Source organism: Abrus precatorius, unplaced genomic scaffold (genome assembly GCF_003935025.1).
Source record: "Abrus precatorius isolate BTA unplaced genomic scaffold, Abrus_2018 Scaffold2, whole genome shotgun sequence".
In the NCBI taxonomy this organism is placed as follows: domain Eukaryota; kingdom Viridiplantae; phylum Streptophyta; class Magnoliopsida; order Fabales; family Fabaceae; genus Abrus; species Abrus precatorius.
In genome coordinates this window covers 19,706,321-19,778,409 of record NW_020874362.1, presented here as the reverse complement: position 1 = coordinate 19,778,409, position 72,089 = coordinate 19,706,321, and the positions used below count along the sequence as shown (strand labels likewise).

The 72,089-nt window shown below is 33.0% G+C and overlaps 2 protein-coding genes across 2 annotated transcripts; one reads left to right on the top strand and one right to left on the bottom strand.

Annotated features, from left to right (window-relative positions):
* The first annotated feature begins 22,497 nt into the window (after positions 1-22,497).
* Positions 22,498-34,000, top strand: LOC113859031 (protein DETOXIFICATION 29). Its single transcript, XM_027491847.1, has 7 exons — positions 22,498-23,039; positions 25,811-25,897; positions 27,587-27,643; positions 27,768-28,125; positions 28,811-28,897; positions 28,980-29,017; positions 33,970-34,000. Exons 1-7 carry the CDS (start codon positions 22,504-22,506, stop codon positions 33,998-34,000), a joined length of 1,194 nt encoding a protein of 397 aa, XP_027347648.1. The 5' UTR covers positions 22,498-22,503.
* Positions 34,001-57,228: 23,228 nt separating this feature from the next.
* On the bottom strand, positions 57,229-61,248 carry LOC113857969. Its single transcript, XM_027490332.1, has 4 exons — positions 60,768-61,248; positions 60,513-60,665; positions 60,235-60,440; positions 57,229-58,261 (listed from the first exon to the last, which is right to left on the bottom strand). Exons 1-4 carry the CDS (start codon positions 61,182-61,184, stop codon positions 58,057-58,059), a joined length of 981 nt encoding a protein of 326 aa, XP_027346133.1. The 5' UTR covers positions 61,185-61,248; the 3' UTR covers positions 57,229-58,056.
* Between the last annotated feature and the right edge of the window lie 10,841 nt (positions 61,249-72,089).

Below are 72,089 nucleotides of genomic sequence, written 5' to 3'. Positions count from 1 at the left end.
TTAAGATATATACATGTTAAATATTGAAATTAATCAGGTTAATTTCTAATAAAAACTAGACTTGTCAAATTAAAATTTTATATCTTAAATTTATTTTCATTTTTAGTTATTTCTTATACAAACTTTTTATTTTACTAATTTCTTTTTTTTACTGTAATATGCAAAGTTGTAAAAGAAAAAAGGAAGGATTCTGAATTTACAAAAGTTTTAAAATAATGCATGTGTTCTTCTTTTATTTTTAGTCTAATTTTTTTGTTCTTTTGTTATTATTATTGTTGTTTAAATTAATTTTTATCATGACACTAAATTTTTAAATAAACTATGAAAATTAAATTTTTATTTTTACAATATTTTATTCTTTCTATCTTAACTATTTATTTATCTTGTCTATTTTGTTGATTTTATTGCCTGAATTTATATTTTATGTCATGATTAGTGAATTATATTATATTTAAAATCATATAATATATAATAAAGAAGTAAATAAATGAAATATTTACATTAGCTTATAGTATGACGTATAACTTCTTTATCACCATGCTTTATAAATTAATGAGACCTATGTATACCTACGTTATCATAGGTCTTATTTTAAATAAATCTATCATATCATAAATCTAATTAATCAAGTAATTGCTATATTAACTAACCAAATATATTTAATTAAATATCTCTGTTATTAATAAGTTAAGTTAAAACAAAATTATTTATTAATGTAACAAGTTAATAACGTCATTGTGTAGCAACTCTACCTTTACCCGTTATAAATTATTGAAACTTATGTATATTTACGTATCTTAAGTTTCACATAATATATAAATATTTTCTAAAAAATAAAACACTTTCAATTCATTAGATACCCACTTTATTAACCAAAACATATTATTATAAATACAGGTTTATTTTATATTAAATCTTCAATTTTTCTTTATTAAATAATAATATACAACTCATTAATTAAATTAAAATCATATAAATTCAGCGGTTTATAATGCTATCGTGTGATAAATCTACCTTTATGTTTATAAATTGTCAAGACATATGTACACCTACATTATCTTATGTCGTATGTACTATCAATGTATCTAAAAAATCTTACTTCTAAATTAATAAATTATATATTTATTTTATTTAATTTTACATATGTCAAAATCTTTTTCATTCATATTTTTAAATAATATAAGAATTCATTCTAAAAAAGAAATGACATGTATATCTGTTTAATTATATAATTTGTTAATCAATTAAAATATGTTTTTCTTTTATCTCATCTCATTAGTTAATCAAAATATGTGATGTTTTTATAAAATTAAAATTGACTTATTTAATTAACGCAATGATATATAATGTTAACGTGTAGCATCTCTACCTTTATGCATTATAAATCATTAAGTTAATGTGTACCTGCGTTAACATTAACTTCATGCAATACAAATTTGTTAAGTGATAGTTTACTAATTATTTTATCTTTCTAAATTATATCCTTTCAAATAATTTTATTTTAATCCGCAAAGGATTGATTTATTAATTAATGATGATAATAATCTTGTCGATACAGTAATCTATAAATTGATTAATCTAAATAGAAATTAATTTATTCAATTCAGTAGTTTATAACGTTATTGTGTAGCGTCTCTATTTTTATATGTTTTTAATCGTTGAGACTTTTGTATACCAATGTTATCTCGATCTCATACAATATAAAATTGTTAGGAATATATTTTAACTTTCCTAGATTAAACATCTTTCTTTGCTAATTAATTTAAATATATTACTTTGTTCTCTTTAAATATTTTTCATTAACTAAAAGTAATTTCATATTTAAAAATTTTAAATCATGTTTCTAACTTTAATAAATTAAATAACTAAACATTTGATTGTTTAAGTATACTTCTCTATTTTATTATATAATGCTTTACGACATAGATGTGTAATTTACATTGTCTTCGATCGACAAATAAATCATGAGAAATTCATGTATAGCTTACACTATCTTAAATTTCTTCAAATATTAAATTTTTTTAATTAAATTATATATTAAAAATACTTTTTTGTGAATTAAAATATTAGATTTTAAATACAATAGTTTTTACAACGACTTACAATAGGATGTGTGATTTCCTTTTTACTTTCGTATTGTTTCTCGTAGGGTATATGTATAACCACGTTATCTTGTATTATAAACATTATAATTTTATAAAACTAATTTTAATTTCAAAAGTAAATTTTCTTTTTACGAAACTTAATTTTAATCAACCAATTTCATAATTTTTATATAGAACAACGTGACTTTAAGTTCTCCATTACACCTAGAGATACGTAGGAGTAGAATCATATCCGTCGAGTCAAAACAATTTTTTAAAAAATATTTTTTCCTTTCTAAGATATAACTTAACATTTTTAATAAATAAATCTTATTTCTTTAAAAGTAAAAGTAGGAACATTCGTTTTTTAAAAGGGTTAAATAGAGGCTTTTCAAAATTATCATAAATTTGCATGATTAATTTAAGGTAACCATTATTTAAATGAACGTTGTAGGGTGCTAAAACCTTCCCTGCACGTAAAGAACTCCCGAATCTATTTTTGGTTTCAAAGATCAAAATTTTAAGTTTTTCTAAGGTTTTCTTTAATAAACCTCGGTGGCGACTATACTGATTTTTCATAAAAACGTTTTCACCGTACCGTTGCGACCACCCAGTTTCGACATTATTCTTCATGTGGAAGAAAATGAAGTGGATGATGTTGAAAGGAACCCAATGAATAAGTCAAGACGATTGGAAGGAAGATAAAGTGTAGAAGAGTATTAGGAGTACAAGTGATTGGTGAATGAATTTTGGTGGGTGAAATTCCTAAAAGGGTGGAAGAGTTGTAACACCCTCAATTTATTTGTCTTTTTTTTTGGAAAAATAGAAATTTTGGTGCAAGATTTCTCGCTATAGTGAGAAAGATCATTCTGGACTAGGCCTTCTATAGCGTTCTCGTTGTAGCTAGATATGAATAAGGATGACCCAACAACCCTCTCGCTATAGTGAGAGAGAAATACTCGTTGTAGCAAGAAAGTTGCAAGTTTGAGGGCTATTTAAAGAACTTTAGTTTTAGAAACTTTTATTTAGAACCAAACAGCCTTCCCTCTCATTTTTTCTTTGTTCTCTCACTTTTTGTTCTAAAAAAAAACCCACTTAAACTCTTAATCTTTTCCAGATCTAAGCTTGAACATTTATTCCTTCCGATCCCAAGTAAGTTTCTTAAAGCTTAGTTCTTTAAACTCCATTTTATTCCTCTATTTTCTCTCTTCTTAAAGTACTCCCTTTTGTGATATTTAAAAAATTCTTGGTCCTTGAGTAGTATCTCCTATTATAATATTGTGTTTCTCAATGAATCTCGCGAAGAAAGTAATCTTAGAGACCTGTTTCTAGGTAAGGGTAGTTGATCCCAAATTCAAACTCCTATTTACGTATTTTGGTTGAAAACCCTATGTTTTTCCTATTTGAACCATAGAATCCCTATTTTTCTTAAAATCTCGGTGTTAAGAACGGAAATTTTGGACATGAAAAACCTATGGTTGTTTTCAAAGCTATTTAAATACAACTTTATAACAAAAGCTCTGAACAAAATTATTTTTAAAGAATTCCTATTATTTTATTATTGATCATTACATATGTACAATTAAGATTGTTATTTATTATTTTGAATAATATGTGTAGTGTGAATGATATCAAACTCTATGTTAGAAGATTTATTTAAGATCGAGAGAGTGTGATCTCTAGCAACATATCTGTGGTTTAATTTCAATGTATGTTAAATTGCATGATTTGTTTGAGTCTGAATGTGTCCAACCTTTAGTACATTGTATTGATTTGTATCATGTGAAAGCGATGAATGATTATCTGCATTAGTTTGATATAATATATTACAATGAGTGTGGACTTTTGTTTGATAGTTGATATATGTTAAAATTGGTGACTTCATGTTATTATGAAATTGTTTGACTACCTTTGGATGATAAAAAATTTTATTAGTGAAAAATGATATAAGAAGGCTAATGTAAATGAGCATGCATGAGAAATTAAAGTTGTTTATGTCATTTAAATTGGAAGGAGAAATGCTGAGAAAGTAAGTATCGTGAGAAATGCTGAGACTATGTATAGATAGTTCTAAAGATACACTGGGGGTATGAATCTAGAGAAGATTTGGGAAATCATGGGAAATAAGGATGGTGAATGTTATTCGTAAGTGGGTGCACATCAATTGTTGAAAGGAGATGAAAGGAACACACATTGTATCTGTGTTTTTCGAGCTAACCAGCGACTATCTATACTTATGGAAGACCTCAAGGGATCACAGGGGCAATGACTGTGAAATTGTGAGATGTGTGATTGTGATGAGCAATATTTTAAGCCTATATTTTGAGCTTTTTCTTTGAGTCAATAAGCTTTTAATTGTGCTTAATTGATTAATATTAGCTATTTTAATTCAAATTTCATTAATTGAAATTTATTAGAAAAATATCCTTAATTTCATTAGTTTGACTATTCTGACCTTTGTTTATTAATTCCATAATTTTCGTTCCTGAGGTTAAACCTTTTAGAAGATTTCTATTTCTATAATTTCATTAGTTTGACTATTTTGACCTTTTTGCCATTTTTTTGTACTTTTTAATTTCTAAATTTTTATAGGATTACGATAGAAGTTCTAGGGCAGCTCCCAAGAACTCAATTTTAGAGTTTACATTTCTTTTCCTTTTCTCACTCAGTTTTTTCAGTTTTCTGAACATTGATTGTTTTTAATGTTGGATTCCATCTGTTTTTATGACTAAATTTTGAAGATTAATTCCTAGTATGGTTCACTATGGTTCTTGAAGTTTGGGTTTGATTGTTAATACGAATTTCCTCTTGCATAAATTTTATTTTTCCTAATCTCTTGAAGTTGAGTTAGGATTTGAACAAGAGTTGTTTGCTTAATTCAATCCAAGTTTTTTTCTTAACAAGGGATTCATAGTTCAGTTTACTTAATTCTAAATTAGGTCTTAGTTTTTCTTAATTCCAAGGACCAGAGATTGGAGTTCATGTAATTTGTTTAATCTTGCATAAGAATCTCTGAATTAATTGACACTTTTTCCAATTAATTCAGGTCTATGAGGGAATTAGTATTTAATTCTTAGTTAACTAATGATTGAATCAACTGTGGATGAACTAGAGATTAATCTAATGGTTCATTAATTTTCTTAATTTCAAATTTCTATTTTGAATGATTAAGGACTTTAAAAGCACAACCAAAACTCTTTGTTTCTGAATATAATGCACACTACATGTTTGATATCAAGTCACTCAACCAATGACTTTCAGGAGGACGACCTAGGTTAATTTACCCTAGTGTTACATCATAATTTCCTAAATTTTGATAAGATAGCAATTGTCTCATCAGATTGTAATAAGTGAGTCATAACGAATTGATTGGTGTAATTATAATACAAGTATTGTAATACATTTATTGGTGTAATTATGATGCATGTATTGTAATGCATTAATAATACGGTTATAACACACGTATTGTGACATACTCCTCGATGTGAGAATGCATGAAATGATATAAACATAGTGCATGTTTGAAAGTACTGATGATATGACTGATAATCTGTTTGATTTGCTATAACACTCGTTAATATAATATATGAGTTGGTATTATCTCAGTGCATATTGCATTGAATGATTGTATTTGATTATGTGAAACGATGTGTATGGATGATTTCTGTCTGGTTAATATTGTAAAAAAATGAATTATTTCTATTTTGATGCATAATGTATTATATTTAAAAAAGGCTGACCTCCTTGCTTCTCTCATGTTACAATCCTCTTGCCGCTGAACTTATCTCTTCGATCCTTAGAGACAAAATGTAAGACTGGTGCCAACAGTTCATCACGGAAGAAAGGACTCGCTGAGCCAAGATCACTAACTAATACTAACCTAATACTAATAGAAAATACTAATGCATCGTAAACCTCTCTTTTTCTTTTCTATTGCAATTTTTGGATTCTTTTTTCTATTGCAATTTTTGGATTATTATATAATAATTTTTCAACTTTCCATATATATATATATATATATATATATATATATATATATATATATATAGAAATAGAAAGAGATAAACTAGAAATGACATCTCTTATCTCAATGACACCAAAGCTAGGGATATTAAATGAATGAAATTAGTATATGGATGGAATATAATAAAATATAGCTACTTTGAGGTTCCCTATAAAAAATAGTCCAAAATAAATAAATAAAATGACAAATAACTATCGCTGTTATACTGGGGAAGGCAAGAGTGATTGTCTTCAAAAGAATTCCCCAATAGGAGAAAGATCATTACTTTGAGTCTTAAAAGCACAACAATCCTATTTTTTTTTACAAAACAACTTTTCTTTTAGATGTCAATTGTTTAGGATAGGTTTCAGCAGATCTAATTATATCATTAGTATGGAACATTTTCTTTTCCAAGTGAAATCCCATCCACATCAATGAAATGAAAGTGATGGACCTATGACAATGATAAAACGTCCTGAATAATCAACCAGTTTGCCAAGCAGAGTCTAACGAAATCTTTCCTCTTTGCCCTCAATTATATCAGAAAATGATTTGTAAACCTTATTATGACTGTTCTTCATTGGTTGCATTAATCAAGGATACACGACAAAAGGAATTAATAGTTTTATTTACAAACTTCACCTTCAACAAACTTAAGTTTTTTTTTCAATTTTTACCGATTTCGGTAAAAAAGAATAAAGATAATCAAATCACACCATATCTGTAATAAAAGAATGCCTTTTTTTTCTCCTGAAGTTGTTGGAATTATTCGTGATTTCTTGCATATAGTTTGATTGTATTATAAAAATAAAAATTTAGTAGAGTGAAGGATGCTCACTCTTACAAACATTTTCAAGTAATGAAGAGATAAAAGAAGATGGATCCGTCCTATGATCATACTCACAATGGATTATAAGGAAAGGAAGTGCTTTGATAGAATCTATTTTATTTTGATGAATGTAGTAGTAGTAGTAATAATAATAATAATAATAATAATAATAAAGTTTTCATTTAGAGTTTATATTATTTTGATAAACCTTGTTGTAAATAATAATTTGAAGTGCAATTATAATATTTGGTAGTTAGCTATTTTAATTGCAACTTACATTTGGCTTTCATTCAAAGATGTATTTTGTCAAAAAGCAATATTGATTGTATTTTAAACTTATCTATATGTAACATAAATTAGGAAAGATGCTAAAATGTATAATGTTAGTTTTATTCTAATTATAAACTTAGATGCAAAATTATTTTATACTATTATGAATGAGACATGTGTATAAAAAGTTTTAAACTTTGCAAACTTTTATCGATTCCAAATTCGTATTAATATTTCAATCAAATTTCATTTATATTTATATATTTAATAAAGGAGAATTTTCAAATTATAAAGAAAGATGTTACAAAATGGTATCAAAGCAGTCCGTCCTAACAAACTTAGGGTGTGGAACTAGTTCTCTTGTGCTATGTGTTGTATGCATTGATATTGATGTAGAACAAGAACATAAGATGATTGATTATTGGTATGACCTATTTGGTTGTGTGAGATATTTGATTTGAATATGTATATGTATACATATATAAACAATGGGCTTGCTGACATAGTATGATGTGTTTATCTAAAGTAGAAATGGTGGGTAAAGATAGATCCGTAGAAACAATCGATTAGATCTTAGCGGGTAAGGCTCGAGATCTAGAGACCCTAGTACAAGATCGGGACACAGAATTAGATAGGTATCGTGGATTGTCATTATTCATGGAACAACATCCTCCTAAGTTTGAAAAAAGTTTGATCCAGAAGGAGCTTGGAAATGGATTGTTGATATAGAGAGAATCTTCAATGCAATGGACTACCATAAAGAATGTAATGTGGTATATGCCACTTACATCTTAATTAGAGAAGCTGAGGATTGGTGGAAGATTACAAGTCAAACCTTGCCACAAGAAAATGGATTTATTACTTGAGAGACATTCAAGGCAAACTTTTTGGGAAATCATTTCCTGGGAGATCTGAAGAAGCAAAAAGAAAAAGAATATCTCGAGTTGAAGCAAGAAGATATGTCAGTGGAGGAATATACTATCAAATTTAAAAAATTGATGGAATATTGGTCTCATTTTCAGTATGAGCACGATGACAAGGATTGTTATACTCAATTTGACAATGGATTAAGGATAGATATTTGGGCTGAAAACAACATTTTCCAACTAACAGATTTACCGACGTTGGTGGACAAGTGTGTAATTTTTTAGGCTAGTTTGAAAGAACAGACAATAGAATTGGAAGGCCAATGAAATAAATTAGGAAACCTCCAAGATTTTCAAGAAAATTATATCAGAGTGCAACTCAAGCTCAACTAAGTGGGACGATACATCAAAGTGGCAATAACAACAACTACAGTTTTTCTACGAATCTAATAAGATATTTTCAATAAAAAGGACCTCATATGGTAAGGAATTTTCCAAAACCAATTGTGACGTGCAACCATTGTGGAAAGAAAGGTCATTCAGTCAATAATTGTTGGTATACATCTCAAAAGAAATGGAAGTGCAATTAGAAGCAACACACCTGCACTCACAAACAATGACTTCTGGAACTTGAGAAAATTCTATAGCTATAAAGAACCTCGTTTGGTGAGGTGGTTTACAAGATAGAATTCAAATTGTAGCATCAAGAGAAGGAAGGACACATAGATTAGTAATTGTGATATGTATTCTAAATAGTAGAGTTTTGTTGTCTTAGTACGATTTTGGAATTATGTATATATTCTTTCACATCCTTTTAGGGCACAATAACTTTTGCTTTTACCTGTAATTTGTGCCCATGTACTGTCGTTGTATCTATTTTCATTTGTAAACTAGTTAGGGTTTAAATATATGTTGAGTTATTCCATGGTAGTTCAAAGCAAATTTCTTTCAGAATAATTGAATTGTCTACCCCTTTCTCATTTGATTGTAATTTTGGAAATGAATTGGTTTTTATCCAATCATGTCCTTTGAGGCAAAAATACATCTTTAGTTCAAGGTATTTATGTACTACTTGTTTTTGGAATTTTGAATGCAAGTAATCTAGTGAAAGTAAAGGTTAGAGCTTTCATAACATTGTTTCCTTTGAGAATGAAACTCTCTGAAAGTAAAAGTATTCTACTTGTAAAAGAAGTTCCTGAGGCCTTTCTAAAGGAAATGATAAAGTTGCTACAAAAAGAACTTGCTTTCGCTATAGCTCTCATGTCAGGATTTGGTTTGGTGTCAATTACGTTGTATAAAAGATTTGCTACAAGCTTGTGTTATTGATCAAAGGGACAATTGGGAGGATATGCTTCCTTTGGTATAATTCACCTACAATAACAGTTACCATTCGAGCATAGGCATGCCTTCTTTTGAGACCTTGTATAGCAAAGATGTCGGACACCTATTTGTTGGTTCCAAGACAGAGTTCATTTGATGGTTGAGCCCAAGATGCTTCAGAGAACTACAAAGCAAGTTGAGCTCATCTAGAGAAGACTGAGAGAAGTCATATGACGATCGACACTAGAGACCCTTAGAGTTTAAGGTGGGTGATCACGTCTTCCTAAGAGTATCACAAACCACGTGTGTTAGACGAGGCTTGATGGCAAAGAAGTTGACACTTAAGTTTATTGGACCGTATCAGATACTAAACCATAAGGGATCAGTGGCCTACGAGTTAGCTTTACCACCTCACTTGGCGAGATTGCACAATGTCTTTCATGTGTCATGTAACACCCTAAATTTTGCTAACTTAGTTAGATAACTCTTAGGCTAAAATGCTTGCTTGTTTTATGAAATTCCAACTCGTTAGTGTTGGAATGAGTTGTTGAGTGCAGAGATTTCTGGGTAAATCTCTTGATTTTCTTTCAGCATGATTTATTTTTATAATTTTTTATCTATTAGAATTTTAAAATCATTCTATGCAATTTATTGGGCTTCAAAATCAGTTGAGTTGTCTAATTACCTAAATTTTGAGGAAAGTCTAATTTTCATGAAAACTAGTCATTTGGAAAACCTTGAGAATTCCTAAAATCCCTTGATTATTTTCAGTTATGGCTGTCAAAATATCATGAGAAAATCTTATCCTAAAAGCCAAATTTTCATTTGCTAAAATTATTAAAAATCATGATTAATGGCCTTAAAAAATGTGAGATTTTGTAATCATACAAAGATTTCTTAATCATTTCAAGAGATTTTGTAATTATTACAAAGATTTTGTAATCATTGCAAGAAATTTCCTAATCATTTCAAGAGATTTTTTAATCATTGTAAGATATTTCCTAATCTTTACACCAAATTCTCTAATCATTGCAATCACCTTAATCATTTCACCAAATCCTGCTAAATCTAGTAATCATTTCATTAAATCTTTCCAAATCTAGTATTATCCACCAGATTTTCATGCAAATTAAATGTTTGCCTCCCTAATGGAAACATCATGATTATTAGAAGATTCTTTTCTTGCCTTAATGATGGCCGACGTAATGATTAGCCAAATCACTGATATTTTTGGAATTTTGCATCATGTCAATTGTCACATCTAAGTGTCAACCTAGTCATATCAAATTCCACATTATCCAATCATTTTTCATGCAATATTGCCCCAAACTCTTTCTTTTGGATTTTGTGCAAATTTTGGGATTTGCATCACCCAAAATACGGGCACTCTAAGTTAGTAAATTTCCATTTCAAATTGCAAGCTAGTTGGAACCGTGTGCATTTCTAGAACATTGTAAAACCAATTTGAAATCTTCCTAAGCAAGTTAAGTGACCATGCACACCCTTGGTCATGGACATTTGGCATTTGGCACTTGTACTTCAACACTTCATAAAAATTGAACACATCACTTCATTCTCTCATTTTTCTCCATCAAAACCATGGCCATTCTCACATTCTCACTCTCAAAAACCATGAAGCTCTAACCTAAAACCAAAGTCATTCTCCCATTCTCTCATCCTATTCATTTTCTCTTAAGGAAACAAAGAGCTTCTAGCCTCTAAAAATCAAGTTTTTCTCTCATCTTCATCTTACTTCCCTTTAACCAAAACGTTCGTCTATCCCTCTCTTCAAGAATCCGTGATCAACTTTCAAGCTTTTGATGGACTTCTTGCTCGGTCCAGTAACCAAGCCTTGGAGATCAACTTTGCTTTAAATCATCCTCTTCATTTTCACGTCTTCATCGAAAGCAAGGGGGAGTTCTCACTTGTTTGCTTGTGTTCTTGCTTTTAACCGTGCCTTTGAGTGATTCTAAAAAGTTGTCCTATGAAAAATTTCTTGTGTTCTCGACTTGTCGATGTAAAGTATGTTGATTTATCTCTTTGCATGTCAAATTTCTCCTTTTCAACTTGATTTCCTTTTCAAATCGAAGCTACACTTCTTGATGATGAAGCCAATGTGTTGCATGTTATTTTCTTCTTTTGCATGTCACAAATTTTTGATGAAAACCCAAGTACAGTTTTGGTTTTGCTTGAAAGGCCACTCTTTTCATGTTTTAGTGTCTTGAATTCTTTGAAAAACACATATGACTCAAAGGGAAGTGTTTGATCAAATTTAAAATCACATATCTTGCTTGATTATCTCGGTTTTGCTTTTTAAAGGTTTTAGAACTTAAAAACTCACCATCCAAGTTTTGGTTTTGGTGAATGAAAGTGCATGCAAGGTGAAAAATGTTACTTTTTAGCTTTGAGATGGTTGAATCTGAGTAGGGTTATATGTGATCATGATAGAATGATAAATTTCTTATAAAGTTGGTTGATTGACATTATGTGAACTTTGATGTATGTTTCGATTTTTACCCTTAATGTGGTGCAGGAAAATTATGAACTTAACATGCATGTGAAGTGTTTGTAATGTGTGAATGAATGTGATCCTTAGAACTATTCATTTTCAGTTTTTGTGACTTGAAAACCATGTGGAACTATGCTTAACTTACTTAGTACTGTTTGCTGAAAATTTGAAATGATGGTTAAATGAATGAGTTGATATGTTGTTGTTTTTGGTGTGGATGTGTCGTGAAAGGCTAGTGAAAAATTAGTCACATGCGTCATTCATTTGAAACATAAATTAATTGATAAATTTAATAAAAGTGCAGTTGTTTTGTGATGGTGATTCAGTGTGAGTTTGATGAAGTTTGTGCCTAGAGGGCTGTTTGAGAAATTAAAGGTGAACAAAGTATTTATGATGATTTGATGGATATACTTGCGTATTGGAACCGTGAGAGTGTGAGAGGATTTTGTTAGAGTCTAAGTTTGAACGATTATCCTTGGTGGAGAGTGAAAAATTGAGAGGTAAAACCATGTGAGTTTAGGAATTAATTCACTTACTTAAGGATAAAATGATGGATGATTTGGAATGGTTTAGAGATTGATAAGAAAGTTAGAATACTAAGAATGGAATTGGGATAGCAAGATCACATAAGGTTTGAGTGATAGTAATAAATTAACTTAAAGGGATTATACATTTACAGGATGTAAGTGTTGGAGTAGGTTTATGATCTAATAAAATTAAGTGAGTTCTTTTCGTATGAAAGGAATGAGGAAGTAAAGGTTTAGTTATTGAGAGTGAGTTCGTAAGTGGGATTTCAAGTGGTTGATTTGAAAGGTTTAGTTTACTAAGATTGAAATTGCTAATGGGATTCCATGTGGTTGATTTCAAAGGTTTAGTTTACTAAGATTAAAATTGATGATGAGATTTCAAGTGGTTGATTTTAAAGGTTTAGTTTACTAAGAATGAAATTGATGATGAGATTTCAAGTGGTTGATTTTAAAGGTTTAGTTTACCAAGAGTGAATTGTTAATAAGATTTCAAGTGAGTTGACTTGTAAAGTTTGATTAATTTAGAGTGAAACTGCTGATGAGATCACAAGTGGTTTGGTTTAAATGTGATGTGGTATTGTTCACCAAGGTGCTGCACTTAATTTAATATAATGCGAAATGATAATGTGATTTGAGTCCATGAATAAGATGGACAGTTGTATTTGTGATAATGAGAAATGATAATGTATTTTGATTCCATGATTGATATAGACGAATAAAATTGAAAAAGCATTGAATTATGTTGTGATGAATGCCCTAAGATTAGGTGGTGAAATGTTTGTGAACTCATTGAGTTCTGTTGTAATCAAAGCCTGATATTGGCTGTTGTTTATATCTGTGCATTTAGCCTTAAGATGGCTATGTTGAAACAAGAAAACTTATGAAAGAAAATGATAAGCTTTATGACATGCATTATACTTTTACAAGTGATAAGGCATTGGCAGTGCACAGCTTGTGATGTGCAGGTTCAAGTCCCATATAGACCTACAGGGGGTGGCAAAAGGGGAATAATAGACCTAGGAGGCGTAGTTTAGCTCACTGTGACTAGGTCATGACCACGCAAACCTTTGCCAAACCTGACAAGAACTCCACATTCAATAGTCATTGACGTCTATTCTCAAAACTAATGGACGTATAAGTCTAAATGATCACTAATTATATATATATATATACTATTATCTATGCTTTCATAGGGAATGTAGTCCTCTGATTGCCTTGTTGATTTGGTCGTTGATGATTTGGTGATAGGATCCCCATACATCTTATATGCATATGAAACAGAAAGGTTAATTGGTGAGGAAAAACCCTGCATCATGCATCATATGCATTATTGCTTGAGTAGGTTGTTAGGACTTGATTTGTGAATGATGATTGAGTGGAGATGGCTGCCTTATATTGTCGTTGTTTGTTGCTTGACATTGAGTGTAAGAATGTTGTTGCTTTCCTTTTGGAGTGGCTGTGTGACATTGTTTGTATTGTTTGGTGAACTCACCCTTTGGTTTGTTTTGTTTCTTGCTTGAGTTGTTGTGTATGCGTGTGTAGATGAACCGCGTTATGGTCAAGGTATGAATTCTACCATCTGAGAAAGATCTTTGGGACTATGCCACTATCGGTTGGATAGAAGAGTATGATGATGACCCTTCACCTGTATCTACTTCTTGTTTTACTTCTCCCTCCACTTCTGAGGAGTCTGATCCATCCGAGGATCATTCTCCCTATGACTAATGTTGTTGTGGTTTCTTTTATATCGTAGTAGGGAGAACTACTCTTAGGAGACTTTTGATGCTATAATTATGTATTTGAATTATGCTAAGTTTCAGCTAAGAACCTTAAGCTATGACTTTGATATTAAGTTTCATAATTATAATACTATGGAGGTAATTTTAGTATATGAATTGTGGGTGATGACGCGTGATTATATTACTAGTTATGAAATACTGAGACTATGATATAATTATAAGCAAGATGGGCAGGCATTGCTTTGTATAGTAGAGGATCATATTATGTGATGGTATTCATGAGCAGGATATGATTAAGATGAGATGTTGAAATTGATTGAGATATGCATGTTAACTCTCTCACATCTAAAAGGTGTAGATACTTGTACCAAAAAAAAATGAGTGCTATTCGAATTGATTTATATTGTATGATATCTATGGTGATAAAAGGTGTTACATTAAAATGGTACTAGAGCTTCAGCACTAGAAGGGTGTTACATGTCACAACTAAGGAAGTACATTCTTGATCCATCTCATGTAATCGAGCCAGATGTTGTGCAAATAGGAGATGACTTATCGATTGAGCTTCCAGTCGCATGCATTGAAGATACTAGAGTTAAGAAACTCAGAGGTACAACCATTTGACTAGTGAAAGTCGTTGGGAATTCAGTCACTGGCGATGCGACATAGGAAATGGAGGACCATATGAGGGAGCAACACCCTCATCTCTTCCTTGACGAGTGAATTTTTTAGGATGAAAATTCATTTCTTTTAATTTGTATTGCAATTGTTTGACTGATATGATTCTGAATGTTTAAGTATGACTGTATGCATTGAGATGAGTATAAAATGTGTGAGTTATGCAATTACCGGTTAAAAAGCTATGCGTCTGCAGTGCTATTTGGTTGCTTATTTTGATATAATTAGTAGTGAGGATTTGTGATCAATCATTAAGTGTTTTATGTGTATGTTAAGATAAGGAATATAACAAAGCCTCTTATTGTAAAACCCTCATTTGCATCACCTTCGTTCTAGGAAAAATAGGAGTTTTGGTGCAGGGTTTCTTGCTCAAGCGAGATATATCTCACTTAAGCTGTAACGCCCCAAATTTTTGTAATATTAATTAATGTGTATATATTTACTTATGTGTGAATGAATGCTGGAATGTGCACTTGAGTGCGTAATGAATATTGAATGTCGAATGTTGGTATATACATATAATGCATAGGGATGCATATAACTGTGTTTGTGTGTGTTTGGACTGGATTGATTGGGCTGAAAATAGGCTAAGTGTTCTGGTGCAGAGTGTTCTCGCTGTAGCGAGAGATGTCTCGCTGTAGCGAGAAGGTCCTAGGAGGAAGACGTGAAACTGTCGCCTTGTCACTGTAGCAACAAAGTCACAGTTTGGGATGCATTTCTGGGTGCAGTCTCGCTGTAGCGAGAGGGTCTCGCTATAGTAAGATTCTCCAGAAACCAGGGTGCAAAATTCATCTGAGATTTTTGCTGTAGCGACAAGAGGGATCGCTGCAGCAAGAGATGTCTCGCTACAGCGAGAATGTGCCACTATAGCGAGAGTGTCGCAACCTGAGGGGTTTTAAAAGGAGGTTTAGGGATGGGGATTTCATTTTCCTATTTCCCTTCCCAATCTTTTCGATTCTCTCGACCCAAAACCTCATTCTACCGATTAAATTGCCTCGAAAGTTATTCGGGAGCTAGATTGAAGGTTGAATCCGTGTGGAAAACGGTTGGAGGTGAGTTTTAACAGTTAGAGTTTTCATTTTTCATCCCCTTTCTCCGTTTCTCAGTTTCCTTGGATTCTTCTGGGGTTTTCCATGCATTTAGGCCGAAATTCGTATAGAGAACACTTCTGTAGTTGAATTCGAGTGTGGGTCTTCAATCCAAGGTAAGAGGGGACTCTACCCTATCTCTTTGGGTTTAATTGTCGTGTATTTTGATGAATATTGTAATGTGAGTGAGATAGAGGGTAGGAAATATGTATTTGATGAAATTTACTGTGTGTTGTAAGGTGTGATAACATGTGGAAACCCATGACGAGTGATTATGTGGTGTGAGTATGCTAATACTTGATGAATGAGAAATGTAAATGTGAATTATGTTGTAAATGCATGTAGGCACTTGTGCCGTATATTTGAATGAATATTGTGAATAAGTGTGGGCCCAAGGGCCGTGTAATATGCATGAAATGGACTTTGTGTCGTGCACTGTAAAACGAATGTCGGCCTAATGCCGTACATGACTGTGGGCATTGTGCCGTATACTAAGAATGAATATTGTAATGTGTGTAAATGAGACGTAATTAACGTCGGTATAATGTGTTGTGAATGGTTCAGCGATATACTCGGGGTGTAGAAGATAGGGACGGTAGAAATACCTTGGGGAAGAGGGAGTGGTGGTGACACCGACAGTAGAGCGGGTGCACCACGGGCGCTACATTCTCTTCCTGACTAGACCTCTGACCACTACCTTTGATGAGCGACCTATGACTGTCCACGTGGTATCCGTGAGGCGGGGGTAACCGATGACCATCCATAGTGAAAAATTTGTGATCACAGTGCAACAGAGAACGTGGCTGGCGTGCAATGAGTGCACGGGATTATTGTTTGATAATTACGTATGGGTGTAACCTGTTTGGTGTCGTGAGTGCATCGGTATTGAATTGACATGAATTGAGTGGTAATGCTGCCTGTGAATATGTTTATATGAATTGTAATAGGAATGAGGTAAAATATGTGCAAGGTGAGGCTCTATGTTTGTTTGTGTAATAAGTAGTATAAAGTATTCACCCTTACATTCATTTTTCAGGTAATTAAAATGATCAGCACTGGACTCAGTGAAGGGGTGGATGGAATTGCTATACGACTTAGAATATTATTTGAAATTGGTGTATTTGAATAGGTCTTGCAGTAGTTAATTGATATAAACTTGTAACCCTTTCCTTCACTTTGAAATGTTTGATGAAACCACGTACTGAAGTAGCAATGAAAGAAAAATTTTATTATCCATATTTTGTGAAATTTATTATTTTAAAATTAAATTTAAAGTGTTACATAAGCGAGGCTAAGTCTTGCTAAACTTCACATTTTGGAGCGATCTCGCTCAAGCAAGATTAGTCTCGTTCAAGTTAGAAAGAATAATATCACCCCAACTGTCCTCTCGCCTAAGCGAGAAGTGATCTCGCTCAGGCAAAAAGTGACCTTGCCCAGGAAAAGTGAGCTAACTTAGGTGAGGATTTGTAGGAAAAATGGAGAGCTCTCTGGACCCATTCTTGCTCAGGTGAGAATGTCTCTCGTTCAAGTGAGAATAGCAGCAAACTGGGTAAAACCACTATCTGGTTTTCTTGTCCAAGTGAGAGTAGAGCTTGCTCAAGTGAGAACGCGCGGGTTTGGAGGGATATTTAAGGAATCTTTAAAACTTTCATTATCTCACCAAACAACTTTCCCTTCTTGTTTTCTCTTTGTTCTCTCACCTTCTCTTCTCAGAGAAAACCTCTCCCCAATCTGAGTGTGAACTCCTATTCCATTTAGATCCAAGTAAGTTTCCAAAGCTTAGTTCTCCAACTTCACTCCTTATCCCTTCATTTCTCTTTCTCAACAGTTTTCTACTTTGTCATACTTAGGAGATCTAAGTCCTTTAGATGATATTTTATATCTGGGTGTTGTATCTCTCCCTTGGGACTCACGAGGAGTGTGATCTAAGAAACCTATTTCCAGATAAAGGGAGCTTGTCCTAAGTTGCTATTATTACTCATCCAAATAATATATGCACTTGTGTATGAATCTTGATTTAGTTGAGAGTAGATTGATATATGGATAAACCTTATGGTAGAACACAAAGTATGTATGATGGGATTCTCTGTTATTACATAAATGGTATGAAAACCAATTTTGAAAATTGATCTTACCTATGACGAATGTTTAAAATACTATAGTAACATAATATAACATGCTAAAAATGCTTGATATATGATGTAAATCTATTATGCTGAGATTGGTTGATAAATGTTATGACTTTACACTGGTAGTGGATAGTGAGAAAATGTTGTTAACCACTTGGTATCATAGCCTGATGGGAAAATATAAATAGATCTGTGGATTATTTGTGACTCTTTCTCTAGATCTGGATTTATATTTCATGTACAGTATTTTAATTCGGTAAATTTAGTTTTTTATGAAATATCTTTACATAAAGTACAATATTCTAAGTCATATTGGTTGAGGATAGTAAGGATGATTCGACGATGCTTTATTCAAACGGAATGGATGAACATAAGAAGACGGTGGCTATAGTAGGGATATTTCTATGTTTGTAAATCTGTAAAAAAAAAAAAAATGAGTCCAAAAATAACCAGATCTAGAGAAAAAGTTATAGATTATCTTACAAATATATTTTTATGGAACTAAATGAGGGTGATGAACTAGAGTTTATTTTATGATGTCACCTCTTCTGTATCTCTCTTAGATCTAGCTTTAGCTCATCCTCCTTTCCCTCTAAAACCAATCTACTCCTTAATGATCAGCAAAAATAGACTTCACACCCAAATACAATCTCTTTGATGAATAAGTTTGTTTTGAATAGATAAACCAAAACATGAATGACTGGACCATCCCAAAAATCCCACAGGATATATTATATGTTCCTAAAATACTAGTTTTGTTCAGACTACCGTCATCAAGCTTTCTTCCTTTCTCTCTCCACTAGTCTTGAGCTAGTTCTACCGCTGCTTCAGTGTTCAATGTTTTAAATTTTATTTATATTTCTGCATATTTACATTTTGCATTTCATTTAGTAGTCCTGTTACTGCCTACTTTCTCTTTAGCTTTTTTATTTCCTTGATCCAACTTGTCTCTAGTGTATATATATATATATATATATATATATATATATATATATATAGTTATTCTGCATTATAATGATTTTATCATTCTAGAGTCGAGTTACATATTTAGGTGGTTAGATATGTAACGATAGAAAGAAATGTTGAGCTATGCTATATTTGGATCCAGATACCATGGTGGGTCACTCCTAAACTGAAAAATTTTAAATTTTCTCTGCCTTACTTAGGCAGTAAAACCAGTTGGAACTAAATTGTTGTATTAGATGGGCTGGGTATTGGTGAAATTGTTGCATTGTTTTGCTAAGAGCTGTGAATGCACTAAGTTGTATAAATATTATATTTATATTCTGTATTTTATGACGATGGTTGTTTGTTGTAGAAGTTCACCCTTACATTTTATCTATGTTGGCATGTGTGCTGCGATGATCATACATTGATATGTGAGTAGGTGTGACAGGTGGTGCATGCTGGAAGATCTAGGTAAGAAGTGATTAGAGTTTGACATTTTTTTTAGATCTGTAGCTCTACTTCTTTTGTTAGTCTAGGTCTTAGCTGTGAGTTTAGACTATTTAGCTATAGCTTTGGTCATGAAATGTAATTATTTTATTATAAATTTGTATTTTTGAGTTCCATGCCGAGCAACTCTTGTACGAATATGGCTAAGGGATGATTATATGTTCTGAGTTTTATGAGGATGTCCTTGAGGCTCTACTTTACCATTAAGATGTTGAGTTTTTATTTTTCATCGATCATCTTGAGTTAAGTTTTGATTCTTTTTAAATGCTTAAAATTTATACAGGTTATAATTGGGTAATATGTCACATATCCTTACCAAAAAGGAGTTGTGATAACAGTAACAATATACAAGTGTTCACATAGAAGAAAAAGCAACTTGATATCAATTCGTAAAAGATGCAAAAAAAAGTCGCCACATGTGTCCATTGACAATTTATGTTAAAGACTCAAATAAGTTAAAATTAAGATTTTGAATTTGGATATAATAAAAAATATACTAAAATAAGATAATATATTTAAAAATAAAAAAAATCTTTATTAAATATGTTGCCAATATATTTTCTAGGTTGTCAACATTAACCCATAAATATATTTACAAATAATGATAAAATAATATAGGTTATAGGTGACTCTTGGAGTAACTCTTTTTAAGCTTATATAGGTTTAAAATGGGTAGGCCTATTTTGTTAGCTCTAGTCAAGTAAAAAAAAAAAATTCAAATTTAATTTGAGCTCATAAAGTGGTGCTCTAACTCAATAAATTTGGTTTCCTTTTAGGCTTACCTTACATAAAATGTGATTGAATCAAGCTAGAAAATTTGAATTTAAATAAAGACAAAATTTAAAATTTATACCCAAAAAACAAAAACCTTATATTTTATCAATCATGTTTAGCCATACTTAATTGGACAAACTCGTTTTACGACTTTATTCCATGATATCTTTATTAGTAGTTGACTTAAATATGTTTTTAATCATTATATTTTAGTAAATTCTTTTTCAATCACTTCAAAAAAAAAATTATCCCTACTATTTTATGATTTTTATTTATCATCTTATTAGCATTACTCTATTTTACCTTTTTTGAAACAGTTTGCATAGCGAAATAATATAATTGCTCTTTGAAGATGACTTTAAAGAGTGATTAGTATGTAACAGTTGTCCAAAAGTGACTTTGGAGAGCAGTTAATATGTGACTGTTATCCAAAGTTAAACTTTTAGACAGTAGTTATGAATTAAACATTCTCAAAAGTCATTTTTGGAGTATGATTATGTATCAACTACTCTTGTACATTAAAATTTTAAAAAATTCTAACAATTTCTAACTTATAAAACCACATAAAGATAGATCATTGCTCAACTCATAGTAGTTCTATGAATCTCTTCTTTTTCTTCTTTGAATTTTACACGCTAACAAAGTTAGTTCTTTCCTAACTATAGCTACTTTTTTTACACTTTTCTCTCCATTCTCTCTTTCTTTCTTTTTTTCTCTCTATTAACAATGAAACTTACTATTATTTTAATCTTTTTTTTTTTCTGTTGAAGTGTTTTATTCATATAGATGTAAACTATTTGGTTAATACAATATACAAGCCTGAGTTTTAACAAAACAAAAAATTGATTTAGGTTTTTGATAAAAAAAAATCTAACAAATAAAGAAATTTTGAATTTCAAACATATAAATTCAAGTTTAAATATAATCATAAATTAATTTATAATTACAATAAAAAACTCACAAGCAAAGAAATTTCAAATATTAAATTTATAATTTATATTTTAAAAAATATTTATAAATATTGTATATTTAAGTAACACGTAAAGAAAGATTAGAATGAAGGTGTTCTCCAAATAATTTAAAACCACACTAATATCTTTTCTATCATAGTATAGTGATTTGGTGATTTACTTAAAAAAATATTTTTAAATATCAATTTTTACATCTATTAGATGAACTAAAAATAACAATTTTACTAAAATACACAAATCTTACACAAAAAATTTATTTAAAGAAACTAAAACAAAAATGTTAATAAAATATACAAATAAAAAATATTTAATTAATATTATATTATTAGTATTTTTATTATTATTATTAAAAATGCTGAAAAATTTAAACATGTTAAAAAAGTGAATTAGTTAATGTTCCAACCACCACCACCTTTGTATTATTATTATTATTATTACTTGATTTCTTCTGATAAATTCCCGCTCAAAGTCGGTAAACAACAATCATTTTATGTGTATCGGTGAAATCTGTTTACAAGGTCCAATCTCTTCTTTACATACGTGTTTTGACCTTTGAGCATTTTCTGTTCTGCGTGTTGGATGACCATGGAGAACAACAACAACAACCAAACGCACCCGCTTCTCACGCCGCCACACCGTTCCCCAGACACCGCAGTCTTCACTACTGAATCCGACGACATCGCTCCGATCTCCGGCGCCAGGGACTTCACCCAAGAGTTCCTCCTCGAGTCAAAGAAGCTGTGGTACATAGCGGGTCCCGCCATCTTCACCTCCGTCTGCCAGTACTCCCTCGGCGCCGTCACTCAGGCCTTCGCCGGCCAAGTTAGCACCCTCGCCCTCGCCGCCTTCTCCGTCGAAAACTCCGTCATCTCTGGCTTCTGCTTAGGCATCTCGGTAATAAACATCGTGTTAATTTCATTCACTTTTCATAAATCACTGATTAAATCTTAACTTAGCTACTTCAAATTAGAGAAAAGATATTCTTACAAAAGCAGAAGAGTTGTGTTTTAGTACAAATTAGGAAACAATTAAAGAAAATTTTGTTACCATAATAATCTAACTCTTAAAATAATAAGTTTATATTGAATACGAAAACATCTGTTACACTCTGCACTCTCGACATAACGAGTACTTTCTGCTTTGAGAAAATTCTATTGTTTTCAATAGCTTGAAATTAGTTTCAAAGAACGATGATAACATTTTTCCAATTAAATATGACCCGTGGTTGGTTAATTTGTGTTGAGTTTGGACGCAGGCTGGGATGGGAAGCGCGTTGGAAACGCTATGTGGGCAAGCTTACGGAGCAGGGGAACTCAAAATGTTAGGAATATACATGCAGAGATCGTGGGTGATAATGAACGCAACCGCGATTCTTCTGAGCCTTCTTTACGTCTTCGCTGAGCCGATTCTGAAGTTTATAGGGCAAACGACGGCGATTTCGGAGGCGGCGGGGGTGCTCGCTCTGTGGATGATTCCGCAGCTTTTTGCCTACGCTATGAACTTTCCCATTCAGAAGTTCTTGCAGGCGCAGAGCAAGATCATGGCCATGGCGTGGATTGCAGCAGTGGCGCTGGTGTTGCACGTCGTTTTCAGCTGGCTACTGATGCTGAAGCTTGGGTGGGGTATGGCGGGTGCTGCGGTTGTGCTGAACGCGTCGTGGTGGTTCATTGTGGTGGCTCAGCTTGTGTATGTGTTTTGGGGGTCCTGTGGTGAGGCTTGGAGTGGGTTCTCCATTCAAGCGTTTCAGAGTCTATGGGGATTTGTGCGCCTCTCTCTTGCCTCTGGTGTTATGCTCTGGTCAGTCAGTCTTCCTTTCAATTCTATTTCTATTTTAGTATTGTGACCCGTGTGGCACGGGGTGGAGTTCCTGCTAATGCATGCATCCAGCACTTCAATTATTTTTATAATGATTCACTGAAACTTATTAGACTTCATTAACTACACATTTTTAATCAATTAAAAAATAAATTATATATTTTTCTTTTCTTTATTGTTTTCATCATTTTTAATTATCTAAAACACATCGAAGTAAATGAATTTCTTGTTTAATTATTTCTTTTCTCTTCATATGCATATTGATCATCTCACATAGTCCTGTGATTGATCATCTCACATAGTCCAAACACAGGATGCATAATATCAGTGTTTGCTGTTATTCTTTTATTAATTTAATTAATCAATAAAAATATTTTGTATAAAATCATTTTAAAAAATAACAATAATAATAATAATAAGCATTTTAAAGGAAAATTTATTATAATATTGTAAATTAAAAAATAATTTATTATTTATAGCAAATTTGAAACAATTTCTCAATCTGGGGTTTGTTTGCCACGTGAATTAAAATTTCGCCAAACGGCTGGCGAAAGTATTAATTTTTAAATTTTTTAATATCTATTTCGCCACAAAAAAAATGAAACATAACTTCTTAGAGAGGTTAATTTAAAACCGCTCTCAGTAGTCTATTTTAGAGAGCGGTTTCAAAGGAACCGCTCTCATAACTCGATTTTAGAGAGCGGTTCAAAAGGAACCGCTCTCATAAGTCTCTTTTAGAGAGCGGTTTACAAGGAACCGCTCTTAGTAGTCTATTTTAGAGAGCGGTTCTAAAGGAACCGCTCTCATAACTCATTTTTATATTTTCATATTTCCAATTTAAATCTACATAAGTTACATTTAATTTATAATTATATAAATACTATTACTTTTTTTAAAGTAAAAAATATTATTATTTACATACAAATTTTATTTAAATACAAAACTCTACTTACTGCCTAAAATTAAATTACATTTTTATTTTTTTATATTTCTAATTTAAAACTACATAAATTTTATATAAATACAATTTTAAAATTTTACTTCAATATAAGTGTAAAAATTATTTACAAACTAAGATATTTAGTTTTATATAATTATTTTATTTAACTCAATTTTTATTATTCTGTATGTTAATAAATATCTATAATAATTCCTGTAAACAAATTTTATAAATTTTAATTTAACCTATCTTCTTAACAATTAATTATAATTTTATATTTTAATTAACTATATCACATTTCATTTTTTCTAAAAACTTATTAATCTATATATAAATAAATAAATAACTATTTAAATTTTAAATTCTTTTTTACTAATCTTTAATAAACTTTTGCCAGTAGCAGCGCGAATCATCTCAAATGTTGCCACGTGTATCAAAATCTCCCCAGCCGTTCATTTTAAATCTAAGAGAGCGGTTCCGGAAAACTGCTCTCTAATATGCACTTCTGAGAGCGGTTCACAAGGAACCGCTCTCTAAAATTGAGTTATGAGAGCGGTTCCTTCTGAACCGCTCTCTAAAATCGAGTTATGAGAGCGGTTCCTTTGAAACCGCTCTCTTAAATAGACTTATGAGAGCGGTTTTAAATTAACCGCTCTAAGAAGTCATGTTTCGTTTCTTTTGTGGCAAAATAGATATTAAAAAATTTAAAAATTAATACTTTCGCCAGCTATTTGGCAAAAATTTGATCCACGTGACAAAAAAACTCCAGATTGAGAAATTGTTTCAAATTTGCTATAAAATAATAAATTGTTTTTTAATTTACAATATTATAATAAATTTGCCCATTTTTTTAAAGCCACAATATATTCTTTCGTAATAAAAAAATTGTTTTAAAATAATTAGTAAAAAAATATATTTTGAACTGTTTGTCATTATTTAAAAATTATATTGTACATAGATATCTTCTTTTAAAAGTACCAAGTATTGGGTGTTAGGTAGTGAATATTAAATTAAAACATTTTATAATTGTATATTGCTGGCCTCCTTTCATGGGAACAATATATAGCAGCCTTGAAGTGAAGTTTAGTATTTTATGAATATATTTTTTAAAACATACTCCTCTAATATTTTAAAACGCTAGTTTTGTAAATTAATCAATTTTTTAATTTTTTAAATCAAATAATTACAAAAAGTATGCCTAAAAAATACATTACAAGTTTTTGTTACCTTTCTCTTCAAAATATTTATTCGTTTACCTTTCTCTAAACAGAGTAGAACTTGTTGATGAATATTTTAATAATAATCGATAGATTCATATATTTTTTATTTTTCACCTTTTTTGACTTTTTGTCTCCTTTTTATATTTTTTTTTTGTCTTTTTTTCTTTTTTATTTTTTTATCATCTTATACATTTTAAATATTGGGTATATAATAGACAATAAATATTTTTAAAGCTTAAAAAATTAACATGTGCATGGAGATATATTATTTTTGTGTTTGACTTACCACAATTAATTCTCCTTCGCTACTGCTTTCATGGGAACAATGATATCTGCAAAGTCTTTCTTATTTATTGCGGGCTCTCCTTTGCTTGTTTGCAGGTTTTTGTTTTACCTTTAACTGGAGACTTTTTCGATTTTTTAACAGAATCCTAAAATATGAGGTAAAAAATAAAAATATTTATTAAAATGCTAAACGGTTACCATCTTTATTTTATAATATATATTTTTAAGAAAAATTAATTAATGATTCCTTATGATTAGTGCAGAGCAAGAATATATATATTTTGAATTGAATTGAAAATGTTATGCAGCCTTGAAGTGTGGTACTTTATGGCCCTCATACTGTTCGCTGGGTATCTCGAGAATGCGGAAGTTTCGGTTGATGCCTTGTCAATCTGGTGAGTGACTCAGTGGCCACTGATCTTGGTTAATTGCGAGATCCTGTAAACTATTAGTCCATTGACAGGAATCTTCGATTTTCCCCGTCATATTTAGATAAAATTAGCTAAAGTTTATAATTTATATACTGATAACTGATAAGTTAATTAAAAATTTTAATTTATCAACTATAAATTAATTAACAGCTTATAATTTTTAATTATAACTTTATAATTTTATAAGTCGTTGATTATATTAAAGTTGTTTGATAAAATTAATTAAAATATATTAAATGATTACGAAACTACGTGATATTATATAAATATAATATCAAACTAAACGTAAAAATAGGAATTTATGGTTTATATTTATGTGTAGTTTATTTAAAAGGATAACGATATAAGTAAATAAATTATTGGTAACTTAATGTTATTTTAATAAATATTTTAAAGATTAACTTTTAAAAGTTGATAATTTTGTTTTGTTAACATCAAACAACTTACTAATTTTTTAAAAATAAGCTATGAACTCATGTTACAAAATACATAATATAATTTTATTTCTTTATACTTCAATTTATATATTCTTTATAAAAAATATTAACCCAAACTTTTTATATATAAATAATAAATAAGCATTTCATTAACATAAATTTTACAATAAAAAAAATATAAAAAATAAATAATTAATATATGAAAAAATATATCTTATTTTTTATAAATTAAAAATATTCACAATCTTTATTGAGGCAGAAAGCATGAACGTGCAAAAGCACTCTTTGAAAAAAAAATTATGAACTTATTATATGTCATCATTTAAAATTTGTGTAACTTTATTTTAGTTATAAATTAATATTTACAAGAATAGTATTATATGATTTCATCGAATGCTTTTAAAAAACATTATATAAAAATGAATACATATCTGACTGTCATAAACAGATAAAAAAAATATTATGCAAATTTATTTATATTTTTCTTTATTATTTCTTATTAAATGAGTTACATACGTGTCTCACTAAACTCATACTTCATGTTTGAATGGATGGAAAATTCCTCTTTAAGGAGAGGTAGTTCTTGTTGATGTTTTCAACTCTGATAGGATTGCTGCTTATTGTAGAATATATCTGTGATTTAGAGAAAAAAAATTAGTAACATATTTTTAATGTACTTTTTAATATATTTTAAATTATTAAAAATATAAAAATGCGTGAATTTCATATCTGATAAATTTGAAGTAATAATTGAAAATATATTAACTAATATAGTCAAACTCAAACTTATCAAATAAAGTATGTTTTATAATAATGTATAAGTCTTACGTTAAAAGTACAATAAATCTTAAAATGATAATGAACAAATATTTTGCAGTAATTATTCAGATTTCTTAATTATGCCTTGTAAAAATTCATATTGCGTGGAAAGAATACATCTAGCTTTATTACGACGATAGAAATTTGTGTAGGATAAGAAAAAGAAGTATCGAATAAAATTTTGTTAAACTTGGGGTGTAAGTATAAATTATCATATAAAAATCTACTCTCTAACAACAAGGGAGAAAAACTATGATGCGATGTTATAATTATCCCTCCTTGATTTGTGCTATTAATCTGTCCCACATGCAACCAAATTGATAAAATCTATTTCTTTCATCTTGTTCGATTTTGATCAAACACTCGTGTGCCTCATCTTGTGGTATTGAATTTGCAGCACGAACATATTGGGGTGGACTATCATGGTATCCTTTGGAGTGAACGCAGCCGTAAGGTTTGTTCTTGCCAGATGCACCTTCATTTGAACATGCTTTTAGCTAGCCTTGAGTACAAGTAACTTATATAACATAGAAAGTCACAGAGTATAATTTAATTTGTATAAAAAATTATGCATGCAGTGTGAGAGTGTCCAATGAATTGGGTGCATGCCACCCAAGAACGGCAAAGTTTTCACTTGTGGTCGCTGTGATTACTTCGATTCTGATTGGTCTCTTACTCTCACTGGTTCTGATCATATTCCGGAATCAGTACCCTTTCTTGTTTTCAAATGATTCAGAAGTGAGAGAGATGGTGATGGAGCTAACACCCATGTTGGCCTTGTGCATTGTCATCAACAACGTGCAACCCGTTCTTTCAGGTGTTGCCGTTGGGGCAGGTTGGCAAGCAGTTGTTGCTTATGTGAATATTGCTTGTTACTACTTGTTTGGTATTCCTCTGGGCCTTATTTTGGGTTACAAGTTTGACTTTGGTGTCATGGTGAGCCATTTTCTTTATCTTTCTTCCATTATTTACATTCTTTTTATTTGCTTTTCTTTTAGTACTTGTAAGCGACTCAAATATCATTCCACATTGGTAAAAGCCAAACGAAAACGTTAGAACAAAACTTGGACAACAAAATGTGCATGAGTACTTTAGAAACTAGTAAACACTGGAAGTAGAATATAGAAAACAAGCAACTTTGGTAAACGACAACAAAATTCACATCATTGAGCTTTAACCTTTTGAAATGCTTGCATTATGGCCTATCAAGTTTAGACAAAACTAAATTATAATCCATTGAATGTTAAAAACAAATAAAGGAGACAAAATATATTCATTATTGGGATTTAGAGGAGGCAAAATAAGCCCACACAACTGACCTCACTAAAATGGCTTGAGTTTCAAGGTTTTAGATTCAAATTAATTATTGGTTCTTTCAGTCCAACCCAGTTGAGTTCTTCTCTGATCCAGTTTATGCCAATGCAGTTTGAACTTCAATTTTTTGAATAAAATAGAAAACAAATTATTTTCTTAGTTGATGAAACCTGAAGCCTGAATTTGACTAACTCAAATTGAGTTAAGATAGTCTATTTTTACCTCATCCTATTTATTTGGGGAAATTAAATAAATATTAACTATGATAATTGATGGATTTATAATTATTTTGATGGATAATTTTCAGGGAATCTGGTCTGGAATGCTGTCAGGGACCATCCTTCAAACTTGCATTTTGTTCTTCATGGTCTATAAAACTGATTGGAATACAGAGGTATTTTTTTAATGCACGTGTATTGCTTGTAAAAGCAAACTTATTGTGTTCATTATAGGCTAATTTTGAGTGTAAATGGCAGGCATCTCTTGCGGAAGATAGGATAAAGAAGTGGGGTGGGCACGAAGATTCAAAAATGCACGATACAAGAAAAGAATGATCACGAAACATGGAATCTCTGCAAAATCTACAAGCAAATTATTCCTATTTTCCAATCCCTGAAATTAGAGCATCATTACTGGTGCAACTCATTCAAGTTGCACATGGCACTATTTTATAGTTTTTTTGTGAGACTCACATTACAAATCAACTTTTGCAACTTTTACCATTTTAAGTAACTCTCTTTTATTAGTCTGAAACATTATTCAATCAATTCTTCAAGTACAAAGGTCTGGAAATTGTTTCTTCGGGAAGATATTCAATTTTACATGTTATGCAATTCTAACAGTGTAACAAGGTTATGAAACAGTTTCTTATCATATGTAACGGGTCAAACAATCTCATTAAAGATGCTCTAAATGTTTACGAGATCACTTTTTCTATGATTTGGTGCTGACATTATTTATTTATTTTTATTTTATTAAATACATATTTATGAGCTCAAATTTCACGTTAACTTTTGTAATTAATGTAATTTTGAATACGTGATAAGTATATGGTTGGATTGATGGAAGGAGACAGATTGAAATGAAAAAGTAGAATAGAATATGTTAAAATATAAATTTAATTTTATTATTAGTAAAATTAGTATATTTGTTTTCTGTAAATTTAGATTTTATCTTTCAAACTTAATTTTTATTTATTTTACTCATTTAACTTTTAAAAATATTTCAAATAAGTAATTTTTTATTAAAAACATTAATTCTTTTAAAATTTTGTCTTTTTTTGTCACATATATTGTGTAATACTATTGATCTTTTTTCTCGTATATTTAATTTCAACTTTCTCTCTCACCCTTTCTTTCTTCCTTTTCTTCTTCCTCCTCTTCCTTTCTTGTTCCTTTTCAAAATCCCACACAATGGGAAGATGATGTCATCACCAATCAAAGAGAGAGATAACGTGTTTGGTGGACAAGTGTATATGTTGAAAAGTAATATAGAATTATTAAATTAAGCTTCCGAAAGTATCGTTCTACAAGGATTAATTTCTAATTACTAAAAATTTTCTAATTCAATTATTTGAACTTAAAGAATATGAGATTAATTAAAATAAGAATTTAATTATAAAATCAATTGTGAATAAAAACAAGTAACAATATGCACGTCTTGGTTGAACTTATAAGAGAAGAACCTATGCCATATGAGTTTTCTCATTCAATCCTTTATGTTATTTTTTCGTTTAACTCTAAATTCAATTTCTTTGTGATTACTAATTATTCATACAAATACTATCAATACTCAATGGTCATGGAATATTAATATTCTTCTCTATAAACTAACATCCACAATAGTCATGCAAGATATTAATTTAAGAAAGCATAAAGCACTTATATTCTTGTTAATTTAATAATGATTGAAAGAGAAAGATTAGTTTAGTCCACCTAATCATTTGTCTCGTTTTATCTTATAGATCTATTAAATAATCAAAATATGGTAGCTTGATGATATAATTAAATAGGGTTATTCAATTATGCGCAATAAGATAAATACTAATCAAATACGAAAATTAAACATAGATTCAAACTTCAAAATTCTATAAATTCATGAATAATAATTCACATAGCCTTAGCTATGGGCTTACTTACTGATGCTAAAGGAAAGAACTAAAATAATAACAAACAAAGTTATAGAGAAAAGCAAACTAGAATGAGATGAGTTTCTAGTCTTTAAGTATGGTCGCTCAAAACTCCAAGTCTCGCCAATAGTATGTCAAAGATCTCGTGCAAGAGAGACGAGATGAAAGGTGTATCTAAAGTTAGAGGCAGGGTGAAAAATTGGGCAATCAATTGCTGTCTCTGAGGTCACTTTTTAATAGGTTTGAAAACCCTAAAACTTTTCATAACTGGGCTTGCCGCAAATGAGCATGGTCATGCAAGGCCATAAGCTCGGTCGTGCATGGACTTGAAACACTCTCGTACTTGCTTCTAAGAACTAGGCATACTGATTTCCGCGAAGCTTTGATTTTCAACCAATTTGGGCTCAAAATGCCCAACATCTAACTATGGGCTTCTTATGCTAAATTGCACAAAATATATACGAATTAATGGAAAATCCAAACAAAATATATAGGCTATAAAAATGGATCTTAATACAGACTTGTCAACTCCCCCATACTTATCGTTTGCTTGTCTTCAAGTAAAGTGCTGGTTAAGAGAATAATAGAATAACTTGAAAGATATCACCACAACAAGAAACTTGAGATAAATGAGATAAAAAGACCATAGAGAGTAATATCACTGAACATAAGTAATAAAAAGATTTCTTAGTTAGAATCTTATATTTCCTAACTTTTTACTCAAACATTAAACTAGGGTACTCAACTTTCTTCTTTCTCTCTAAGCATCTAGGGACAAAAGGAGATATCACTCAGTTACTCTAAAGAAAAGTGTACTACCATATGCTTGACCATAAATCGACTCTCTGCTAATTAAATTAAATGCATAAAAAAAAATCATAAGATCTTTTAAAGGTTGTAATGTGGCCAAAAGGTTATAATAATTGAGGTAAGATAAATGAAGGAAGAGATATAGAAAGGGATAATAAACCATAAATATTACAAGCATCTCCTAAGTTTATAAATGAAGTCCATAAATCATGCTAAGTTGAGTTGATAATCTTAGGGGACACTGTTTTGGAGGAGAAGAAAGACTTAGAGACGGCTGGAGGATGGGATCAAGCACTTTTATTCATCTCTTTTGTAATTTTAGTTTCAAGATGTTTAGGTTCTAATTTTCCTTTGAGTATCTAGACGTAATGAATCCTAATTGACCAAATTTTCTGGAATTCTTCTAATGCTATTTCATGTTCTTTTCTATTTGGGTTTAATTGAGTAGTATCAATTATTTTCCATCTTGTTTTCTTATTTGAATTTGAGTAAAATTCCTGCATGAAATTAACATTGCTCAATTAAAAAGACTTGAATGTATTTCTAGAGATAGAAAGACGTAAGTTTTCTGTATTAGGATTAACCCTAATTATGGAATTCATAATGAGCTTAATGCAACCTAGGGGTATTAATTAAGGAAGAGATTCTGATTGATCAACTGAGGATTAGGAATCATTATCCTTGAGAAAGGTATTGATACATGGGAAAGGTTTAAGGAATTGCTGCAAAAGTGCCCACATCATGGGATTCCTTACTGGCTTTAAGTGCAAACCTTTTACAATGGGTTGAACCTAGCCACAAGACAAATGATAGATGCTGCAGCTGGGGGCACGTTGAATAGTAAGACACCAAGGGCTGTACAAGAACTGTTTGAAGAAATGGCAATGAACAGCTATCAATGGAGCTCTACTCAATCCAAACCTGCAAAATCTGCTGGGATTTATAGTCTTTATGCAGTAACATCCTTGCCAATGCAAGTTGAAGCCTTAAGAAAGAAGATTGATATTTTATTTATGAACCATCCAGTTGCTCCGATGATGAGATGTGATATTTGTGGAGGAGGCCACCCTAATCATGAGTGTCAAGCTACTCAAGAAGAGCATGCCAATGTGATAGGAAACAAACCACCTTACCAAAATTATAATGGCATGAATAATCCAGGCTGGAGGAATTATGCAAACCCACCATGGAACAACAACCAACAGCCAATGCAGAACAATACACTCCTAGGATTTCAACAAGCTTCACATCCACCACCACCCCCAGCTAAAAAGAAGTCAAACCTTGAGGAGTTGATGACCAAATTCATTCAAACTTCAGAATCTCAGTTTCAATCCACCGAGACAACACTAAGAAATCAACAAGCCTCTATCCATAATCTAGAAAATCAGTTGGGTCAAATTTCTAGACTCTTCTCAGAAAGACCCCAAGGAAGCTTGCCTGGCAATACTGAGACTAATCCTAAAGAGTAGGTCAATGCAGTACATTAAGCAATGGCAGAACATTACAAGAAAAGGGGAAGCAAGAAGCAGAAAAAGATGCAGTTGAAGAGGAGGATAAATGTCAAGAAGAGACTGTGGAAAAGCCCCCTACGGTGAAAGAATTCATACCCCCACTTCCTTACCCAGCAAGATTGAAGAAAGACAAGGATGGTGAACAATTTGGTAAATTTCTTTCCTTATTTCGTCAACTTCATATCAATTTACCGTTTGTTGATGCTTTGGCACAGAGGCCCAAGTACGCCAAATTTTTAAAGGATCTATTGTGCAACAAAAAGAAGTTGGAGGAGTTGGCCACAGTAACTCTGAATGAAGAAAGTTCAACAATTCTACAAAACAAGATGCCCGAGAAATTGAAGGATCCAGGGAGTTTTACTCTTCCTTGTCTCATTGGTAGATTAATAATTGATAGAGCTTTGGCTGATTTAGGTGCTAGCATTAATTTGATGCCATATTCTGTTTTTAAGAAACTAGGATGAGTATTCAACTAGCTGATAAGTCAATTAAATATCCTAGGGGTATCATTGAGGATGTGCTTGTAAAAGTGGACAAATTTATTTTTCCTGTTGATTTTGTGATTCTTGATATAGATGAGGACACTGATGTCCCCTTGATCTTAGGTCGTCCATTTTTAGCTACTGCAAGGGCTATAATTGATGTGAGTGATAGAAAGTTAATTTTGAGAGTTGGAGATGAAAAAGTCACTTTCAAAATTCCTGATGTGATGAAAAAGTCTTTGAAACAAAATGATTCTTGCTACTTTATTAATGTAATTGATGATTATGTTTCTGATTGTGCACAGGAATTCTTGATTTCAAACCCATTGAAAATAAGCTTAGTTAATGATAGAGGAAAAGATGGTATGAACTTGCTAACTCAAGAACAGTGGTGTCATTTAGAAGCCACTAAGCCATTATGGAGAAAGAGGGACTTCGAAGTTTTGGAGTGGAAAGCAAAGAAGTAACCCAATCCATCTATTAATGAACCACCAGATGAAAAATTGAAGGTCTACCATGAAAAAAAATCAAGGGAGGTAAACTATTTCAAAAAGGTGATTTAGTACTATTGTACAACTCTCACCTCAAATTATTCCCAGGTAACTCAAATCCCGTTGGTCTGGACCGTTTACTGTGCATGAGGTATTTTCTTATGGTACAATTGAATTAACTCATCCAGAAAAAGGAAATTTTAAGGTGAATGGACATAGGCTGAAACTATACCAGGGGGTCAATTGCAAACTTTTGCAAATAAGGAGTTTAAACTCGTCCATGTTGAATGTTGAATTACATTGAATAGTTTAGGTTAGGTAGGTTTAGTTTATTTTAATTTAGTTATTTATTTGCTCATTTATTTATATTTTGAATAAGCGTCCTCACCCTTAGCATGAACCCCATCTCCTTCTGACCACTTTCTTAGTATAGATGATAAAGACTCATATGATGCTAGTGCAACAGTTTAGTCTACAATTAGGATAGTCTTAGTTGTTGGATTTCTTTTACTTATGTTATTCTTAGATTTTAAATTGCTTTTGTTTCTTTATTGGGTTATTTTGATTGTTCCTCTCTTTTTGTCATTTTGAATTGAGTTGAATTTCCTTATAAATTCATTTTGATAAAGTTTCTTCTTCTTTTGAATATCAGATCAGCTTTGACTCCCACCACTCTTTGCTTAATTCTTTGCATTTCAGGGAAGTCTCAGTTTGCACTTTAATTCCTATATTTGATTGAGGACAATGCAAATCTTACAATGTGGGGTGGATAATTATAGATGTTTGAACTGAATTGTTGTTTTGTCCTCGAGCAATATTGAGTCAATTTTCCTCTTGCATTAGGGATGATATTCCTGAATAATATATGTAAAAAAAATGAAAAAAAATAAAAATAAAAATAAAGATCATATGTAGTTATTCTGGTTATTTGAATTGTGTATTTGATTGTTTCTTGATTAAAGTATTAGTAGACTTTTTTGAATTGAGGACCTTGAATCTATGCCAAATGTTTAAACAATTTGATGCAATTAATAGAATAATTAATATCTGAAAAAATTGGGGCTCTACTAAAAAATAAAAGACCATGCCATAGAAGCATATCTAGTCGAATGTGGATTGCAGGTAATGTCCGTATACCACATCCTAGAACCCTAAAATTGTTTGAGGTACCGATGTGGAAAACAAGGGATGGAATTTCCATTAATACCTTGTGCTAATTGAGATGGAGCATAAAATGCACCCTGTTAGTTGATCATGGCTCAAAGTGAAGAAAATTAAATAACAACTTGTGGAAGAATTCAAAGTTTTGAGTTGATTTTTTAAGAGCTAATGGTAGAGATGTCCTTATTCAGTTCTGTCTAAAGTTACAAAGGTTGAGAGCAAAAGAAGGCACAATTTGATGTTTAAGAATTATTGTCCCTCTAAAAATTTGAAATAAAATAAAATAAAAATAACAATAATAAAAATTCAGGAATTCGATTCTTTGTTGTCAAGGGTAAATTTGATCCATTTCTTTGCTTGGGGACAAGCAATTGTTCAAGTTCGGGGGAATTTGATAAATGCTTTCTATACTTGATCCTACATTGTAATTCATGAATGATAATTGAGAGTTTTAAGCTATTCATTGAGAAAATTTACTATTATTAATTTCATTTTATTCATATTTCAGGAAAAAGGATCAAGAAGTGAAAGCTTTAAAAGATATTGGAAATTGAAGCACACAAAGAACCAGAGATATACACGGGAAAGTATACGCCCATGTATATGAGTGTGTATCTCACTAGTTGCATCAATTGAAGTGTATCATCAAAACCAGAGATATACACGGGCAAGTGCATGCCCGTGTATATGAGCGTGTATCTCACTGGTCGTGTCAATTGAAGTGTATCATCAAAACTAGATATGTACACGGTCAAAGTACATTGCCATGTACATGGGCGTGTACTTTTCATAAAAGCTATGAAGTACAATTTTTAGAGACCAGAGATGTACACGGCCAAAGTACATGGCCGTGTACTTTTAACGTGCGTCAGAATTTAAATTTCTGTGAAAAGATGAGCCCATGGGCTATTCATATAAAAGGAAACTTGGCACAGAAACCTAGGGGACATTGTTTTGGAGGAGAAGAAAGACTCAGAGATGGCTGGAGGATGGGCTCAAGCACTTTTATTCATCTCTTTTGTAATTTTAATTTCAAGATGTTTAGGTTCTAATTTTCCTTTGAGTATCTAGACGTAATGAATCCTAATTGACCAAATTTTCTGGAATTCTTCTAATGCTATTTCATGTTCTTTTCTCTTTGGTTTAATTGAGTAGTATCAATTGTTTTCCATCTTGTTTTCTTATTTGAATTTGAGTAAAATTCCTGCATGAAATTAACATTGCTCAATTAAAAAGACTTGAATGTATTTCTAGAGATAGAAAGACGTAAGTTTTCTATATTAGGATTAACCCATAATGAACTTAATGCAACCTAGGGGTATTAATTAAGGAAGAGATTCTGATTGATCAACTGAGGGTTAGGAATCATTATCCTTGAGAAAGGTATTATTTAATTCAGAATTTCCTGCAGCGATAAGGGTTTGGAACTAAGTAGTTGAAGAAGAATTTCAGTTATTTGGACACTTAGGAGGATTTACAGTCTAGATACTCGTCTTTTCCCCTTGAATACCTTTAGTCGTACTTTTCTATAATTTATTATCGTAAGAAATATGTTCCTTTTAATTTATTATTCTTCTATTTTTAGTAATTTTATCGACAAAAATTTATTTCTCATATTTATTAACAATTGCGTAATTAATTAAGGAAGTAATTCTTAATAACAGTCCCTGTGGATACAACACTTGGTACTCTATTTTTCATAATATTACTCTGACAACGGGTACACTTGCCCAGTAATCGATTTTTACACACCAATAGTCATGCTTGTAACATGTTCATGGTCGTGCTCTTTATTGCACAGTTCTGCTTCTTCAATTGGCATAGGTGTGCTGGAGGGTATAACATCCTGCATTTTGATTTAAATAAAATGAGGTTTGTTAAAGTATAATTGGAACAGATTTGGATAGAATTTATATTTTAAAAAAAAAAAAAGTGAACAGTAAAATCGCTTATGAATAGTGTCGATGAATAGTAAAACTGCCTATGAACAGTAAACCGTGTATGAACAGTAAAACCGCCTATGTACAGTGACAATGACGTCATCAATGACATCAGCATGACATCACAACCGCGTACAGTGCGTGTGCACAGTGTTTCTAGCATGAACAGTGACCGCGAACAGTGTTTCCGACGATGAACAGTAAATTTCAAAAATTTTCTATAAAAAAGAAGTTTCACACGAAAATTTCATTTCTTCACTCCTATTCAAGGTTCTCAAAGGTTTTAAGGCTATATCTCGCCATTTTCTCTCATACTAAACCTCCTAAACTTAGATTTTTCTTTAGATTTGTGATTCTATGTCCGTTCTAAAGGATTTCAAGTAAGTTTCTCTAAGTTTGAAGTTAGATTTACCGTTCGTTTCTCTTCTTCTTCTTCTTCTTATAGATGTTTATGATGTTCTTAGGAAAAACTCCATTCTAGAGTTCAAATCTTCGGTTAAATCTTTGTAAAAGCTCTGTTTTGAGGTAAGGGGGGCTCTACTTTATCATTTTGTTATGTTTATTACTTGTATTCTCATAGATCTTGTCATGTATGTGATTATATGTGGAATAATCCTTGTTTTATGAGAAATAATCGGTGAAAAGTGAGAATAATTAGCTGTTTATGTGATTTTATGATGAATACATGGTGAAAATGTGATATTATGTTCAAATAAGGCATGATAAGGTATATTGAGAATGGTTGATATGATTTTATGATTTTGTGATATGAAATATACAAAGAGATGGATGTTTCATGTTTGAATATATTGTGTTTCATGTAAAAATGATGTGTATTGTGAATATGCCATGGTTTGATGTATATGATGAAAAGTAAGTAAAAATATAATGAAAAATATGTGTGCACATGATAAATGGCATATGTGAACATGTGAATATACTCGAAAGAGTATAAGATGGAAATGATATGATGTAAATAGTTACAGAGATACATTGGGGAGTGGAAGATGGAGACGATATGGTATATCCTGGGGAAATGTAGGGTGGTGAGTGACATTCGGGATTGTGCACGGAATATTGTGTTCGAATGCACCACATGGCCGTACACTCGTTTCCCGACTTGACTCCTGACCATTACCTTTGCTAAGGGGCTGTCTATTGCATGCGTTGTATCCGTATTGTATTGGGCCATTCGGCGACTATTTACATGGATGTATAAGACCTTCGAATAGATGCATCGGATAACTGTGGCCACAGGGCGCGGTAAGCGCGGATAAAAGTTAAAGAAATTATGAATCTGTAGAATATAATATGTGTTGAGATGAGAATATGCTTTATATGACACTGTGATATGTAATGTCATGATGTTTTCTTTAATCGTGATAAGATGTGATTTGTGATGAATATGTGTTATGTATGAGTGGTAGGGTAGAGACTCACCCTTACACAACATTTTTCAGGAAACCAGGACGAATAGTACCAAGCTCACAGTGCATGGATGGATGAGAACTGCTATAGGACTTAGTTATTTTGAGTTATGTAATGAATATTTTCAATTTTATAGCATTCTTTTGAAATAGTTGTAAAACTACTATTTCTTTTTGTTGTTGATGAAAATTTTAGAATCTTTATTTTTCTAAATATATGAACCTTATATCATTTCATTGTTTTTTTCTCATTAGAGAGTTTTTGAAAGAACATTTACTTTACCATATAAATTTTTATGAAAATTTATCATATATTGAGGAAAGAAATATAAGGCGTTACAGAGGGTGCAAGGGCATGCTTATCAGTAAGCACAGGCGTGGATATGCCTCTGTTTTGCGATTCTTGCAATTTCTTCTCGCTTTCTTAAAGTAATGATGTTGCACTACTCCCTTGGATTAGGTTAGGGTTGGAATGATAATGTTCCATCACTCCTAGACTCAGAAGGTTTGTGATTTGATCCAATTAAGATTCAACTCTCAAAGAGTGTGATTTCATGTCTGATTTGATCTCTTTGAACCTCTTATTAGTTCTTTCAATATATTGGTTTAACTTGGATTCAAGCTCTATCATTCTTTTATCAGAATAATGCACGTAGTGTGTCATTGTCTCCTGAAAGTTGGATTGAGATCTAGGAGTCTCCTTCCCCTTTGGTCTTGCTCCTTGATTTTGCATATAGGGAGGGTGGTAGGGGTTTGTGTTGTTGTTGCACCACCCCGAGTTATAGTTATTACCCAAAAATTGTCTCCTCTTGCTCAAATTTTAGACTTGTAGGAGATCGTGCAGGTTGGTCCTGAACCTTCATTAAACATTCTAATTATTTTGTAAGACTGCCATTTGATTCATTAGCGGATTGTTACTCTCTGCTTGATAGACTTAGGCAGTCTCTTTCTTCTTGATGTTATAAGAGTTAGCAGTGTGTCACTAGAAGTTAGTAGATGTCATCTCATCTATTAATTTGTATGCTTCATCTGCATCTTTTCTCAAGAGAGACCCTCTTGCTACGGCATCGACTGTAGCCTTATTGGAGATTGATAGATCACTGTAAAAGATTTGCACTTGCCTCCACAACAAAAAATCATGATAAGGACATGTCCTCAAAAGCTCTCTAAATTGCTCATTTCTGGCATATTAGAGAGTAGTTCAATGCTAATCGATCTCAAAAGTGTATATTAGAGAGCAGTTCTCTATTAACCGCTCTCAGAAGCATACCTTAGAGAGCGGTTCAATGCTAACTGCTCTCCAATTATATTATTATAAAATAATTTTTACTAACTGCTATTTAAGTTAGCGTTTCAAAAACTCGTTTCTGGCATAGTGATTATATCATACATGGTTATGAATATACACACTTATTTTATTTTAATTTTTTTTAGTAGTATGTTGACAAGTTGTAACTTTTATTTTTTAAGAATACATTTAAAGGTATAAGTTTCTAAAATATTCTTTCTAAAATATATATGACATGTATCTGGTGAAAAATATTTTAGCATGACAAATGACACGAGTAAATCTTGTCCATGCAAAATCATACATGGATTGTCGAGGTTAAATGTTATTTATTAGTCATATTATTATTTTAAAATATTGCATGACTTGATATTTAAATTTAATAATTTATAATTAATATGATGGTTAAGAATTATTCCTTTCACTGTCTCACATAACATGACCTGTTGCTTTTAGTGTTCAACCTTAAATTTGAAGTAGAACTAGAAAACTCTTCTAAATCTTTCATATGAACATTCTTGTTTAAGATTAGGTTTTAAATATTGTCAAATTTTAGTATCTTTTGCTGAACTACTGACTATTATGATAGTTGTAGTCTAACTGTCCAGTAGGGATGATAATAGAGTTAATATCTTTACTTCATTAACAAAAGTGATTAGCACGAATGCCAAGTGGGTAAGAATTGTGATAAGTTTATCAATATGATCAATTACAGAGTGGTACTCTTCCATCTTGAAGTTTGACGCATTAGATTTTTATTTTTATTTTTTTGTCAATGGCTTCTCCTTCATAATAATATTTCAATCAGTCTTGCAGTAATCTTATTTACTATGCTAATCACAATATTAGAATTAATTATATAATTTTACACAGACACAAATTCACTAAAAAAAGTTACTTATTTGAATTTTTTATTTTTTATATTTTTTCCATGGTTTCTAGTCACGTTTTGAATTATCCTCCTCCAAGTCTTATACATCGCTTGCATGTTAATGCTGCAGGTATTGCTTATTTTCATTTGTAATTTTCTTGTCTTATCTTGTCTTTATTATTTTGTGTAACAAAGCAGTAAATAAATCTTTTTCAAGAAGCTCTTCATTCTTTTTTTATGGAACGTGGAAGGGATCTTGATTCTTCTTTCATATAAATTCTTTTAAAAGAGGTGTACAGTTGAAGAGATATATTGTCAAGTCAATGTTATTTTAAGAGTTAAATTAATAATTTTAATTTCTATAATTTCATTAAATTTTAAACTAAGTTCTTATAATTTAAAAGCTTCTAATCAATTATTTATAATTTTAAAATTTAGTAATCAAATATTTTTAAATTAACTCTCCTAAAATGTAGTTAATTGTTGCTTGTGTATGTTATATATTTGACAAAATATAAAGTGACATAGATTTAATCAATTCATAACAATCATCAATTTTGGTTTGGTATTTCTCTACCCACCCTACTAAGCTAAAATAATTTTCGTATTAATTTGCTGATGTAACTTGCTTGTGTTCTAAGGTAGTGTTTGGTTGCGAGACGGAGACACTGAGATAGAAAAGAGGAGGCACACGTATTATGTTTGGCTAGTGTCTCACTAGAGAGACAGAAACACAAAGGACATGCGGGACACAAATTTGAAGGACACCCGTGTACCTCTTGGAAAAAGGGACATTGGTGCCTCAGCTCGAGAGACACGAAAGGTAAATTTTTTAAGACAAAATTCCCTTCATAATTTTAAAAGTTGCATAAACTACCCTTTACCCTAAAATTGCCTCTGTTCTCCCTCATCAATTTTGTTTCACCCACGTTGCATTGTCCATCGTCTTCTCAGCGAAGCAGATTTTGTGTTCATCAACGAAGGCAAGTAAACATCTTTATCTCTCTATTTTACCTGTGATCTCCCTCTCGCTCACTCTTTCTATTCTCCCTCTGATCTCGCTCACTCTCTCTAATCTCCCTCTCGCTCAGTTTCGTTGTTCTTTGGAAGGTAGGGTGAAATCACCACATCTAGACTTTTGTGGCAACACATGCCAACAATAGAGCAAGGAAACTCAGTAGAAGGTATTATTTAATGTGTATTTCGTCAATTTAAAAATTTATCATGTTCTACAATGAATTTTTCTAGTTTATGGTTTTTCTTAATGTGAGATAATGTTTTGTAACTAGTGATATATAGAGCAGGAATTTGTTTATGTTATTTTGGAACTTGAATTCCTTTTTTATGTCGACCAATGTATCTCTGTGATTCGCTTTGCCTATTATGAAGGACTTCTGTTTGGTTATGTTTGATTGATTGGTTTCAAATGTACTTTATTTTTGCTATATTCACTTTCAACTGAATAGATGTTGTTACGGCATGTGAAAAATATTGTTTTTCGCTCTTTATTCCTACATTGGAGGTGTGTAGATTATGGGACTAAGTTGTTGTTTTTCCTTTGGTTTTTTGTGGGGGGTTTGTAGTTATTGGCAAATGGAATGTGTAGTGATATTGTTAATATTGTTGTTGGTAATGATTGTTGATGTTTGAACTTTGAAGAGTGGTTCTTAGTTATTACTTTGGTGTAGCTATTGCTACCATTGCTTTATTGGTGGCAATGGTATTTTTATGTTTTGTGTTTCTTTTATAAATCTTATAGAATTTGGTGGTGATGATTTGTGACGTATATGACAATGGTATTCTTATGTTTTGTGTTTCATATAAAGGGTACTTATTTTTATATTTGTCTAGTTTGAATCTGAATTGTGCCTTACACTCCTCTTTGCATAATTTGCGTAATTGAATAGGTAAATGCTTTGTTAATAACCTGTTTTACTTTTAGATTACCCAATTTTTTTTACTTCAATCTATTAACTAGATATGCCTTTGTTAATAATAACTAAATTACACCTTGATTTTTGCTTGGCTTATATTGAGTTGTATGACACCCCTATTGGATGTTAATGACATGTCACTTTATTTTTCTTAAATTAAAGTATGGCAATCTTCCTATGTTCTATTTTTTTCGGGCATAGCAAATGAGTTTAAAGTCTTGTCATAGATTTTGGGTAATAATTCATTTTTACTATGTTTGAAGTCTTGTCTTAGAGTTTTGAATAAAACTTATGAATTTGAAAAGCCTATTAACTAGTGATGTTATGTTGTAGAATTTTGTGTTGCTGTTTATGTGCAATGAATTTACTGTTCTGTTCACTAGGAACAGATGGACCACTTTGAAAAAGTGAAGTTGTGTATTGCATATTATTGGATGATGAGGCAAAGATTCCACAACTTGATGTTCATGATTTTATTGACTGTGTATATGTACGCTAGGAATAAAACTGGAAGGATTGATGATGGTCACATTAGTCGAAGCGTGAACACTAATGTACTTAGGGAAGATGCATTGGAAAGCATCATTGGAAGTGGGGGTGATAGGAATTGTATTTAGGAGTTACGAATGAATTTGAACGTATTTTAATTACTGTTTGAATTGCTTCAAATTTAGGGTGGGTTAAACGCTGATAGTCATGTAAGCATAGCCGAGCAGGTGGCAACTTTTCTAATCATATTAGCCCACCATAAAAAATAAAAAAAAAACAAAAAAAAAACGCACCCTCCAAGTTTGTTTCTATAGGTCATGTGAAACTATTAGTAGGCATTTTAACAAGATGTTATGTTCAGTATTACGTGTCCAACGTCTTCTATTGGCCAAATCTGAACCTGTCCCAGAAGATTGTGCAGATCCTAGATGGAAATGGTTTAAGGTAATGTTGTTAACACATAATTGTGAAATGTCTGTGTACACAATGTATGCACAACTAAAAACAATTGTTTGGCTTATGAGACAGGATTGTCTAGAAGTATTAGATGGCACGTACATAGATGTCATTGTTTCAGAGGTAGATAAAAGTAGATATTGTATAAGAAAAGGTTGAATCTCGACCAATGTCTTAGGAGTTTGCAATTGGGATATGAACTTTGTTTATGTTCTTAGTGGTTGGGAAGGATCTGAATCTGATTCAAGGGTATTTAGGGATGCTATAACAAGGCCTAATGGATTCAAAGTTCCAACTGGTATGTTCAAGTTAATTACATAAAAAAAAAAAGATAAAGTAAAGCATCCACGTTTATCATGAATTGACTTAACTTATTTCTTCAATTTTTATTTTTAGGAAATTATTATTTAGTTGATGTTGGTTACACAAATGGTAGAGGTTTTCTAGCGCTGTATAGAGGTTCACGCTATCATGTGCAAGAATGGGCACAAGGAAATCGTGCACCTCATAACCACAAAGAGTACTTTAACAAGAAACACTTGTCAAGTAGGAATGTAATTGAGCGTTGCTTTGGCTTGCTTAAAAATAGATGGGAAAATCTACGGAGTCCATCATTCTATCAGATTAAGACGCAAAATCGCATCATACTTGCATGTTGTTTATTGCATAACTTCATTCGAAGGAATATGAACATTGATTCTCTTGAAGAGTCACGCCTTGATGCTGATCAAATGTGAACAGATGATAATCCAATAGATGATGTAGACATGATTGACTGTGTGGACACAAGCCCTGAGTAGACTCTATATCGAGACACTCTTGCCAATGAAATGTTCGAAGAGTGAAGAAGAGAACAGACACCATAGAGGGCATTCCATGGTTTTTTTTTTTAAGTTATATTTGTTTTATGTTGTGTAATGTTGATGACTTCAATAAGGAACATTGGTTTAGTCATGTAATAAATCTAATTGATTTGTTGTATTTTATGTATTGAGCATTGATGGCTTTGAAACAACTCATTTGGTTTTAGTTCAAACATTATTTAGTCTAAGATTATTTAAGTGTTTAGGATTATACTTTCTTTTGTTATTTTGTTTGACCGCATATGTCATTTAATGTTCATGTTAATATGTTGATTTTACTTACATATGGTTTAAAGGTAGATGGCAAAAACTTTGTCATATCAATAGACAGACAATGAGACAAAGCAGTTGTTGTGCTTTATGGAAGAAATGGTTGTGGACGGGCTACGGGTTGATGCAGGTCAATTCAAGTCAGTGGCTTTCCAAAAGCTTGCCAACAAAATGAACGCGAAGCTACTAGGATCTGGGATTACAGCAAATCACTGTAAAAACAAACACAAGCGATTGAAGGAAAAATACCAATACATTGCTGAAATGCTAAATTGTAGTGGATTTGCATGGAATTCTGAAAAGCATATTGTGAAAATGGACAGTCGAGACGTATTAGTAGAGTAGGGAAAGGTATGATTCTGAATTGTAATTGAGTGTTATAATTAAATTGATTTTTCTCTTTTTAACATACATCTGGAACCTTCCTTAATATGCCTCAATTTTGCAGAGTCACCCAAAAAGCTTATACACACTAGGGAAACCATTTTCCCTATATGAGCGACTACAAGGCATCTTTGGGAAAGAAAGAGTGACACGTGTTGATGCAATGCGTCGCAATGACGCAGAGCAAGAGGTACTAGTTGAGCCAGAAAGTGAAGGTTACGCAGAGGACCAAATGGGGTTTGAATCCACTCCAATAGAGATTCAAACCACCACCTGACCACCGCAACCAACAACGTTCTCAGCTGGGCATAGTCAAAAGCATTGCCGATCAACAGATGATGCAACTCTGGAGAGGTTAGTTGACTGTGCTGCTGAAATAATAAAGGCTCCACGAGAGGACATGCAAATTCTAGCCAATACAATTACTAGGTTTAATTCAAAATTCAACCTGGGGAGAACCTTGAATAGCCTCGGTTTCACACCGGAAAAGGTTATTGAACTTGGAGTGAAGTTTGCACATAATCCATCTTTGATGAATACATTTTGGAGCATGACCGACCATAAGGCGAGATTCGCAAGAGCTATATTAGATAGCTAGGTTTGATTATGTTTTCAATTTTGTGTTGTGTTATGTTGGTAGTTTAATTTTTTGGTAGAAAGTAGATATCGTACAAGAATAGTGCTATGTTCAGTTTTTTGGTGGGAACTAGTTTGGATTTTATGACTTAAACTTCAAAGGCAGCACTGGGATGTTTGTCATCATCGGGCTATGATCCTGCGTATATGATGTTATTATATGTGCCTGAACTCTTATTGAAAATTATCTTCTCATGGCGTTTTGTACTATAGGAATGTCGTTCATTTTGTCCAACTGTTTAGAAGGTTTGGATTTTGTAATATGTAATGTAAATAATGATGTGTGTCTTAACATTGCAACATTTTTCACAAAGTGCATTTGTAACTCATGAACACAACATTATGTATTATAACAGAATTTTTAATGTTAATTGAAGGGCATACTAAATTAGAAAGGCTACTCCAATCAATTTTTTATATATATTAAATTGCATAACTACCATTCGTTCAACAATGTTAAAATTATTGGTGTGAAAATAAGCTTATAGATGTAAATGCCTTCTATACTTGATCCTATAATGTAATTCATGAATGATAATTGAGATTTTTGAGCTATTCATTAAGAGAAATTGTTATTAAATTCATTTTATTCATATTTCAGGAAAAAAAGGATCAAGAAGTGAAAGTTTAAAAAGTATTGGAAATTAAAGCAAGAAAAGAATCAGAGATATACACGGGCAAATACACGCCCATTAATATGAACGTGTACCTCACTGGTCACGTCAATTGAAGCACATAATAAAAATAAAGATGTATATGATCAATGTACATTACCGTGTACATAGACATGTATTTTTTAGAAAAGTTGTGAAGGGCAAATGTAGAGATCAGAAATGTACACGGTTATGGTACATGACCGTGTACATTGGGCGTGTACTTTTAATATACGTCAAGATTAAACTTTTGCGAGAAAATAAGCCCTTGGACTACTCATATAAAAGGAAACTTGCCACAGAAACCTAGGGCACGTTGTTATTGGGGAAAGAAAAGAGTCAATGACGGCTGGGAGTAATAGGTGCACTTGCCCAATAATTAGTTTTTATACATCAATAGAAATTTCTTGATATATACATATGGGAATAGATTAAAAAAGAAATGATAAATAAAATATGTTGCAGTTCAATTTTTACAATAATAAAACGTAACAAGATGAGGTGGAAGAAGCATTACAGAGTTGAAACATAAAAAGGCAAAACAAAAGTTGGTAATATTCAAGCCTTTATTCCATCTATCAAGTCAAGCAATTACAAGCTAGGTTTATATACAGCTGCCCAATTCTAATGGTTACATCATATTAAAGGGGTGTACATCAATTGATACTCAACCTAACGTACCACATAACAAATAAAACTAGGCACAACCCAAGAAGACAAGAGCCAAAATAAGGAAATTTGTCTTCATTCTCTAAAGACGCAATTTTCTTTTAAGCTTCTCAATCTTTCTATTTGCTTCTACAAGCAACACTTCAGCCGGAACAGAGGGTTATGAAGTCACCTCTCTCGTACTTGGAACATCATATGTTTCTTTGTCATCATCCCAATTAAAATAACTGCATGTCTTGTCTTTGTTCTGCATTACATATGCAATCACAAGTTTACTTAATTTTATCAAAATACATATGTTCAATAAGATAACAAAATAAGGTACAAATAATATGAAGCATATCTTTTCAATCTCAATGAACATGATAAGAATATATAAAGAATACTGTATATTTTCGTAAAAATATAAAACTACTTTGTAGTAGGTTCATCTTAGAAACTATGATTCAAATATGGAGGGATAATATTACATACATAAATTAAAATGACACACATAAATTACAAAAAATGAAACTTAACCAACTTTATTCCATTACTAGATTATATTATTAGTTATAATGCATACATCAAACTCAAAGGACAGCTAATAAGGCAATATTTTACTTATTTCAATTGCTAGCCCCATATGCTACTTTACAACTTTGAAGTCAATTGATATGCTTAACTTACTCCTCATGTTCATTTTAAAGCAGTTTACACAGCATATATATGTGAAAAGCATACACCATAATCATAATAAGAATTTTAATTCAATACAACTAAACAAAATCAAACAAACTAAAAAAATTTCAAGTTTTTACAACTTACCATCCAATGGGGACACATCCAAAACTCTCTTCCATGATTGGCTGCCTTCTTTGATACCATTAAAATCTTCCTATGTCCACACCCACATAAGGGATTAACCAAACACTATTTTATTGTAGAACATTCGGACCTACACAGAACTTCAATTAAATTCAATTTTGTACAATGTTGCATACACACTATATCACCACAATGACCAACATATTGTATGTGCCAATGACATTACTCATGCTATATATATTAAATCATACAACATATTGTATGTGCCAATGACATTACTCATGCTATATATATTAAATCATACTACTAGGGTTACCCTAGATTGTCTCCCGTGAACATTGGGTATTAATCTTCATTAAACATGTTGAAGACATTAATTGAACAAACAATTAAAATGGGAAGTTTTGTGGTTTCAAATCAAAATAAAGAGCAGCAAGCAAACGAGTTTAGTTAATTCAAACAGTAGAAAGTAGCAATCCTTAGTTTATCCACATAGATTCTATCATCATTCCACTCAAGATTTAACATTCATCCTCTCTCCCATGAATTAGGTTAATTTAACAAGCAAAAATCAACCTTATGGTCCTAATGAAATTACGCAATTTGCTAGGCTCTAATCCCTCATCCCAAAGTTACGCAACCTTAGAATTAAACCTAGGATTAAGCAATCCCTAGTTTAGAATCTCCTTAAAACGAATTAGGGTTAATTAAGTAATATCCCTCTCATTCACCATTAATCCAATTCAAGAGACAAGGAAGAAGTAATTCATGAGAATAAAGGAATTATGTTATCATTAAAATCAAGGAACTCAAGAATCCATATGAACTCACTAAGGATTACACAAAATTAGCCCTCCATGGAAATGGGGGTCAAAAACATAGTTGGAAAATGCAGAAAACTCATTAGCATTAATGTAAAAGTAAGAGAAAATGAGAAATCAAACCCTAGGTTGGACCCTTGGCTGTCACCCAAGGTTGTCCTAAGCTCTAGAAAATCGTCCTAATTTAGTAAAGAAGAGAAAAGGTATGAAAAATGTAAGAACTCTACCCTAATTTGGCAAAAATCTATTTATATTAAAGCTGGCGTCCTCCAAAGTAATTACTTTCATAGTAAACACGCACAGCATCAGTTGGGTTTTGCCTTTCTGTAGTGTCTACTATCAACTTTGATAGTAACCACGCGCAGTACTGGGACATTTTGGACTCTCTAGAGTTGTCACTATGAACTTTGATAGTAACTACGCGCAGCACCTTTAATTTTGCATGCTCTGGAGTGATTACTATGAACTTTCATAGTAACCATGCGCAGACTTAGTGGATTCTGGGCTGCTGTAGTTGTCACTTTTAACTTTGAAAGTGATCACTTTGGTCCCTTTACTGAAAGTAGCTTGCTGTAGTTGTCAATATCAATCTTGAAAGTAGTTACTTTCACCTCAAATTCCTCAAAATCTAATAATTCTTCAAAATAAGCTTGGAGATTCCTGCCACATTATTCAAATGATCAAAATATGTAAAATAAACTATCTAAATCAATGTAAATTAACCAAAAACTAAGAATTCTATATTATTTAGCCTAATTGGAATATTCATCTTATTTACACTATCTAAGTCTATTCTTTTCTATAAAAAGTAATAAATGATGTATAAAAATTTAGTAAAATGTGGATTCATCACAACCCCAACTTAAGTACGCACAAAACAAATAAGTACGCACAAACCTAAAAACCTACAAAACAAATAAGTACGCACAACAAATAAGTACGCACAAAATCTGCTACAACTCTTGAATCATTAGTTCTTGTGGGCTTAGCCTCTACCCACTTAGAAACATAGTCCACAGCAAGCAAAATATATAAGAAACCAAAGGAAGGAGGAAAAGGACCCATGAAGTCTATACCCCAAACGTCGAATACATTACAGTATAAAATGGATTGTTGAGGCATTTCATGCTTCAAGGTGATCACCTTTCCAGTTCTTTGGCATCTCTCACATGTAGAACACACTTGCCAAAAGTCCTTAAAGATTGTAGGCCAATAAAAACCTGCATCCAGTACTTTCCTTGCAGTCCTTTGAGGCCCAAGGTGGCCTCCTACAGTGGATGCATGGCAGAAATGCAAAACTGATGCAGCTTCTTCCTCAAGAATGCACCTCCTAATTACTTGTTCACTACAAAATTTCCACAAATAGGGGTCATCCCAGAGGTAATGCTTGGCATCATTCTTGATCTTTTCCCTTTTACTCCTTGGTGCATATGCTGGAAAAACTCCTGCAACTAAAAAGTTTACAATGTCAGCAAACCAAGGCAACTTTGAAGTATACAACTCTAATAATTGCTCATCAGGGAAATCATCTTTTAGAGGAGTGAGTTCAGTGACTCCCTCTATCCTGCTCAAATGATTTGCCACCAAATTTTGTGCTCCACTTCTATCCTTTATCTCCACATCAAATTCTTGAAGTAGAAGCATCCACCTTATTAGCCTTGGCTTTGAATCTGTCTTTTTCAAAAGGAACTTAAGAGCAGAATGATCAGTAAACACCACAACTTTTGACCTTAGCAAGTATGATCTACAATTATCTAAAGCAAATACTATGGCCAATAGTTCCTTTTCAGTTGTGGTATAGTTACACTGTGCAGGATCCAAAGTCCTAGATGCATAATAAATGACATGTGGATCCTTACCAAATCGCTGTGCTAAGACAGCACCCACAGCAAAATTGGATGCGTCACACATTAGCTTAAATGGAAGTGTCCAGTTTGGTGGCTGAATGATGGGATTGTGGTCAAGGCTATCTTTAGGCAATCAAACGCCTTCTTGCGCTTGGCTGCAAACTCAAAATCAATATCTTTCTGCACTAACTTGAAAAGAGGAAGGGCTATCTTGGAAAAATCCTTGATAAAGCGCCTATAGAAACCTGCATGGCCAAGAAATGCACGCACCTCTCACACACAAGAGGGGTAAGAAAGTTGTGAAATGACATTTAGCTTAGCAAGATCTACCTCAATTCCCTTCTCAGATATTATAAGTCCTAAGACTATCCCCTGCCTAACCATAAAATGGCATTTCTCAAAGTTCAGAACAAGGTTAGTCTCTATACATCTTTGTAAAACTCTATCCAAGTTTTCTAAGCATGCAGAAAATGATGACCCATATATAGTGAAGTCATCCATGAAGACTTCAATACAATGCTCAACCAAATCAGAAAATATGCTCACCATGCATCTTTGAAATGTACCGGGAGCATTGCAATGCCCGAATAACATTCTCCTATATGCAAATGTACCGAATGGGCATGTAAAAGTGGTCCTCTCCTGATCCTCAAGAGCTATGCATATTTGAAAATAACCAGAGAATCCATCTAGGAAACAGTAGTGAGACTTACCTGCCAGGCGCTCCAGCATCTGATCAATGAAAGGTAGAGGAAAGTAGTCTTTCCTAGTCGCCTGGTTGAGTCTCCTATAATCAATGCAGACTCTCCAACTGTTCTGCACTCTAGTGGACAAGAGCTCATCCTTCTCAGTCTTCACCACTGTAATCCCTGACTTTTGGGGCACCACCTGCACTGGACTCACCCATGTGCTATCTGATATCGGATAGATGATGCCTGCCTGGAGTAGTTTGGTAATCTCCTTCTTTACCACCTCTAATATGATCGGATTTACCCTCCTCTGAGGCTATCTTACTGGCTTGGATCCTTCTTCCAACAAAATCCGATGTATGCACAGGGAATGGCTGATTCTAGGGATGTCAGCCAAGGTCCATCCCATAGCCTTTCTATGCTTCTGAATCAAATCAAGCAACTACTCCTCTTGGTCCTCATCAAGCTCAGTGAATATGATCACAGGAAGCTTCTCACCTGCTTCCAAGTAAGCGTATTTTAAATGCTCAGGCAAGGGTTTAAGCTCCAAGGTGGGAGGCTGCTCAACTGTGGTTTAGCACTTTCATTTGAAATGATCTCTGCAATATTTAAACCACGAGGGTTAGATTTAATTATACTTATTGTACTCAATGAACCACATTCTATCCCTTTTGATTTTTCAATGTCATTAATGTCAGAAGTTGCATAATCTAAATCCAGAAAATCAACAATACAAATATCACACAAAGATGAATTAGTACAATATTCACAAATTTTAGTATCTATGGTATCTACACAATCAGAAAAATCAAAGAAAAAGTCTCCTTAAAATTCAACAAAACTATCATCTATCAATCTATCAAAAACATCAATGTGGAAAACTGAATGCTCCTCAGGTGAGTGCTTCATAGCATCCAGTATGTTGAAGCGAACCACACTCTCTCCAAATTCCATAGTGAGAGTTCCAGCGTGCACATCAATTTTGATCCTGGTTGTCTTCAAGAATGGCCTTCCCAAGATGATAGGTGCAGCTCCTTTTATTGGCTTTTCTTCTTGCATGTCCAAGATATAGAAGTCAGTAGGAAAGATCAAGTCATTCACTATCACTAGAACATCCTCCACAAGGCCTACTGGATTAGTAGTGCTCCTGTTTACTAGCTAGATGATGACACCTGTGGGCTGCAATGGTCCAAGAGATAAAGATGTGAAGATAGACAAAGGCATAACATTAATAGATGCACCTAAATCAAGTATGGCACTATCTATCCTATTGTTGCCTATAATGCAGGGAATAGTAAACGTCCCTGGATCTTTGCATTTCTCAGGCATGAAAGTTTTCTGCCTCTCAAAAAGGGCTGATACATGCCTCCCCATGTTCACTCTTTCATTACCCTTTAGCCGCCTTCTATGAGTGCACAAGTCCTTAAGAAATTTGGCGTACTTTGGGATTTGCTTGATAGCATTTAACAAGGGGATATTGACTTCAACCTTTCTGAAGGTATCCAGAATTTCTTTGTCAACCTCTTATTGCTTCTTGCTTCTTGCTGGGCTGAGCCTTTCTTTGAGGGAAAGGAATAGGAATGGACATCTCTTCTTTGTCTACCACTTTTGGTTGACATAGTGTGGGCATAGGTGCAGGCTACTCTTGGCTCTTAATCTCTCCTCCTTCATCCTCTGCAGCTAGAATGCAACTAGGATTCTTCTCTTTAGGTATCTCCGGTTCTTGCATCACCTTACTAGATCTCAAGGTAATGGCACTCACATTCTTTGGGTTTGTTACAGTTTGTGCAGGAAGATTGCCTGAACCTTGAGATTGAAGTTCATTCAGGGATGAAGCAAGTTGACCCATTTGATTCTCCAAGGTCTTGATACTTGCTTGAGTCTATTGCTGGAAAGTCTGACTCTATTGCTGAAAATTAAGATTACTCATAGTGAGTTGCTTCACAAGGTCTTCCAAGGATGACTCACTCTTTTGAGGTGCAGAAGCCAGTGAAGAGGATGCTTGATGGTGCTGTTGAGATGAAGATGATGGATGGTGATGTTGCTAGGCTAAATATGGCTTGTTTTGTCCAGCTTGATGTGGTTGGAAATGGTTGTTGGCTGGTTGGCTAGAGCTTTGATGCTGTGCATTTCCTCCCCACCTTAAGTTAGGATGGTTCCTCCAACCGGGATTATATCTATTAGAAGATAAATCTCAGCTTTGTTGTTGCTACGGCTGCTAAAAAGGAAATTTATTAGCAAAAATATTAGCAGCATAAACTTGAGGATTACCTTCTGAAGATTCAGTTTCCTGCAATGTGGGGTAACTATCAGTGAAGTGATCCGTAGATGAACAGATCCCACAAAGCATGGCTGGAATGGATTGAGGCGGAGGTGTATATGTAGCAGAATTTCTTTGGATGGATGCCAACTGTTTTACCATAGTAGCCAACTCATCTAGCTTATGCTCCAGCTTGTGTGAATCTGAAGTTTGACTTTCATTAACACCCCTGGACATGATGGAATTTTGCCTTGTAGCAAACTGTTGAGAGTTACCTGCCATATTCTCAATGAGGTTTCTAGCGGCTGCAGGAGTTTTATCAACTAGGGCTCTTCCGCTAGCTGCGTCAATCATGCTTCTATCCATTGGGTGTAAGCCCTCATATAAGTATTGGATTAGGAGCTGGTCACTTATCTGATGATGGAGGCAGCTAGCACAAAGTCTCTTGAAACGCTACCAATATTCATACAAACTTTCTCTCTCCAACTACCTAATACCACATATTTCCTTTCTTATTAAGGCAGCCCTTGAGGTAGGGAAATATTTTTCCAAGAACAATCTCTTGAGGGTGTCCCAACTTGTAATAGAGCCAGGTGGAAGATAATACAGTCAATCTTTAGCCAAATCCATAAGAGAGAACGGAAAAGTCTTCAATTTCACATGCTCTTCAAGCACACCTTATGGTCTCATTGTAGAGCAAACAATATGAAATTCCTTGAGGTGTTTATGTGGATCTTCACCTGCAAGACCATGAAATTTAGGCAAAAGATGGATTAGGCCAGTTTTAAGAACAAAAAGGGCATTCACATCCGGGTATTGGATACACAGTCTGATAAGTCACGTCTGGGGCAGCAAGCTCCTTAAGTGTCAAGTCATTTTCTGCCATTTCTAAAGGTTCAGAATTTAAAGAATGCAGAGAAGAATATATGGAAGATGGAGAAGATGATTCTTTAGTATGTGTAGAATTTTGTCTATTAAGGTTCCTAAGATTCTTACGGAATGTCCTATCAATTTCAGTATCTGGAGGATATAAATCTCCCGGATTTGATATGGTCATTCATTAGGAATTAGCTATGGAAATTGAAAAGAAGTAAACTAATGAAACAATAAAAATGCAAAAAAATTCAGATGACAATTATGTAGAAAAACTAACATCTAAGTGCAGTAAAATAAAGCATTAACACCAAACAGCAAAAACAGAAAGAAATTACAAACTATGGAACAAAAATATGCAACACACAAGCACAAATTCTGCAGAATTCTGTAGAATTATGCAGCAAAAATAGAGTAGAGTGTAGCAAATAAAAATGCAGTGCAGCAAACTAAAGTGCAAAAATTAGAATTCACAAAATGTAGAAAACAGCAATTGGTTGTACCTAAATGCAAGATATCTATACTTTAACATGTTTATGAAAAAGAGAATTTACTAAACATGCAAAAAACGAAAATAAAAACAGAGCAAATAACATGTTTATGAAAAATCAACATTAATGTCCCCGGCAACAGCGCCAATTTGATGAACGATACTTTCTCATGTTGTGTTTAAAAGATTTGTCGCAAATCCTCATCAAAATTTAAACAAATTAATGTACTACTAGGGTTACTCTATATTGTCTCCCGTGAACATTGACTATTAATCTTCATTAAACATGTTGAAGGCATTAATTGAACAAGCAATTAAAATGGGAGATTTTGTGGTTTCAAATCAAAATAAAGAGCAGCAAGCAAACAAGTTTAGTTAATTCAAATAGTAGAAAGTAGCAATCCTTAGTTTATCCACATAGATTCTATCCTCATTCCATTCAAGATTTAACATTCATCCTCTCTCCCATGAACTATGTTAATTTAACAAGCGAAAATCAACCTTATGGTCCTAATGAAATTACGCAATTTGCTAGGCTCTAATCCCTCGTCCCAAAGTTACGCAACCTTAGAATTAAACCTAGAATTAAGTAATCCCTAGTTCAGAATCTCTTTAAAACAAATTAGGGTAAATTAAGCAATATCCCGCTCATTCACCATTAATTCAATTCAAGAGACAAGAAGTAATTCATGACAAGAAAGGAATTATGTTATCATTAAAATCAAGGAACTCAAGAATCCATGTGAACTCACTAAGGATTACACAAAATTAGCCCTCCATGGAAATGGGGTCAAAAACACAGTTGGGAAATGCAGAAAACTCATTAGCATTAATGTAAAAGCAAGAGAAAATAAGAAGCCAAACCCTAGGTTGGCCCTTGGCTGTCACCCAAGGTTGCCCTAAGCTCTGAAAAATTGTCCTAATTTGGCAAAAATCTATTTATATTAAAGCTGACACCCTCCAAAGTAATTACTTTCATTATTTCATAGTAAACACGTAGAGCATCAGTTGGATTTTGCCTTTCTGTAGTGTCTACTATCAACTTTGATAGTAACTACGCGCAGCACTGGGACATTTTGAACTCTCTAGAGTTGTCACTATGAACTTTGATAGTAACTACGCACAGCACCTTCAATTCTACATACTCTAGAGTGATTACTATGAACTTTCATAGTAACCACGCGCAGACTTAGTGGATTCTGAGCTGTTGTAGTTGTCACTTTTAACTTTGAAAGTGATCACTTTGGTCCTTTTGCTGAAAGTAGCTTGCTGTAGTTGTCACTGTCAATCTTAAAAGTAGTTACTTCACCTCAAATTTCTCAAAATCCAATAATTCTTCAAAATAAGCTTGGAAATTCCTGCCACATTATTCAAATGATCAAAACATGTAAAATAAACTATCTAAATCAATGTAAATTAATCAAAAACTAAGAATTCTATATTATTTAGCCTAATCGGAATATTCATCTTATTTACACTATCTAAGTCTATTCTTTTCTATAAAAAGTAATAAATGAGGCATAAAAATTTAGTAAAATGTGAATTCATCAGTCACGTTTATAACAATGACTATCTATAATCGTTCCATCATGGCTCAAGCCTTGGCATAATATTGCAACCTACTTTAACTCAAATCGTGTCGATTATATGCACTACGAAGCCTCTGTTTTAACATGAACTAGTGAAAGAAATTGTGTCATTTATACTATGTCTGAGTTGATGAATATTGATGGTATTTAAAATGTTGCATTTTTTGGCGGCAGGTTAGACATCAAATATTTACAAATACAGTACCGATTTGTGGAATGATTTGGGGTTGAAGAATAGAGAGATAGTTTACCTTGACCTATGACAAATTGGACAGTGGTGGGGAGGTGAGGAAGGCAATAAAGAATCGAAATCATGATAATGAAGATTTGAAGGTGATGGCTGGATGAAGCAAGCTGATGAAGAAGCAAGATGACAACTAAGATGAAGAACCCTAGTCGTTTAGAGCCATTCTTCAAGTTTCACAGGAACCAAAACAACATATACTAGGTTTAGGTTAAGTTTATTATAAAAAAGTCAGGGATAGAGTAGTCATTTTTAAATTTTTATTATGTCTTATCTTATATCCAAACACAATACAAGACACAATACACTACATTCTATTCTTACTTCTAATCACAATACACAGACACAATACACTACATTCTCTGTCTTTCATTATCTCATTGTCTCTGTCTCTAATGTCTAAGGACAATATCCAAATGCTATGTAAAAGAACAAAGACATTCAGCATGAAACAAATGTATAAGGCTGTCAATAAGAGTGACTCAACTAGCCTACATTAGACAGCAAATATTAACTTCACCCTAACTTTAAACGACTAAAATGACAAAAATATAATATAAAAACATAAGTGTAATATTGTTTATTCTTTAATAAAAATATTATTTTTAACTACTTAAAGCTTAAATTAACAAGATCGAGGAAAATATTAGATTCTTCATTGTCATAAAGAACACGTACTAACAGTAACAGTATCTTTCAATTTCTGTTAATATCAATTCCCCGAGTGAATCACAAACACACAACACTGTACAAGGAACTAGGGATCCAGACACAACCTTTGGGAGAAAATATTAAGAAACAAAATAAGGATAAAGTGAAAAGGATGATTGTCATTTAACATATGACATCAACAATTAAACGAAAGCCTAACGGTATTAGCTTTCAAAAATTTAATTACAAAATTTTAAAACTGTAAAGACATGATTAAAAACTTGATCAAATTAAAGGGACTCAGGCAGAATATGATCAATTTTGTGGGCGCGATTTTGGTTGTGCTCTAACTTCAGTAGTGTTGGACAGCACAGCACACACTAGCCAGATAGCAGATAAAGCTGATCGAAGCCTATAAAATAGTCGACATTAAAAAGATTGTTAACAGATTGTACCCCAAAACATTCAATTTAGGACCCAAAAAAAGAAGGGGGAAACCTGCATCCCCAGTTCCCATTGATGCCTTTCAACCTGCAACAAAATAGTCATTCTCCTGGAATAGTAACAAACAGGTATAAGGAGAGGGTAAGAAATTCCGCTAAACACGTGCTTTCTTCTTTTAAATAGAATTACTGTACATCCTTGTAATTTCAACAGAACACCACACTGGGGAAATATAATTAAATAACATCTTTATCTATTTGATACATTGAATAATTTTACAAATCTATTCCATAAACACTAATATATTACACCATGCACTTCACATTATATAAACTACACAAATTGGCGAATTCAAGTTCTGTACAAGTGTATTCATCTTTGACTAAAGATGGCAGCTCCAACTAATCCCAACCATATTGTCAAGCCAACCCAGAAAGCTCGACTTTTCCCTAACCCAACGGGAGGTTTCCATACAAGGAAGTCCCCAAGGTAATCTCTAGATGATGGAAGCTGATTGGTGACTGACCCACTTCTTCGATCCTTGTCCTTGTATTTATCACTCCATGTTCCCGCATAACTACAATTGTGTCATAAAACATACTTCACTTGATATAATCACAAAGCAACATGAAAGAGATAACCCACAATTTTAAATATGCAGTTATATGGGCAGACAATAAAGTGCTCGTTTGTTTTTGCGTTTCATCAAGCAAAATCAATTTTTTATCAAAATCTAACAACCGTGATAAAGTATGCCAATTTCCGAAAAAAGTTATGCAGCAGCGATAAACTATGAAGAATCGACTCTTGACAACAGCCAATCATGTTGAAGGTTGAATGATGAAATTTTGAAATGAGCAGTGATTGAAACGTGAAGACTCAGATCGATCATTTTGACTGTCAAATCAATGGATGTATCTCTGCATAATCATAATCCATTGCTTAGGTAGTGGCTTTTGATTGCCTAAGTGCGCTACTGGCAGAAAAGCCAATTGTAATTATGCCATTGCATAGCCACACCAAAGCAATACGATGGCAGAGGCTAAGAGCAATCTCTCTGGATTCCCATCTCTTAAGTGGTGAAAATCCATCACTTATGCAATGAGTTGGTAGAACTCTTCCTTGCTTTACAAACTATCTTCCACTTAAAAGCTAGACAACGATCTGAACTTTTCCGTACTATAAGTATTTAAAAGTAATTTAAGTAGTTAAATGCTTATAGAAAATTACACTGCAACTCACTTAACTCTTTAGAAAATTTTAAATAAGTCCCTATATAATAATATTTGTAAGTCCTTCAACTTTCAAATCCATTTTAATTGGGTTGCTGCCCACATTGTAGTTAATTGAGGGACCTAATTATAAATTTTTAAACAGTTCCAGGACCTATTCGATAATTAAACTAGTGAACTGGTCCTACACTTGTCGAAATCCTATGGAAGGACCCAATTAAAAATAATTTAAAAATTCATGTACCTACTTACGAAGTGTTAGTATAGGAACTTGTTTGAAATTTCTCAAGAGTTCAGGGACCTACAAATTAATTTAACCTAGAAATAACAAATAATTCTACATCAGGATTCAAGACCAATTCACAGAAAACAAATAGCACTGACAAGGCCATGTGCCTGTATCCTAAGTAACGAAAATTTATAATACTTGAACTTCTGATAGAAGCAGCACCATTCTGTCTCTTATATCATTTGAGAGAACTGAGCAATGACTCTTGTTGTTAAAGGAGAGATCCTTTGTGAGGGGAAACCCTAGTAAACGAAGAATCCTTTCTCCTATATTCTTCTATGTAATTCCATTCAAGCAATAAAATCAGTCTTTGAGTAACTAGAAATTTGGTCTGACTTGCTGGATCCAAATCCAGAAGAAGAAATAGTCAAATCCCTTGCCAAGAAGAAATGGTAAATTCCATAGTGTTCTTGAAGCAGGGGACCGGCAATCTATCTAAAATGTTCCAACTGTAGGTGAAGAAACAAGAAGCCAAACTAGAACCAGATGGGTTATTGTAGAAGGAAAGTCCGTGACGAAGGTAGCAAGTACTCATGGACTACAGCCTCGTTCATAGGATTTCAACATTTTGGAGATTAAGTAGATGCTGAAATGATTGCTGAAACTCCATGACAAAGGAGGATGATAGAGATAAAACCCAATAGCGAGAAATGATATTGCGGTGGAAGAAAATGGAGATGCACATGTGGGTCACTACCCCGGAAAGTATATCCACTAGATAAAGGCAAATTAACCAAGAGGATCTTTATCAATTCTGAGTATGTCAAAGGCACCAATAATGTTGGTATCCAAATGAAACAACTACACCACTAGCCAACCAATATTCAATCAAAGGCCAGGCAGGATGAATTGCAAAATCAGTATCATAAATGCTTTGGGATAATGCATGTTTTAATCAGCGACGTCATATGTGGGTAAAGTATTATCAAAAACCACAAAATGAATACAGATAAAAATGAAGTAGTAAGTTAAAAAGTGAATCAAGCGCCATCATATATAAGAGACAAAATTGGAAAAAAAATAAAAGACCTGTCATAACTAGAGCCAATCAAGGGTATAGTCACCATCTCCTCCTGAGTTATCTTGAGCTTCGGCGCTTGCAAAATGTAACGAAGCTCCGCAGCTTGGCGTCGAATGCTAATACTGGGATGCGTCTTTTCTAATTGCTGGTACAGAGCAATGCAATCTTTATGGCGATTATAGGCCTCATAAGCCATGGCCAGCCATATTTGTATCTGAAATTCACAATTTTCTTATTTCCACAATTACACATAAATCCTCACTTAGCCACGAAAGAACCAACCAACCTCACCACCAAACAACGTAGGTCTGGGTATGATAGTGAGTGCAGCTTCGAAAAACTCAATGGCACGTCCATAAGAACCCTTTCCGTAAGCTTTCTGACCCAAATCAAACATCAACTGAGCAGTGGCTCGCCTCTCTGCCTGTTCCTTCGCCACCTGATGCATTCACCCAATCAACAAACGACACGTCATCAACAAAAATAAACAAACAATGACACTTAACCTTCTTAACACTCTATGCAATAATAAAAGGAACACCTTTTCCAGCTCTTTCCTCACTCTCGTCCTCTTCTCTTCCTCAGTTTCTTTTTCAGTTCCTTCTTCGCTACGACTTTGCAGTTCTTCGGCCTTCTTCTCGAGTTCTCTCCTCTCTTCGAACTCCCTCACTCTACGCCGCATCTCCTTCTCCCAATCCTCGAACGCGCCCTCCTCCTCGTCGCTATCGAAGTCCACACCGTTTTTCTCCGAGTTCGACTTCCCACGCGCCACCACCACGCGGCTCCGCGCGTCTCCCTCGGAAGCGTAGCAGGAGGAGGAGGAAGAGGAGTCCCTTTTAGAAGAAGGCAAGCTCAAAACGACGTCGGCTCCGACGGCACGTGCCTTCCTGTCCAGAATCAAGCTCCGCGGCGAAGCCATGTCAAGTAGTAAAGCCAAGTTTCCAAGGTTCGCAGCCATGGCGGCGAAGAAAAGGAGTGAGAGAAAGAAAGGGTTGTAATAATGAGGAAGAGGGACCGTAAATATCTTCAATCGCTTCTTTTTTTATGAGTGTTGGCGTTTCCTGTAGAACGAGATGGGAACGTGGCGCCGTGTAGGCCAGTGCCGTGTGGCACCTTCTCATGCCTAAACGCTGTCGTTTTGTGAACTTGTCATGAACCCCTTTCCCATTACTTTCCTTTGGTACATGAGATTGTTGTTTTTGTTTTGCAAAACATGGTTCAGGTATGCTTGGCATTACGTGCATGTTTCCCCTTTTTTTTGTTATTAGATAGAGCGGGGAAAAGAACCAAACTAATTTTGAAATCAGTTTTTATTAGTTTGGTAAATTTGATTCATGTATTAAATGAGTTGAATTTGAGTTTAGTATAAACGGCTTATTTTTTTTTATTATAGTTTTATATTTTAAATTTACTAAAATATGAATTTTTGACAAATTTACATAAATATAATATTTTTTAAAAATATTAATAGCGATTTTAAGTGTCAATAATTAGTTATGATTAAAAGTTGCCATTGATAATTTTAAGTGTCAAAATTATTAATTTTATTAATAAAAAATGTCATTGTTAACTTTTGAAAAAGAAAATTTTTTGCGGACAGTCAAAAATTATTGGTGACCTTTAATCCTAAAAAATTATTAAAAAAATATCTTGCTTAGTATTAAATTATCATTGACAATTTTTAATTAGTAATGTTATAAATACTGTAATATTCATTGATAAAAAGTCGCTCATAAAAGCTTTTGAAGCATTTGTTAGTTCTATGTTGCTATTCATTTGTGTTTTGTGTTTCTTAGAAAACAAATGAGTGTAATAATTTTTATTTATTTTAATAGTAATATTGTAACAAATACAAGTGAAGACGTGACATTTATATGCAAAAAGTCAACATGTATGTATATTTCATATAATATATTATTTGAGGATTTAAAGTATTAGTTTTGTCAATGTATCAAAGTACGGTTTCCAAAAGTAATGGAATGTATTATGTATCGATGTCCAATCTCAATATTTGGCAATTTCATGTAATATCATACAATTCCAGTAACTAACAATGATGATGTTCAACAAATGTAGTGAATACATCAACGTCACCCTCTAAGTAGTACTATAACACCCCAAGTTTTGTAATACTATTTCGATTATTAATATAAGTGTGTATGTAATTGTTATTTGGATGTGCATTTTGAATTATGTGGCAATGTGAATGTGTATACGTACAAATATGTATATGTGGGTATTATGATTTTAAATGTGAATGTTGACTGGTGGGTGGACTAAAATGTTTGAGAAATAGGCTGAGGTTGAACTATAGGGACATTCTCGCTGTAGCAAGAGAATTCTTGCTGTAGCAAGAGAATTCTTCCTGTAGCGAGAAGGTCCTGAACAAACTTGTGTGTCTCTTGCTATAGCGAGAAAGGTGCAGGTGATGAGGTGGCCTCTGTTCCATTCTCACTATATTGAAAGGAGTCTCGTTGTAGCGAAAAGGCAACAGAGGCGTAGTTTTCTGGGCTTAGTCTCACTACAGTGAGAGGATCTCGCTGTAACGAGATTATGCAGAAAATAAGATAGAGATTTATATGATATTTTTGCTGTAGCGAGAAGAGGTCTCATTGTACCGAGAATATCGTGACTCCTGGGGTATTTAAGGAGTTTAGGGTTCGAGAAACACATTTCTTACCTTTTCTCTTCATTTCTCCTTCGATTCTCTCGACCTCTCACCTTATTTCATTGATTAAATTGCTTCCAAAGCTGATTGTGTCTCAAATGTTTGAAGGTAAGTTTTGTGAGTTAGGGTTTCCGTTTTCACCCTCTCTTCGTCCCTCTTGATTTCTCATGAAGTTTTCCATGTATTTAGGATAAAAATCTGTAAAAGGAGCAGTTCTACCATTGATTTGTATCGTGGGTCTTCAATCGGAGGTAAGGGGGGACTCTACCCTCCTTGTGTTTAAAATTCGTTTAAATCGTTATGTATTGAAATGTGATTGAGATGGAAAATAGGAAAATGTGTGTAGTGATGGAAATTTCGTGTTAATCATAATGTAGTAGATATTGGGTGATGTGTGTGATAAAATGACTTTATTTGTAATAGGGTTGTGATGAAAATTGTGTGTTTGAGTATAATGTGGTTGAATATGTGTACCATTAAATAATTGAGAATGCGGATGAATGTGTGTGAATACTATATCGATTGTGATTGTAGTTGTAATATCCTAAAATCAAAAATCCGTACAATGTATATTTTATCATTTATAATTTGAAATAAAATATGAATTTCGTGTATAATGGACTTTATTATAGCTAATAAATAAAGTTTTCCTTAAGATATAGTAATTTATACAAAAATTTACATAATATGTATTATAACGGATTACTAAATGTCATTCTATAAATAAATTTGGTGTAAATAAAATTTTTCTATATATATGCACTATAAATGGAATAACAATACTTTTAAATATTGTAATAAAACATAGTCAAATATTCAATTTAAGAAATCAAAATATATGAGACTTAAAATAATATTTACATCACATAAACAAATATAAGTCCTAGAGCAGTCTCTAACATAACCCAACACTGAAGATCAGTCCTATTCATCAACCTCATGCCAGCTCTCTATCTCAGCTAAATCCTTTAAATCCAAATCATCATCTGATCTCTGGTAGCGATCGCCTGAATCAGTTATGACCTCTGTGGTCGTGATAGTTGAATAGATAAAGTGATGACTGCTGGAGTTCTAATAATACCTCTATACATATATATACATAAAGTTTGATGTATTCTAGTCCTAGGAAAATCAAAAGGAATAATACAAAATAAATCCATTTCTAACATAACAAAAGTCCTATGTTTATCCTCCACAAGAACAGCAAATTTAAAATACCACAGTCTTTGATATTCATTAAATACATAATTTAACTTATTATGTATTGATCTTTCTATTAATCTAACTCTTCCCTGAGACTCCGTCATCCGAATTTCCTGAAAATATTAATAAGGATGAGCGTCTATTCTATCTTTTTTCAAACATTATATCACAAAAATCATAATTTATAGTATAAATACAACATATTCATATTTACACTAATTTCACATAACAAATATATTCAAACACACATCATTCACAATTTATTATCTATTATCCATCTTCTCATTCCAATAAGCACTCCCAGTGCATTGTGATCACAGATATGGATGCCTCCAGCATTTCTTAAGGTCTTACTCAACTAGGTAAATAGTCGTCGGTTAGCCCATATGCGCAGATACAACATGTACAATAATTGGGCCCCTTAGCAAAGACATAGTCAGAAGTCTAGTCAGAAAACGAGTGTGAAGCCATGTGACGCATTCACTCTTAAAAAGAGTGTGGACACATACGTGAATGTCGCTCATCACCCTATGTTTCCCCTAGATATTCATCGTCTCTGGACTCTATATCCCCAGTGTATCTCTATAACTATTCACACTAGATTCAATCCATATTCAACTTTCAAAGTCATTCTCAAAGTTGTTCTTTTTTCCACTCATAAGATCATACTTAGTAAAGCACTTATAGACTAATTCCATTCCAATTCATTCCACCCATACACTTATTGATATAATTACAACTGTTAAATCCTTTCAGATCAATATCATTTCAGCATATTATGTTACTCAGATATATTTCATAAAATCTCATAATAACCACTTAGCAAGTTTAATAATATTTCACATCAAGTACTCATCATATATTGCATATACCAATCATTTAGTCTAAACAGCCAATCAATCTAAACAATCAAACAAACATCTTTTTATTCATTATTCACACAATAAATATCTTAATCAAATATTCTCATAAGATGTTCATGTAATAATGCTCTATGAGCACAAAATAAATATTATAATATAGCTATAAAATAGAGTCTTCCTTACCTCAAAGACGAGTTTACTAACAGATATTGAAAAGGACCAAGGATTAACTATGAAAGTTCTCATAAATACCAAGAGATATCCATAAGAAACAAAAACATGAAAAACGATAAGAGAAAATTAAGTTTAATTTGAAGAAACTTACTTGAAGTCATTTAGGTTTAATGTCCAAGCTCGGCTCTAAAGAAACATCAGAGTTTCTGAGGCTTTTATCTAGGTAAAAGGAAGAGAGATTCAGAGAAAACTGAGAGAGAGACGTGAGTTTAGAATGAAATAAAATTTTTATGCTAAAAATCTCTTAAATACCCTTTAGCCCATCGCACTCTCGCTTGAGCGAGGAACAGCTTGCTTGAGCGATGATATCACGCTTGAGTGACTAGTCTCTCACCTAAGCGAGATATGCAGACAGTGGTCTTGCCCACTATTTTCTGATATGCTCGCTTGAGCAAGATCACTCTCGTCTTGGCGAGGTGACAATTGAGCTGTATTTATCTTATCTCGCTTAATCTCTCCTAGGCGAGATTTACCTCGCCTAAGCAAGATCTCTTACACCAAAATTCTTCCATAGTCTCTTTTAAATGCACTCTAATACTACTTAATATTAAACAAAACATAAATTACCAAAAAATGAAAAGATGATGTTATAGTGGTTGTGTTTGAAGTGGTTGGAAACTATGAATGGTTACAGCAATACACTAAGGGTGTGGAAGATGGGGGCGGTAGAAATACTTTGAGAAAAATAGGGTGGTGGTGACACCAACAGTGAGCTTGGGTGCATCACAGGCTACATACTCTTCTCCTAACTTGACCTCTGACTAATACCTTTGCTAAAGGGCCTATGACCGCACATGTTGTATCTGTGAAGCTGGAGCTAACCAGTGACCATCCATGGTGTGAAACTGAGCAAGTTCCTGAGGCTGAGGGCATCAGGAAATATAATCACAGTGTCATAGTGAGCGTGGCCAATATGCAGTGAGAACACTTGTGTGTGGATTGATGTAAGGTACAGTGAGCGCACTTGTGCATGATTGTTGTATGATGACGTTATATGGATTGGTTGTGCAGTGTTTATACTTATTTGTATGAGTTGTCTTATGTTGTAGTGTGAACTTGATGCATGTGTTGTTAAAAAGAAGTAACCAATGTTTGCTTAAAGTATAAATTAATTATGTTATAGATGGTTTGAAATAGGCAAGGTGAGTCTCCATGTTGTGTTTGTGATAGTGTAGAGGACTCATCCTTACATTTTATTTTTAGGGTGACTAATGTAGCGACCCAATTCACTACATTACTGATAACTACTTTATAATATGATAGTTCAAAAAACACCAAAATCTGGTAATATTTTTTTTTCTTTTTCTTCATGCAATTTACAATTATAGTTCTCTTTCTCTGAGAGAGTTAACATGCATATATCTTTCTCATCTCATCAATCCATAACTCAATATCAATAATATACTTATATAAGATTATCACAACTCATCATCAGAAAATACCTCAAATATATTAATCATAGTTTGCGAAAACGATAGGTTCATGACCAAATAGTACGGTCAACATAGTTCAAATACACCAAACATAACATAACATAAATCAACTTCCTAAAAGCAGTTCCCCTAATACATAGATAAATACATAGACATCAATCATAAGGCGAGTAATCCTCAATGGGATCAAACTCCTCAGAAGATGTCGGGGAATCAGAGCTAGAGGAAGTAGCAGCAACAGGGTCTCCACCATTCTCCTCTATTCGTCCAGCAGCGCGAGGAGGTGAACGGGTACCAGTAGGTGGAACTAAGGTAGATGGGTGTGCAGGGTGCATGTAAGAGGGCATGGTAGTGTACCTAATGGAGGATTCCACCACATGGACATCCCTCTCCATTGGCACAGGTGGAGAAGTAAGAGTCATAAAAGGGAATGGCACAAGCACAAGAGCTGGCCTAGTAGTAGGAGTACGGGGATCAATGGACATGGGAGTCGGGGAAGCAAACAAGGTGGGGTAAGGTAACTGAGTATCACCAGGAGGGACAAAAAAGACAATCTCAATGGGTGTGTCAGCAACGTACTGGGTGATCCATGAGCCTCCACTATCAAATCCATGAGTCACTTGGGCGAATCCACGGAAGACACTCTGCTGAACCGCGGAGTCGAACACCCATATATTCTCCTCAGAAGGAAGGATTCACACCTTCACCTTGTTCCTGTCCATCTATAAAATAAAGAAAGAACCATACACAACAACACAACGCAGGGGTGAGTTCTCCAAACACAAATATCAATCATAGCCAAACCCCAAGGAAGGCGGCGTCACAGTTACAATCCAGTCCAACAATCAACATTCAACATCAATGAACATCCAATAACAAAGTAGGGTGATAAACATAGTCATAATCACAGTCAATCTCACAAGTATTCAATCATCCATAATAGTAATGCTCATGATGCATGAATGCAGGTTTCGATCTCAACCTTATAGTCACTCATGTGTTAATAGCACGCAAATGATGAATGGGGATCCCATTCCTCTATGACTGGCGACTTGCCCAGCTTTTAGCATAGAGATAGATAGATAGATTCAAGTCGTATGGCGATCGGAGGACTCCATTCCCTACTCTGCACAATGATATCATAGATAGAAAAATAGAATAATAGCACATCATTGATATGTAGTACCATCCGACACGTTCAGGAATGGACCTCTACGACCTAGTATTATAGAGTTCACGTCAGGTTTGGCTAAGGTCTTGCAAGCGGGTCACGACCCGGCTAAAAGGGAGCTCAGCTGCCATGTGCCACTTAGGTCGGATGTTCCCCCTTTCGCCATCCCCAAAAGGTCTACTTTGGACCGAACTTCCAATACCTACAGTTGTGCCTCTGTAATGCCATCAAGTCATTTCACAAGATAATATATGATGCATGAATAGCATTTTCAGTTTTCTTGTGATTGTTTTCTCAACTCACATCATCCAGCCACTTGGGACTATTGCACAGTGATAATAGAAGTCTCAACGGACTTAAATCATAGCATATAGCGTCAAGCTAAAAGTCATCATAGACTTAGCAACATGGATAGATAATCTCCATGAGTCACATGCCTCAGCATGGATAGATAGATACCATGAGTTTCACAATCAATCTCACTGAGTCCATAATAATTTCAAGATAATATAGTTCAGGAACTCTGGGCATAACATATATTTCTCATCACAATTCATAATCTCATGGTCTTATAATTTCATACTCATGGATAATTTTAGTGCAGCATATAATATACATTGGACCATAGCTTAGGCAATTCATTCAAGCCTTTATAATTCATTTCCTTTTTCTCAAATTACTCTTTCTTATGCATTTCAAGTTCAGTCTCTTTTTCAATTTAGTACAATCTCATTCCCCAATCCTCGAAATCTCACCATTCAAGTTCATCCTAACCATTACACTCATTTCATCAATCCCTAACACCTTCTAAACCATAAATCATTCAACTTAAACTCTTTCTCTCTTGATTTCTTTCTCTCAGTTTTTCTTTCCATTGAAAGAACAAATCATCCACTTAATTCCTTTCTAAACCATCAATTTAATCAAGTTAATTCAGAATGATTCAAGGGTATTACCTCTCGGTTTTTCTCTCCATTGAAAGGACAATTCATCAACTTAATTTCTTTCTAAACCATCAATTTAATCAAGTTAATTTTTCAAAAGTTCTCAGTCCTGTCCTCTCGGTTTGTTCACACTTTTCTTGCATTATCACTAGCTGATTTTTCGTTCTCAAGGTTCAATCACTCAAAAGGCAACTAGGTCATAATACATCTAACAATTCCAATCATATTCGTGGTCCATTTCCATCAAACAGCCCTCAAAGGCTCTAGATTATTAATATCACAATATTATAAGCATTTTCGCTGCACATTATTTTTATTCATCAATTCTTTCATCAAGGTATGCAAATGATGCATGTAATGCTCTCAAATAGCAACTCCATAGCTTAATTCACAATGAATAGTAAGGAAATCTAAATTTTCAGCCAAGCATCACTTTAAACATACCTCAAGGTTCTCAAACACAATTACCAAGGGTGAATAGTACATATCTCACATCATTCACATTCTTCCAGCAATTCACTCAAGTTAATTTCATGGATTTCCACATCCAAAATCAAGCAAATTCAAGTTTTGCACCAAATTTCATCCATGGTCATTCATGCAAAATTCACAAGCAACCATCAACCTTTCAAACAAGTAATTTTAGCATGGTTCAATCAATCAAGTCATGGCAAGACAATTCCAATTTCACTTTTGCTTCCTTACACAAAACACGGCATACAAAATATTTTTTTTTCTAAATCTTTGCAACACTTTTTAATGCCAAAATCGAGACCATCCAAGCTAGTTTTCACCTTTTTCTTTATAAAATTTTCTCTCATTATTCATGCCAATCTTTTTGAAATATTCCAAGGTTCCAAAACACATAAATTTCAACCTTTTTCCTCATAATACACAAAACTGTCAAGCCTTCAAAACTTAGTTTTTTGTCAAGTCCAAAATGAGCAAAATAGGAAAAATCAACATGCAAACACAAGGTTCCATCATCCAAGTGCAGTATTTTAATTTTCAGCAAAAGATTAGGTTTAAAAAGTCTAAACCGAGGCAATACATAAGGGTTTTCAACACTTAGACTTTTCATTTTGGTGATCCAAAGATTACACTAATTTAAAAAGAGATAGATCTCAAAGAACAAGGAGTTCAAGACATGCAAGACATCACTTGAATAGTCAAGTGCAAGATCATTGGATTGAAACTAATATTGAGTTTAGAAAGTGGAAAATTGAAACCTTCAAGGTTCAAAATTAACATGCAAAAAGGGGATTTCAACAAATTATTCCACGGTTACAAAGCTCCAAGGGTAAACCATTATTTGAACCAAAGATTCAGCCAAGACAAGTGCAAAAACTGAGACATATACAAAGGATTTCCAACACATTTCAAGTTCAAACTTTCGCACAAAGGAAGAATTCCACATGCAAGTGCCAAAGACTCAAACTTTCTAAAAGGTTTCTTCTTGCAAAGCAAAACTGAGACATATACAAAGGAGAAATTAACATGCACATTGTAAACTTTCAAGTTTTGAGAGAAATCAACACCTCTAAGCACAAAACCGAGAATGTTAAAGTGATAGAAGTGGAAAGCAAGGTGCAAACTTAACATGCAACGAGTTCAATCATTTTATCCAAGGTCATGGAAGAGAAAAATGAAAACTTTCTAAGGATTCTTCACAATTTAACCAAGGGAAAGCAAAATAAAAGTGAAAAGTGAGAACTCCCCCTTGCCTTTGAGTTTTGGGCGTGAAATGGTGGGAGAAAGGGCTGAATTTTTGTGAATCTTCAAAGAGAGCTTGCTGGTCCAAAAAACAGCAACAAGAGTCTTCAAAGTTCTCCTTCAAAATGAGCTCCTTCCACACGAAAATTGGAGGGATGATGGACGAAGAAGTTTGTGATTGTGAGGTGAAGTATTTGGGTGATTTGGATGAAGATTTTGTGAAGTTTGGGGGGCTGGAAGCTCTTGGTTTCTTGAGAGAGTTTTGAGAGAATTTGAGACTTTGAGAAGGAAGAATGAAGAATGAGAAAGCAAGTGGAGAGAAAGAGAGAGGATTTTCGGTTTTTGGCTTCCAAAAGGTACAATTGAGTTTGGCAAGCTTATTTATATGGAGGGTTCAAGCTTTAAGTGACCAATTGCCACCTAAACATTTACGTTTTGGCTTGTTTGGCAAGGCTTCCAAATTAAAAAAACTGCACACAGTTCTAATTGAGTAAAATTGGAGTGAATTTAGTAAATTGGTGCAAGGAAAGAGGTGTCACGATTTTTGGTGCATGAATAATGACTTCTGGGATAGCTTGTAAGCAAAGTTAGTATAAATTCAGCAAGCAATTGCATGAAATGGTGTAGGGTTTCATGCACACGGTTTTGGAATACCACAAATCCCAAAAATCGGCACAAAATTCCAAAGGTATGATTTGGACAGCATTTGCATGAAATTCGATTGGCCGAAAAAATTGCGACATGACTAGGTTGACATGTGGACGAGACTTTTGATGTGGTGCTAAATTCAAAAAAAGGCAATTGATTAAAATAATCATGGTGTCGGCATTTTGGAAGACATGAAAAGAAAGTTCCAAAATGATTATGTTTGCAAATCGGGAGACAAAATCTCTTGCATGAAATTCTAGTGGCTGATACTAGATTTCAGAAGATTCAGATAATCACGATGTTTGTAAATTAGGAGACAAGGTTTCGTTGCATGAAAATCTAGTGGCCGATGCTAGATTTGGAAATCTTAGAAGTAATGATTACAAGATTTCATGAGATTTCGTGCAAGAATTTTGACGGCTAAGAAATCATTACTAAATCTTTGTAATGATTAGAAAATCTCACGTTTTTCGAGGCGAATAATTATGATTTGATGATTATTTGAATAAGACAAGAATTAACTTTTTCAGATAAAATCTTCAGGGATATTTTAGACAGTATAGCTTAATAGTATTAGGGAAATTCTTGGACTATATTGAAACCAAATATATTGCATGCACTTACCCTAAAATGCTGAATTCAGAAATAAATCAATATTCTAAAAATAAAAATAAGCATCTATCTAATTATTCCGACGCTAGCAAGCCAGAATTATCAAACAATTAAAATTTAAGAGCTAATAGCCTATTAACGAAAATTGGGGCATTACAACTAAGACGATTAGCACCAAGCTCAGTGAATGGAATAGATGACACTGTTATAGGACTTAGAATTTATTTTGGAAATTGTAACTTGTTGAATGAGCCCTATAGCATTTATTTTGGTTTGAATTTGTAACCCATCACCTACTTTGAAATACTTCATTGAAACCCTATACTTGAAACCATTTAGAATAAAATTTTTATTATTACCCCTATTAATTGCAA

Coding starts and splice junctions, on each gene's coding strand:
- LOC113859031 (XM_027491847.1), top strand. CDS start 22,504: ATGGGAAGCGCGTTGGAAACGCTATGTGGGCAAGCTTACGGAGCAGGG. Junction 25,898..27,586: donor GTTGATGCCTTGTCAATCTG/GTGAGTGACTCA, acceptor TTGAATTTGCAG/CACGAACATATTGGGGTGGA. Junction 28,898..28,979: donor AAACTGATTGGAATACAGAG/GTATTTTTTTAA, acceptor TGTAAATGGCAG/GCATCTCTTGCGGAAGATAG.
- LOC113857969 (XM_027490332.1), bottom strand. CDS start 61,184: ATGGCTGCGAACCTTGGAAACTTGGCTTTACTACTTGACATGGCTTCG. Junction 60,666..60,767: donor TGAGGAAAGAGCTGGAAAAG/GTGTTCCTTTTA, acceptor TGAATGCATCAG/GTGGCGAAGGAACAGGCAGA. Junction 60,441..60,512: donor CTACGTTGTTTGGTGGTGAG/GTTGGTTGGTTC, acceptor TGTGAATTTCAG/ATACAAATATGGCTGGCCAT.